Raw genomic sequence first — 72,089 nt, 5'->3', positions numbered from 1 at the left:
ACAAATAGCTCACCGACACCTTAACGCCTTACTTCTTTGTTAGTTGAATGAAGATGGTCAGGTTAAGCTCACAGGAGACACAAAGATGAGTTGTGAGGGCCGTAGGAAATAAAATAATGATGACAATGATATCTGTAGATAACTTTGATTGAGCCCTTTTTTGGAGTGTTTCAGGCTGTGTGCTAAGCGCTTTGTCAGCAATACAGTATCTTATTTGATGCAGCTTTACAATGGTAAGGCATCCATTAAAATATGGGTCTATTCAAACTATATTTTAATGTAATGGAACATTTTATTCCAATGATGTCTTAGCCATAAGTTCAAAATATAAAACAAATACAAAGAGAGATGACCACGTTGGAGTAGGACCAGTGAGCAAGTGCCCTTGCATCTCAGAATCCCCTCTCCCCCGATCTCTATGTGGCTGTTAAGCACAGCTGAATGGCGATTGGACTAGGTGGGATGATTCCATCTTGCGAAGTTCCGAAGGCCAAAGCAAATTTCTCCGAATCTATTATGAGAATGGGTTAAGTTAGAATATTGTTACATCCCCTGGAAAGACAATTGCTCTTAGGGAAATTATTGAGTCCTCTGTGTTTCAGATTTTGTCTACAGGGTTGTTTTAAGGCTAAAATGAGAGAGGAATTACTACATGTAAATCACATAGAGGATGCCGAGCACATAAAGAGTGGTCATTACATGCTAGCTCTTATTGTCATTAGTTGTTTCTGAATCTAGCTGTCGGTGGTGTGGCAGTGTTCACAATCCACTCTCCATTATTCAAAGCGTTTCTTACAAGGCATCTGGAGTCTCACAGGAATTCTTTATTCTTTGCACACATCGAAAGCTTCTAGACTCATGGTTTTCTTGGAGGGTAGTCTCTGTATTTTGTATTCTCGCTTTTCACAATCACATGTTCACCCATATTCTCTTTATCTTGCACAGTCCCACCCTTTTGCAATCTTCCATGGCAGAAAGAATCAGACTCTTTCTATACAAATTGTCCTTTCACTATTCTGTGACACTTTCCCAGTTAGAATAGGGTTAACGTCCTCCTGGGCTCTGGCCACCCACTTCCAGGGATCCCAGGGCAAGGTTTGTGTTGGACTCATTTGTAGGTAATAATTAAAGCCAGATATTCACTCATTTACTCACTTCCTTTTACTGAATTAAAAATTAGGTCAAATAAAGGACTAGGCCTCTGGAGCATTAAAAATAACACAAGCCTTATTTTTAGGGGACTCAGGGTCTAATAAGAAAAATAAGTCGTGAGCATGATGATCATAACACAAGGCGGGAATTGATCATTATCACAAAGGGGTTTCAACTAAGTTCCCTGAGGAGTCAAAAGCAGGGACAGAGGGAAGGTGGGGCCGGGGAGGGGTGATTCAGGTGGAAGGTACATAGCATCCTTACCTGAGGCATCAGAGAGAGAAAGTATGAAAAGCAGAGAGAGATGGTGTGCCAGAAGCAGAATATGGCAGTGGGAAGTGAGGCCCAATGGCGAGACTGAGGCAGCCTAGGGAGGGCTGTGAGGGGTAAGTTCAGAAACAGTGCCTTGCTTGCCAGGCAGAGGGAAAACTGGAATCATTTGGAGTGGGATGTTCCCATCATCACAGCTGTACTTTCAGCATGGGGTGTGTCTGGGTGCATGATGTGGAGGGGGTTGCCTCCGTGGTCCTGGTGAGTGGCAGTGGAGGCAGGCCTGGGCTGTCCAATACATGCCTCATGGAGCTTATGCAGTGGTAAGGAAGAATATCTCTCTTTAATATGTCTTCCCACCCTCACTGCACTTGTTTATCTCCCCTCCTTTTCTTGTTGCTGCATTCTCTCACCCCAGGAGTCCCCTGGGCACCAGGGCCAACCTACAGATCCATCCCCCACACTGCTGTTGCTTAAGAGCAAAGCTGGCCATGTGCCTGCCCCCCTCAGGAACCTTCAATGGCTCCCTCTTTCCTGTAGGATAGAATCATACATTAGAGAGAGACATTCTCATATTCATTTTAATCAGATGGCCTCTCTTGCTTTTGGAGAAGCTATACTACCCGGTGATCAGGGGGAGAAATGGGTCCAAACTTGTAAATAAGGAACACTTTATTCATAAACATCCCGATCTTTGAAAGTCTAGTCATTCAGTGTCTCCACCTTTAAGCATCACTAGGTTGTAGCCATACCCACAAAAGGCTTTGCCCTGACACAGGGGCCAGTTGAGTGTGGAGGTGAGTCAGGGGAGGGACTTGGAAAGTTCCCTCTGGACCAGGGTGAAGGAGACTTTGTGACTGTAATCATTTATGGAAGAGGGAGGTGGCTCAGTGGGACAAGCACTGGCTTTGGAGTCATGGGGGCTTGGGTTCAAATCCAGCCATGTGACCTCTGCAGGTCCTCACTGTGAACTTAGGTTTCCAACAGTAATAAGGGGTGTCGGCAGCCATTTTCCAGCATTATGAGGCGTACACAGCCAATGATGTGGGCCTTGACCCCGTCTTGAGGGTCGAAGTCGCTCTCATGAGTTGCAGAACAGTTGCTCATGTCTGGAGTGGGGAATGTGTTGAGGTTTTCCAGAGTCAGGGGGTCTGGGGGAGGTGACCAGCCAGACAGAGGCCACTGTGTGGCTGGAGAGTGAAGATGTGGCCCTGGCTGGGAGTGCCCTTGACACTTGAATAACAGGCTTGACGCTGGGCCAACTCACTGGAAGTGTGGATGCTTGAGTGACACCCAGCTTCGCTGTCCATCTTGTCACAGCTGCAGTCTGTTCGTTCCTTTCCAGCCTGAGGGAATGGTTTTGGATACCTACTATGTGCTAGGTGCTAGGCTGAGATGGTCTGACCTTATCAGTGAGCAAATGGCAGGGCCTCGGGGCTGAGGATGACAGAGTGCCTGGGGGTGGGGTGGGAACGGCAAGGGACACAAACAGGGAGGGGACCAGGGGACGCACCAGCTGTTTTCCGACTTCGGTTTCCGAGCCGGACTATGCGCCTGACAGCAGGCTGCACATGAGGGACAGCAGGCTGAACACTCAGGAAAATGGGAGAAGCCTTGACTTGGACGTTTTAACAAAATGGGTAAATTAGGAAGTGACAGGCGGACTGCCGTGTACCTGTGCCCGCATGCCTCCAGGGACTGCCGCCCACTGAGGAGGGGAGGACATTCTGTCTGAGGCTCGGGGGAAGGGACCTGGGGCATTAATGCACTTCCGTACCTAGCAGGCTCAGCAGGCTTCCCTGGCCATGGGAATGCAGAGCGGGTTACGCCCCAGAGGGTTGCCTTTTCAGGGCACAGATACAGTCACAGGCATCTTGACACGCCCTGTGGTGAGCCCACCGGGGAGCAATCCCTAATACAAATCTGTGACATGAATGATGGCCCTTGGAGGCCAACTCGATAACCAGGACAAAAGGTACGGATCCGTGGGACCGACACAGTGGTTCGCATCACTGGCAAGAGCAGGCTATGGCGTGCAGTCTGGCAGCATGATCCCTGCACAACTCTAGGGGGCGATGTGCACCATGCTTCACAGTGACCTGAGTTGGCAGTGGGTGCAGGAGGCCGGAGTGGATGTCACTGCATCTGCGCCTCCTCAGGCTCCTAGCCCGTCTGCAGGCGGGGTAATCACGGGCAGCTGCTGAGGTCAGGGGGCCATCACCACTGTCCTTCTGTCCATGGAAGTGGGTCTCAGGGCAGGACCCCTGTGTTCTAGCCACAGCCTGGCACAGACACCCCACCTACCATGGGCAGGCTGGTTAGCGTCTCTACCCTTAGCATCCTGATAGGTAAGGTGCTGGGTCTGACATGTTCTATCAGACTTTCAACAATCGCTATGAGCATAATGAAACCTGGGTGCCCCTCCATTCTCTTCTCTGTTCTCTTCGCTGGCTCCTTCCGCCCTTTTAGGTAAAGTTCAGAGTCCACATTTTTGGAGCTTTCTGACACCCAGTCTGAGTTACAGGTCCCATATCCCTTCTCAAAGCGTGTGACATGCTGGGTCACCTCTGTCATGGGTAAGACTGCCTCACTGTGCCTGCTCTGTGAGGCGGGGGTTTGTCTTAATTATCACTGTACCCCCAGTGCCTGCATGTAAGAAGTGTTCAGTACACATTTATGAAATCAGAAGAAAGATTGCCACTGAGGTTCTTATTATTTTATTAATTTAATTTATATATAATATGTATTATATATATAAAAAATATATATATATATGCCTTCAAGAACTCTCAGTAGTTATGCATATTGAACAGAGTTGTAAAAACATGTAATGTAAATTTAGTCATTTCTTTGCTCAAACATGTCAATCCTGAGAGAGTTGTGGGGAGCAGAGCCTGGCATATCTGAAATTTTCAGATGTGTAAGAAGGGAACGCAGGGAGAAGTCAAGGGTCCTCGGAGGTCTGGCGAGGCAGGAGCGGCCCAGGACCTCCTCATGGCAGAAGTTCTGATGAAATCAGAACCTCGGGGTCCTGACCTAATGTTCCATAAAACAGGCGATGCCGAAACCCGAGAACTTTGAAAGGGGTTATTTTTCCTGGGGCAACAGCAGGAAAACATGTTTGCCTATGACTAATCCCCCTCCTGTGAACTGTTGGTATTATCTTTGAGGGTTTTCAAGATAAATAGATTGAAGCTGTTGTCAAGTTGCGCCAGACAAAAGCAAACAGACCTGGGGTCTTTTAATGTGTCTGCACCTCCACAGCATGGCCCCCCATGGCCTGGTTGCTTTGTGGTTTCGTGGTGCTGCGGGTGGTGAGGGTGGGGCAGGGGGGCTGGGTGGGGGTGTGAACTGGGGGGCGGGGAACATACCACAGAGAGGAGAGCATGGCCCTGGTGGGGCACAGGGCTGCCGGAGGAATCCCATTGCAAGTACTGACCAAGCAACACAGCAAACGGTTACTGAGCAACTTCCTCTGTGCCCAGCCCTGTGTCAAACACCATCCTTGCACTTGATCTTGAGAAGTTACATTAGAAAAACAGAGAGAAAGAAGCTGACTCCTTGCTCTGTTGGCACATCACAAAATTACCTGCTAATGGAAGCCCCCTTTATAGGTGGCTTGACAACCTGCCCGGAACTGTCAAGAACTGTCTGTGTGACTGTAGGCATCTTGCTTGCCCCTCTGGGCCTTGGCCTCCTCACAGGGGAACAGGAACTTCTTATTCCTTATTTGTTGGACTCTCCAGGATCCTTCTCGCTCAGCTAATTAGACTTTCAAAGGAGCTAGAAATTGTTGGATGAAAAGGATTTATCCACCTGTCATCGAGTGCCAGGAGTCCCTTCTGCCTTCATGTAATTATGTCATTATGCAAGGAAATTAAAACAATTGAAGGGTGCTTTTCGTGGTTTCAGTATTGGCACGGCCTTGACTGACAACGAGACCTTGTGATTGGTGGTCAGGGCCAGGTGCAGCATCTCCTGTGTGCGCTCTGTCACAACATCAAACCACCTATTTGGGGCCAAAAGCAGCTTTCCCTGAGCCCCGGATGTTCTGCTAGATGCCTTCCCCTTGGGTGACCTGCTTCAGCCTTCCCCAAAGGAGGCAAACACTTTACATACTAGATGAGGAATTGGGGGGCAACCACCCCCGTCCCCTGAGACTATTTCTGCAGTGTCCTTCAGCGTGTTGGTGGTACATTTCCTTTATCTTTACATATCTGAGAATATGGTGGTGCGTAGAAAATTCTAGCGACAGAGCAGACTCCGCTGCAGGCAGATGGCTCACCTCTGATGGAAGTTGCCTCCTGGTTGTCCATTCACAGGGGTGCTGTCTTTCTCCCCTTCCCATGGGTCCTGGCAGCCTTTCGAGTTGGCTGTGTGTGGTAGACTGGCTGCTTGGGATTTGTAGCCCTGCTCTCGTGTGCTGTGCTTGATTTGGACATAAGCCACCCATGGACCAAAGTTCAGGGCTGGGCTGAGGAACATGGTCGCAGCCAGTGGCAGGGGCCCAGCCCAGCCCCCTGCCTGGGGAAGGCCATGGGGTTGGCCCACTGGTACCATGTAGCATCTACCCTGGGGAGCCTGGAACCTGGAAAGACTGTCATTTCCCCTCCTGCCCTCTCCTGTCTAGGCCTGATGGGTGGGCTAGTCCCGTGCAGAAACAGGGGTGAATGAGAGGACTTTTAGAAAAGTGAGAGATGGCTGATGCAAACATGAAGGAACTTTCCACCTATATTATACAACAAAAAATCAGCAAGTTTTTTCATGCCGGCCTGTTAGCAAAAATGAAACCTTTAATACAGGGTAGAGCTCATGTGTGGCTCGTGGGAGTATAGTATACACTGGTAAAACCTAAGTAAAAATAATTTAGCTAGTATGTATCAAGAGCCTTGGAAATTTTAGATGAAATTCCTTTTTAATGATTAAATGCTCACAACCGGTCTTGTTACCTGTCACGTAACCTATGTGTGCATTACCATCTTTTTTACCTTGAAAATATATTTTTCAAGAAGAGTGTATGGTGAACCTTTATCCTAATATTTCTGAGGATATGGCTGTACGGGGAATTCTAGGGCTGCAAGTAGTTATTTTATTCAAATGTTCATGGACAATTGTTTTCTATCATCTCATGTTGCTCTGGTAAATTCTGAGTCCATGATTTTTTTTTTTTTTTGCAGTTTTGTAGGTGAACATTTTTGCCAGGCCCCTTGGTACTATTCTGATTCCCCGAGCTTTAATAACTTCATCACAATATGGTGTATGTTAGTCATCCTCATGAGTTCTCCCTGGGACGTATCACAGCCTTTAGGGTTTCAGCCATGGGTCTTCATTTCTGGAAATTTTTCATTTACATATTTGAATGTTTTTCCTCCTTCATGCATTCTCTTTACTATATTAACAATACTAAACATCCAACAATGATGGCTACATTGCCCATTACCTACATTTACTCATTTTAAATTCTTTATCCCCTTTGTCCTCATTCCATGGAATTTTTCTCAGTCTGTCTTCCGTGCCCCCGTCTTAGTTCTCTGTAGTTATATCAGCTCTACCTTTGATGTTTCTCATGCCCCTTTAAAAATTCTGCCATGGTATTACATGTTCCTCTCCTTGTTTTTTCCTTTATCACTGCTGACACCATGAATCATTCATGTTGTCATCTTATCTCTAATCTGACCTTCTTAACACTCATATTCTCTTTCATTTTCTTTAAAATAAAAAAAAAAAACACTAAACCTAAAACTATCTTCTGTTCCCTGGGAAAACACTCTTCTTTCCAAAGAGAACTTACTGGGTCCCTCTTCCTGCTTGATTTCTTCTCGGGACATCGTTTTTGCGCTGGTTCCCTGTGGCTTTGCTCTCCCCCTCCGCCCTCTCTGAACAGAGGGAGCTGCCGATGGAATGGCTAATAGTCCACGAGGGTGTAGTTGAGTCAGACACGAGCTGGGGGGCTGGAGAGGGTGGCTCAGGGCTCTGTGTAATTCTCCTGTCGCCTTATAGGAGGGAGGAGGCTCAGGACGTGGGACTTCAGCAGATGACTGTGGCTCCTTTTCCTTGATCTATACTTTTATTAAAATGTCTTCAGAGTGGGGACTGACCATCAGTCTGAGATTCAGGGCCGATTCTGCCTTTCCTCTGTGCTCCCATTTGGGTGGCTACGCCAGCTGCATTAGTGGAAAGGGCTTTTGGTTGGCTGCCTCTGCCTATGCTTAATCTCCTCCACCTCTTCTGAACTTTGGGTTTCCGCTGTGAGCTTCTGCAGGACGGAGATTTACCCATACTATGTGCACAGCACATTTTCACCTAGTAAGTGTTTAGGAAATATTTTTTAAATTATTCCAGTTGAGTTGACTGAGAGACTCAAGGTTAAGAGCTGAAACTTCAATCAATAGCCACATAAAACATCCCTGTTGGTTTTCATAACATAACATTTCAATGTATAAACCTGGGCTGTGGTAGGAAGCCATGATTTACTAAACATTCCAATCTGGTGTGAAATGGAATTTTCACTTTTTTGTTCCAAATTAGGAGCATGGGGGTCAGGACCAGAACACACTCATCCGTTTTCCTGTGCATGAGGGGAGCCTTAGTGAGGATATTCGGCTACGCTGGAAAGGGAAATCCCGCCGCTTTCCTGAGGCGTCACGCTGCCTACTTACTTATGTGAGAGTCTCAAACACCATATGCAGATACATGTAGATGCAAGGCAGTTTAAAATAAGAGTGCAGCAGATTTCAAACAGTTCTTTCCATGCCGTTACATACACTATAGTATTAAAACATAACAAAAAGGAAAATAAAAAAATCTGTTCTAACAATCTGCTTCGTGAATCTTGAAAAGATATACAAAACAAATCACCCCAGATAAGATGTGTATCTCAGTTTCCACCACGTGAACCCAGTGCAGACAGTCCCATGGGCCTGAAAATGGAGGAGCCAGGATGGGCCTCTCCTCCGTCCCCTTCCTTTAGATGGCACTGCGGTGGCATCATTGTTGATCAAGGGCTGCTGGTGGCCCTGGGTGACCAGAGCACCACAGTCATTTCCATTATTGTCCAAAGAAGGACTTGTGAATTGACAAGTCCCTCCAGTCCTACAAACTGCACCAAACCTTGTCCAGGTATCAGGTCGATGCTGAGTGTGGTGGCGGATGACCTCGAAACTTCTGGAAGACTCTGACTCTGAGCTCGGCATAAGGTGCCCCATGGGACATCCTTTCATCCTGTTTGTGAGAGGGATGAGGAGCTGGGGTTGGTTCTCCAGTGGCCACCAGCTTTCACCCATATGCTGATGGACTTATTCTGTGACCTCTGCAGGAATCCACTTGGAGACACGCAGGTCTGGGTTCAAATCCTGGGCCCACTACTATGTGGTTGACTTGTTTCCTCTATCCTACATCATGGGGCTCCCCTGTATATCACATGGCTTTTGTGAGGACTGGGGACTGTACTCCTAAGGCAAAGTGGAGACATCTGTGATTCAGAGTCTTCTTTACATGCCTATGGCCTGAGAAATAACACCGGTGTCAGCCCCAGGAGCCCTGTGTCCCACCAGGGGCAGTGACCGCCTGTGATCTTGCGTGCATCAGTTCCCCTCTCTGGGTCTGACTATCTCTTAGATGAGATTCCATCAAAACTGATCTCAAAATCCCTTTCAGCTTAACAAAGTCCTACACATTATTCTTCTGTGGTCCTCACGACTCCCCATTGACACCTCCTTGTCACCCACATGTAGTCTAGGATCCTCTTCTCCGGTTCCTTACTTACCCTTGTAAGAGCTTATCACCTTTCTAGCAGCACCACACCTCACGCTGCTATTCAATTCCCTGCTTTGCCCCCTTAGTCTGTGAACTCCCCAGTGAGAGCAGCTGTGTTCCATTTACCCAGATATTCCTGGTGGCTTCTCAGAGGCTTAGCCTGTAGTAGTTGCTCATTAAATGGTTTTTAATTATAATGGCTTATCCAACTTATTTACCACAACATTACTGAACACATCAGTTGGCAACAGTATTTTCTCTTCTCTGGGCATTGAAAAGGGAGTTCTTCTCAAATAATTCTACTGGTCTGATTTCAGGGGACGGCAGCCTGGTGAATCAGGCTGACAGATGCTTATTCAACTGAGGTATCAGGGCGAGAACACTTTTACCATCCTTAAAGTGTAGATTTTCTAATTTGAAGTTTGTTTAATTATTAAAAAATTTACTAAGTGCTATTTGTCACATATAAGACGAGGTACTGGGGAGACAGATAACGGAATAAAATAAGAAACTGTGCTTCCGTAGATTCAGCAGCCATTTGAAGTGGGAAAGGTCACATTTAGGAAGCAACCCTCTCTGTATCTGTTGCAGATAATAATAATTGCTTGCATATCTCAAGAGATGGTTATGGGTATCCCATGAGAATTTGGATGTGAACTTTATTGATAAACTGTAAAATGATGCATTAAATAAAGGCAATGATAACCTTTCTAGATGTTTCCTTTCTCTTAATTAACAGTGTTTAGATTTAACAGCTGCTTAAATACCTAATGTATGTTTTTTTCCTGTATCCCAGGCTTGTGAGATGCTTTCAGAAGACAGACCTGACAGCAAGTTTTTATGGCTTTGCTTTTACTTAATTAGTTTTTGACTCCTCCAGGCCCCCATGGTTAGCCCGCTCTGTAAAAAACAAAGGACAGGAACTAAAGTGTTTATACTGGCAATGTTTCAAGCGCAAATTCTCAATCACTAACTTCTTCCTTTGTATATGTTTGGCACTTCAATTCTTTGTGTTTGAATAATACATAATCATCATTTTATGTCTCTTCCGCATCTTTCCAGAGAAACATTAGCGTGAATCATTGAAAATTCCTCACACTTAGCTTTTTTAAAACGTGTGCAGTTGGGGAAGCCAAGGGCTTGTGAGAAGGCATGGCCCTAGGGGTGGTTTGCCGTGGAAGGAGCTCGACCTCTGGAGTCAGTTCTGCATGACCGGGAGAGGTGTTTAATCTCTCTGATCCTGTGTATCCTTATCTGCAACAAGAAGTTACTAATTTGCAATCACAAAACTATGGTAAGACCGGCCAGAATACAAGGGGAACAGACACACGTCTGTGTCCTGGGGCAGGTCCCCCAGTGAGTAAATGCAGGTTGAGGGTAGGATCCAGGACTCCTGGGTCTCAGGCCTGCTCCTGCTCCTCTGCGCCCAACCCTTCCCTCTCTCCCCGCTCACTGCCCTCATGCTTAAAAATGTTCAACGCTAGTCTGGAATAACAACCTCAGACAGGATGGGCCTGGGAAGCCCTGGATGAGGAGGCACTGCCATTGGCAAACACATTTCTCTTCATTTGAATTTCTTGCACAGAGGTTAGATAAAGAAACACATCTCAATTAACTGCAAAGTAAGAGGCAAATGTAGCTCATCAACCGCCCCCTCCCCCAAATCTCATTATGGTGAGTTCAAGTTGATATGCAAGAGTTTCATTATGGAAAGACCTTGATGATTCATTAGGAGTGTGATTAAATGAATCCTCCTGGCCATTTCTACAACCTCCCCTACTTTCATCTCTGCTGGGGCGCCTGTGGTCATTTCTTTGCTGAGCCGATCTTCTGTGCAGCTTTCTGATCGCTCTAAACTCACCTTTTGTCTTTCTCTATGCTTTTGCAAAGTCTTTTGTGCAGAAAATGAACGAGAGCCTGTTTACATTCCAAGATTCTTCGAGTGGGGCATTTTCATTGCTCTGTGTTGTGTAATCAAAACAATTCTTTCTTTGTAGAGGATGCAAACATATATACAGCATCTTTATTTTTGGTTTGGAATTCTCACTGTATCAACCTGCTTTGCATGAACCGACTTTGCTTTGTTAGCACCTCCCTTACTGGTTCGGAGCTCCTCAGATGAAGTTCACTGTCTTCAGTTTCCTGCTCAAGGGCACTGCGGTGGAAGGCAGGAAACACAAAACTCAGGGATGGAGCCAATATAAAGAGGTGAGTGCCCTTTGCACAGGCCCTGGGCATCCATTGATTTATGTCATTGTCCAATGCTGCTGTGAGGTATGAACAGTGAGCACCATTTTGCAGCAGGGCAGTCAGCATATATGAAGAAGAGACTTGTTTCTGAACCTGTACAGTGAGGTCCCTCAAACTTGGAACCACAAGTGAGGAGCCATGTTTGATTTTTTTTTTTTCCTCTGTATCTTTGGTGCCTGTTATCATATGGTAGGTGGTCAATGAATATTCAATCAATGAATACCTGTACTGGTAAAGATTTGCTCTATTTGGGACCATTTACTCTTCAAGGGTGGCACCAATATCCAGTAAAACAAGAGGGGAGACCCCTACTGATCTTGAGACTTAACTGTCTTGGGTGCGTGGCTCTCCCTTCGGAGCTCATTGTTTACAGTGATGTCAAGGACTCGGGTTGGGGTCATGTTGAAGCACAGTGCTGGGAAGACTATGGCGAGTGTTCTGTGGTCCCAGCACTGAATTTTATATTTCAGCGACAGTGTCTGAACCCTTACATGAAAGCAAGCTGTCCTTGTGCTGCCGAGCCTGGGACGTGAGGGACTGAGGTTCCCTTGTTCTGGAGGGACGAGCTTTGTCACAGGAGAATGAATAGCCCCTGCTCCCGTTTGGGCTCCGGCAGCCTCCTGCCTATGGAAGTGTTTTCATTCACTTGGGCTAGGCTGGGCTTCATTTCACAGAGGCACAAACAAGTCTGCAGTCCTCAGGGGATCTGGCACAGGAAAATGAAGTCATTTTACATTTGCAGCGTGATTCAAATTGGAATCGCACAAGTCAGAACACAGGATGCTGGAGTTCTTTGTTTAGCTGCTCTGTGCTTCAGGAGCTGAGTTTTCTCCAGCTTCCTGGAGGGAGGAAGTGGAAATGTATGGAATACCCATTTGCATTATATAGTCTTCGAAGTTCTTTTCCCTTACATAAAACATCCAGCTTAAATCTTGCATTCAGCCCTATGAAAGGCAAAACAAGGAGCCATTGAGTCCTTGCAGTGGGACTGACTTCGCCCTCTGCCTCGGTGTCGTGGGGACAGGGCTTAAATTCCTTCCTGAAAGGAAACTTTTACTTCATCCAGCTGGGGGAAAGAGGATGGAGAAGGAATAGAAGGAGAAGGACTTTGGACTCAGGCCCCCAGACAGGGCAGTAATAGGGATTCTAATCTAGCCTCCTGTGTTGCAGGAGGAAATAGGATTCTTTCATGGTATCACAGGAAATGCATTTCTGGGATCCATGCATAGGAGGATTTGAGGTATAGAGGCAATTGAAGCAAGAACAAAAGACTGCCTCCCGGTACACCTTGCCCGATGTCTCATCACGACCAGGTGGCTCAGGTCTGTCTGGCTGTGGAAGAAGTCCAGCCTCTGGGGCTGCAGAAGGAAGGCCAGGACCCAGAACTATTGTGCCATTAGCCCAGCATCTGAGGCTCTGGTAGTCCAGCACGGACTTTGCTCCTGTTTGGCCTGTGACTGGCCCTGTGTTTTGGCCAGCACAGCTGCTGAAGAGAGAGAGCGTGCATGCAAGAGCCCCTGGCCTTTGTTAAGCTTTGGTTATATTTTCTTGGCTTTGGGAAGGGGTATGCTTTCTTTCATACTATCCAATCTCTTTCTTGGATCTTCTTGGGGCTATGCTGGAGCCTCCCCGTATCCAGTCAATTCCCTTGACTTCTGGGTTTTCGTGCCCTTATCCTCTCTGATCTTTCTCCCAGGTTTGTCTCCACCCTTTATGATTACCATTTTTGCTCCTATTGCACATGCCTCATAGTAGAAGGAACATCTCCCTATGCCATCTTGGCTTCTACTGTGCATATGACAGGAAAGGAATTTCCCTCTCACTGTTTATCCTTCCCCTCATTAATTTGGGGGAACTGGTTGGTTGTTTCCTGAGGAGATTGGAAAGCTGGTATTTCCTGCCTAATTGGGGATTAACCTCTCTTTGGTGGAGGTTGCAGCTGTCCCCTGGGGTGTCTGTGAAGCTGCCCCTTTCCTAATTAATCAGGCTTAATGCCTGATTGCATTTGCTCCTCTCCTCTGTTAATAACTACCTACCTACCTACCTACTGTAACACCTGTTGTCCCCACGTGGCCTCAGGTGGTTTATTTTGTACCCCACTAGATTTTGAGTTTCCCCTGCCCCAGCTTCTCCCTTCATTCCCTGCAGCCACATGTAAGAGATATGGCCTGCAGGTTGCCTTTTCCTGCTGCTGCACCTCTGTGCTCCCCCTCACCACATGCTCATTTGTCACATGACTTACTTAGGCTGCCTTGTTTAATATCACTACATCCCAACAGGGTGGATGTTACTTCCCTTTATGGAGAGGAACCCGAAGTGCAGAGACAATGAGTCCATTGCTCAGTCCATAGTTAGTTAGCATCGAGGGACGCAGGGCTCAGGGTAGCATAGCTGCCGAAACAAGGAGCCATCTCCCGTTGGCTCACGAGTATTCTCCGTGTACTTGCACTAAATCATGACATGCTCTGAAGCTTACAGTTCTTTGTTCTGCACCAAAGTTTAGTCCCACTGTATCAGTCATCTCGGGCTGTAACAAAATACCATAGCCTGGGTGACTTTAAAAGCAGACATATCTCACTGTCCTGGAGGCTAAGAAGGTCAAGATCAAGGCCTTGGTGAGACCCCTCTTTCTGGATTGTACATAACCAGCTTCTTGCTTTGTGTTCACATGGCCTTTGTTATGTCTGTGTGAGTGGAGAAGACAGAGGAATCTATCAGGCTTTCTTCCTCTTCTTACAAGAGAGCACTACTCCCATTATGAGGGGCACTCTCTGATGTCATCATCCAAACTCAATTACCTCCTGAAGGCCCCACCTTGAATTCTATCATGTGGGGACACAAACATTCAGTCTGTCTCATCGACCGTTTCTGTTGTTTCCCATCCTCTGGAAATACAGCAAGGGACCTGACACATTTTTCTAGGGCTGCGTGAGAGGACGCCCCACTGCAGCACCTGTCTGTTTCTCTACTCTGATACCTGGGTTACAGAGCTGAATGTTGTCCTAACCTCAAGGGCCTTTTCTCCCCTGCCCTGGCCACTGCCTCCAGGAGGGCTCTGTGCCCTTGCCCCCAGCAATGGGTTTCAAAATACCTCCTTTACTCTCCCAGGATGCCGAGCAAACCTTCATGAAGACAGGAGACCTCGTCTCCCTTGGATAAGCCAGCCTAACAGAAGTGAATTTGTAGATGTGACTTTCCCCTTGCTTGGTTACAGTATCCTGAGGCTCAAGTCTGCTGCTTAGAGAATTGGATAAAGTAGCTTGTCCTCCGCATATCTGCTTATCTACCCAGCGGAGGAGTTTTCCCTCCTTTCAAACCCTAAACCTTAGATATGCATTTGTGGACAAATAAGCTCATCTTGGAGAGCCGAAGGATAGGAGGGCTAATGACAATCTTACTGTTCACAATAAGGTAGCATTAAGTTTGTGTAGCCATACAAACTGCCCCGAATGGCGTACTGTTCCACAGCAGCCCCGATGTTCTTTAGATGTAAAATGAGTTGGTGCCTGGCTGTGCCAAGTGCCTGCCTATGCGCTTTTCCTCTGGAAGGGACAGCGAGGGAAAGGCTGAGCAGCGATGCCCTGAGCTGCATTACCTGCCCTCTGGGATTTGAAATGTCACTGGCCACCAAAAAAAAAAAGAAAAAAAAGAAAAAAATCCTTTACCTTTTGTATAATCCAAGCACGTGGTTTGGAAGATACATAATCCACTGAGAATTTTCCTGCTTTTCAATTTTACAGAAAGCAAACTGAACTCTATTTAATTTAGCAAACATTGCCTGAGAACTTACTGGGGGCTGGGCCCTGTGCTAAGTGTTATGGACACAGTGACAAAGAAAACACTGTCTTGGCCCTTGAGAAGCTCCTGGTCTGGAGGGAGAGGCAGCCAGGTGAAAATTGCAAGGTGTGGAGCTCAGCCGCATCCTCTCCTCTCAGTAGGGCAGGGTAGTCTGGGTTGGCAGAGGACGGTGTGTCCAGACTGCGGGGAAGCCAGGAGAGGCTTCACGGGGGCAGCAGTAACAGCCGGGACTTGAGGATATGGGTGCGTTAACCTGATAGGCAAGGAGCAGCATGGGTGTGATGATGTCAGACCGTGGAGTACAACTAGCAAAGGCACAGAATCCTGAGAAAGCTCTGCTTGTTGATGGAACAGAGGCTCGGGGGTCTGGAGAGGGTGGTGGGAAGGCTGGCAAAGACAAGGATTATGGACGGAGGGGGCTACGCATGCCACGCTCAGGAATTTGGACACTATCTTACTGTAATGCAAAGCCCCAGGATATTTCATCAACAGGGGAAAGACACGCCAGAATGTATACAAAGACTGTGAAAGCTGGGTATAGGACGGTCTGAAGGGCAAGACTCAGAGCAGGGAGCCAGGAACTCATTTGGGAGACTGTTCCTGTGCTCCAGGGAAGGAATGGTGAGCTCTCACAGAAGCATGCAGGTGGGGGTGATGGGGAGAGGCTGTGCCCAATGGATGAAAAAGGGCAGGACTGACGGTTACCAAGTGGACGTCGAATGCTGGGTAAGGGGTAAGTGCTGGGGTTCTCTGATGAACTTGGTCACCCCTCGCGGTGGTCGTTCCTGCCATCCTTGGCCACCTGTGCCAGTCACGTCTCTGCAAACAGACCCCCTGGTGCTAAGTGAATCACAGCCTGCGTGGTACTTTTCCCTTGGCCTCAGACGCATCATGCACTTTGGAGAACTTCCACTGGGATCTCTCACATCCTGTGCAGAACACCCTGGCCCTCAGACCGAGCCCTACACCATTTGGTGAGACCTTTGGTGAGGATTCAAGGGCTGGGTTTATGACACAATATTTTTCCCTGGTCTGTTCATCTTGGCACAGCTTGGGACCAGCACAGTGGAACAGGCGGTTCCGCCCCGCTCGATCACATGGGCGCTCTGACAGCAAAGTACATCAGCTCACTCCTCTCCCCGGTCACATGCCGAGGTGCTACACACATGGGGAGAAGTAGGCTCCGGTGTGGCCCCGAGAATGCGCACACACTCATAAAGCCTGTGTACGTTTAAATGGCTTTTTAAGATGAAGCCCTGGAAGTGTGTGAATCATCATCCCAGAAGCGTCGCCTGCAGGCACATGACACCGCATTCCTTCCTGGATGCTTCTCCTTCACAAATTAGGGAGGCTGTCGACATCCGTCTGGGGAGAGGGCGGTCTGCTTCCACGGGCAGGGAAGAGTAACATGGAAATGTCATTTAGCTTGAGCGATTTCTACATGGATCAGAAGACACACTGCAGTCTCTAACTAGGATTGCCAAACCCTTTATTTCAATAAAATCACAGCAAAGCCACAAAACTCTCAACTGAATTAGGTCCAGTGTGGGGTGGGAATCATTCCGACATTCCTTCCAGGTTAGTAGACTATTTGCAATTCAGCTTTTTTTTTTTTTAAACTGAGGTGCATGTTATATAACTACCACCAGCCACAGGGGAAGCAAGAATCCAAGGCTGCTGAAAATTTTCCACCCCGCTCTCAAAGCCAGCAAGAGAGAGTGAATGAATGCCCCCTTGCTTTAGGGTGCCGGGGCTACCACTGTCCCTGAGTCCACGTCAGAATGAGAGGCATATAAAGTAGGGCTCAGGTGTGTACCTTCTGGAGGTGGGCGGTCTCGTGTTGGGACCCTGCAAATGTAGGAGCTTCGGGGCTTAGGGAGTTTCCTTCACCTTTCTTGGCTTTAATTCTTCTTGACATCAGTATTTTTATCTTTCTTATCGGCTTGTTCTGAAGGTCCAGTGAGTTCATACATGTTAAGCACTTAGCCGAGTTCCTGTGTATAATGGCTCAATAAATATAAGCTATTGTTTAAAAACAAAATTGTAAGTTCCATGCTTCATTTTCATTCTGGCAATGCTGTGTTTTACTCTATAGCTCTTTCTTCTCTCTCTCTCTCTCTCTCTCCCTCTCTCTCTCTCTCTCTCATTTTAGAAAAAGTAGTATTTCCCCCCAAATGTTCAGCATTGGCCCTCCCAGCAGAGGTACCGTGTTTGAGCTTGGTTTTGCACGCACCCTGGTACGTGGCCACAAACCCCAAGAGTGACGCCACCCAGACTTGAGAAACGCAGCTGTGCTGAAGGGAAGGCAGGGATGCTTCATCAACACTCTCCCATGAGGGGCCATTGTCATATTTTTTCTGGGTAACTGAATAAAAACCAGTCCTTGTGGATACAGTTACTGTGGAATGAATTGCCCGATGGCTTTGACTTGATGAGTGAGGTCCAGGGAAACCCTGACGTCTATACCTGCGCGTGGCTTTGTCGTGGCGAAGGAACTTCGCCAGCAGATCTTAACCAGCTGAGGCTCCTGGAGGGCTCCTGGTCAGCGTTCTGAAGAACAGTGGCCATTGCCCGGATCTGGAGAGGAAGAAGGTGGAGGAGGCTGGGGTGAACATAGCTGGGATTGTGAAGGCACTCTGGCCTCAGAGTCAGAGACCTGGGTTCTGGGCCTGGCTCTCTTCGCTTGCCCTGTAGTTTTGCATGGGCCCCCTCTCCTCTTTGGATGGTTTCTCTATACGTTCAATGAAAGGGTGGACCTGAATCTAGATAACTCCTAACGGCTCCTCAGGTTGCAAAATTTCAATGCCCTACACATTGCCCTGGGTCTTCTAAGATTAAAGAAAGTCAACACCTTTTTTTAAATGGAAAACATAAAGTGTAAATCATTTTTCTGGAGTAGATGTTTACATCAAAAATTGGATGTTTTATATTTTCTCTAATATGTATTTATTTTTGTGCAGGCATTATTCTGAGAATTGTCTTTTAAAAAAAGGATTATAAAGCTATACATTATTTCATGTAAATCCCCTTACCATTTATCTCATTTTTTTAGATAAGAAACGTAAGCACAAAGGAGTTTTATAGTGTACGCATGGCCACAGAGGTAGAAGTGGTTAATTTAGGATTCCAACAGGTTCGTTTGATTCTAGAGCTTGAACCCTTGGTTAATTTTTTGTAAATCTGATTGAAGAGCATGACTGGGCTGCACATGTACTCCCTGAGCCTGTGATAGGTCTACTTATCTCTGCTCGTTTTCACTTTTGAGAAGCCACTCGGTTGTTGTGCAATCGGTAAACATTCTAGCTCTCTATACGTCAATCTGGATTTGGATCTGATCTTTTCCCCCATCGCTGGTCACGCATTGCTGACTGCTCAGGAGAACATCCACAGCTCGATCATGCATTTTCACACCCGCGGCCAATCTCCTGCCTGTTGCTTCCCAGGTGACCGGCACGTGGTCAGCTCATGGAGGAAAAGGCTTCTAATCGAACTCCGTGAAATCGTAAACCTGTGACATGTTCAAATGTCATGACAGTTCTCAATACAAATTTAAATAGTCTGTATTCACGGAACAAGTTGTTTCTACAAAGAAACCTAAAAGTAAGCAGGGAAATGAGAGTTTATGAATCACGAGAAAACCAGAGAAAATGTTGGCCAGGAACGTATCGCTCTGATACCAGTGTCCTGTCAACACCCGTTTGTTTTCTTTGCTTCCAGGGACTTTGTGGCTACAACTTACACGGTGAATATGGGTAATGGGAAGGAGGAGGAGTGGGGAATACAGCTGAGTTTACGACATTCATTCCGGAAATATCAGGGCTAAGGGCTTAGGATCAAATGTGAGTCCTTTGCATAGAAAATTTGGGGGGATTAACAAAAAAGTACTGACTTGGGGGGAAAAATCAAGGAAAGAGGGTTTACAGAAGGCTCAAATTTTTTTTTCCTGAAATCAAATTTCTCTTAGGAGAATGACATTTGAGTGCATTAAGGATAAATAGCCTGGAAACATATGGATTGAATTTCCCATTAAATGCACATGAGTTTCGATATGGTGGGGAACATACTTCAGAAAGATAATTTGGCCTCGGCTGAAACCAGAATATTTAAGAAATCCTTCCAGAGGCTTTGCCAAAGCCCAGAGCCACTAGACTCTTCCATCCCTAGCAGCTTCCACTTTAGCCAGTACCCGTAGCAGCCTGGCCAAATGAAACAGAGAACTCAGCATCTTCTGACGGGGAGCTTTGCCAAACTCAGCCCTGGAGATGTGTTCAAGGGCTTCCAGCTGGCCCTCTCAGCCAAGAGTACAATTGGAAAATGCTGGAGTCTCTTAGCATATCGGCTTCGGGGTGCTCTGGCGCGGTGGGAGCCAGGCTGGGAACAGGGTCCATGCTGTAAACTCTTTGCAAAAACCCCACTTCCTCTGCCGGGGCCAGGTTCTCCCCCACCCAGACAGTCTGTGTAAGAACAACAACAACAAAGCAAGGGCTATTGTCAAGTTCATACGTAGCTCTCCCCCCCAAAGTATGGCAGGTGGCAAGATTCTTGGCCATTGGGTTCCAGCCAAAACATGGCACACATTTTTTTCTCTGGGAGAGACACTGGGAACCCGCTGTGAGTCAGAGTGTGGGCGCCGCCACCGAGTAACTGCTGTTTGAGCATCTTGCCTGTGACTGATGAGAATTAGTCAGTTCTTGGAAAGAGGGAAGAGTCCTTCTTGTTCTGTTATCCACTTCCAGATTTGCTTCTGGGCCTTGGGATGGAGCACTAGCAATCTAGTGGAATCCACTTTATTCACCCCAAAACATGTATGTGTATGAGTTTCTACTCAGGGTCAGGCTCAGTGCTAGGCCTTGGGAAGAGAGAAATACATTTGACTCAGCACCCTCCCTAAGAGGGCTTACAGGCTAGTGCTGTTTGGAGAATGTTAGTCCCTGGAGATGAATCATTAAAACGAGGTGTCACATCTAAAAGTTTTAGGAAATGTTAAATTCTTTGTCTTCTGCTGTATTCTACTGTATTAAAGTATTTGAGACGCTCCCCAGTAAATTAATTGGTTTAACTTTTAGACGACTTCCTCAAATTTTTAAATGACCAATACCACTCCCACTTCATCACCCATGACAATTTCCTGCAGGTCCTTTGGGAAAAAAGGGCCCAGTGCAAAGAGCCAAAATTGTACTTTTGAGGGACAGGTATGATATTTAAAGATCATCACCAAATATGGAGTTAGCACAGAAGAGAAAGGTAGAGAATCAGAAGCAGTCTCTTATAGAGGTGGCATTCTAAGTAGGTTTGGAGAGATGGATGCTGGGATCTGAATGTATCCCTCCAAAATGCATAGGTTGAATCTTAAGCCCCAAAGTTGGTGGTATTAGTAGGTGGGACCTTTGGGAGGTTCTTAGGCCCTGAGGGTAGAACCTCGTGAATGGCATTAGTTCCTTGCCTCCTCCTCCATGTGAGGACACAGTGAGAAGATGCTCTCTACGAACCAGGGAGGGGGCCCTCAGCATCCACCCAACACCAAATCTGCCAGCACCTCAGTCTTGGATTTCCCAGCCTCCAGCACTGTGAAAAATAGAATTCTGTTGGCTACAAGCTACCCAGTCTGTGGTATTTTGTTCTAGCACCCTGCATGGACTAAGATGATGAGTGGAAGTTTTCCAGGCAGAAATCGTAGGAAAGGCCTTCCAGGCCAAGAGACAGCCCTGTGCTAGGACATGGAGTTGCAGCGGGGAGAGCTGTCTCTCATAGGGAGTGTGTGTAGGCATGCTGGCAGTTTGGAGAAATGCATGGTGGGCAGAACAGCAGAAATGATGTTGCAAAGGGCTAGAACCAAATCTTGAGGTTCTTAATTGCCACTCCAATGTTTTGAGCTGTAGGTGAAACATGGAAAGACGGTTTTTATCCAAGTTCAAGTTCCTACTGTTTTATCACAATGTACTGTTCATGTTTGTATGGTGAACTCTTTTTTTCCACTGCATTTATTGAAAATTATAAGATCCAGTCTTCTGTATAATGCAGACAGGGAGGCATGGCTCCTGATGTTTAGGGGCATTCATCTCAAAAAGTGTGTGCTGGTCCAAGGGCCTGGGGAAGCGAACTTAATAGACATGTGTCATCAGGGACAAGGGGAGGGTAGCCCGAGAGTATGTGTTGAGGATGATGAAGAATGAGGGGAAGTGGTGTCGAGAGTCCAGTGGGTGAACTGGCGATTGCCTAGGAAGGAATAAAACCAATGTCGTGATCCTCCCTTGAGGGAAACTCAGGGGCTGAGTGCTCTATCAGGCTCAAGCATCTCTAGAGTGACAGGCTGGAGTCAGGAAGGCTGGGCTCTTGTCCCAGCTTGAACACAACTGGCTATGTAAACTTGGGTGAATGGTTTCCCTGTAAAGTAAAGGCATTTGGACTCTGCCACTCAAGGAAGGTTTCAGCTCTAATACACCAGCGATCCCTCAGTCTCAGTGAGTGCTCAACATTAAATTAGAAGCTAAAATAAGTCATATTAAAATGTATAGGTTTAAGATATCATAGAAATAAAAAAGGGGAATGTCAGATAGCTACAGAATGCTAGACACCATTCTCTGGTCTTAAATAAGTTCTCATTTAACCCTGACTTCCACTGAGATCTAACTATGGGAAAGGTACTTTCTCATTTTGCACGTGTAAACTGAGGCTCAGGAAGGTTGCCCTAAGCTCCCTTGTAACTCGTAAGTGAGGGAGGTGGAGTTGGGGAGCAGGTCTGTGTGGTTCCAAAGCCCATGCTCTTTTTTATTTTACTGCATCACCCTGTCCCTCACCCCACAGTAAAGTTGATGAGGTGCTCTGGAGTGGACCAGGTAACAGAATGTCCTTCAAAGTGAGGAAGGTGCTGCTAATGGAGGAGGAGAGGAGACTGACAATGCCGAGGCTGAGTGTTGCCTAATGAATGGGGCTTCTGGGCACAGGGGTGTGACATCACACAGAGCCTGCTCTAGACAGAGTGGCTCATGGGGCCCAGCAAGTCCAGTGGTCACCAGGAGCTGGAGTCCACTGGCATGACACTGCTGCCCCTCATCCTTCTTGAGCCTCTTCCGTCAGGGTCAGAGGGAGCTAGCAATCCTTCACCGTGGCCAATAAGACCCCCACCCCCAGGAAACCTGCCCGATCTTGTTCTACTTTGAAGGATAACCATGTGGGTAGAGGCCAAGACCGATTTCCACGTGGTGACATGCAGGCAATCCATCCCGTCCTGCAGGAGAGAAAAGGGTGAACAGACATCTTGTCACTGCTTAGGGACGTTGCAGTTGAACGGAGAAAGCAGATACTAATGCTACCGTTGGACAAGGTGCCAATTGCCGGAGGGGCACAGGGAACAAGATCTCTGTGACCCCAGAGAATTTCTCGAGGTGGAAAAAGGAGTGGGTGAGGAACTAGCCAGATCGGAGAGCTGCACTCAAGGCCCAGACATGTGACAGCTGGTGGCGCACTCAGGAAATGGCAGATAGCCTGAGGCTGGTGAGTCACAGCTCATGTGAGGACGGGCTGCAGAGATAGTTTGAGATTAGACGGTAAATAGCCTTGGAAGCTGGATTAAAGCATTGAAACTTTTAATACAAATCCTGAGGTCATTAAAATAAAAATACGTTTACCAATATTTGAACAAAATTACCTGAAAGCAAGGAAAGGGAAGCATTGGGGAGAGGGAGCGGAGACTCCAAAAAAGTTTCTAGATTTGATCTAGGTAAAGATTATGAGAACCTGAATTTGGTAGTTGGCCATGAGCATGGAGAAGGCAGAAGAGATGTGGAATCAGGCAGTCAGTGAGCGAGCCAGGGAAGCGGCAGAGCTAGGTTTTGAATCAAGGTTCTGTCTCGTGTTTAACACGTGTGAATGCACACTGACCCACACACACTGACGGTAGAGCACATGCCAGGCACTAGCCAGATGCCGGGGAAGCAGAGACAGGCATGGTCTCTGGCTCCATTGCACTTGCAGCTGAGAGATACAGGTATGAAGGCACCTTCCAGCATAAGTCTGATCAGAAAGACAGAAGAGGGCATTATGGGAACAGGTGAGGGAGAAAGGCAGGAGGCCCCCATGTAAAGCTGCTGAGTAGGTACCCAGAGAAAGGATATCTAAGTGGAGATCCAAAAAAGGAACTGGCAGATGGCAGAGGGGCCCAGGGGGAGAGAAGTGTGGTCCCAAGGAGAGGAAATGGCTAGATTCTTGCCGGATCAGTCCAGTCAACTCACTAAACAGGTCTCCAGCTGCTTCAGATCACAAAGATCCTGATTTCTGTTATTCTGCAGTGATGTCAGCTCATGATACATCAGCTTTCTGCTCACTGGAATGACCCACAAAGGACCATAGAGAGTCATACTGGGATCGGTCTTGAAGATAACGCAGCAAACTAGAACTGTAACCTGGGTCTCCTGTTTCCCAGTCCAATGTCTTTTTAATATGCCAAGCCCACGTCTTACAACTGAGTTTGATGTTAGGGTTGCTCTGTGTCTACAACGTCTTGCCTAAGGGTTTTACTTAAGTTATTCCACCACGGGCTCATTTATAATTGTTAAGTTCTTACAACTGTGGCCAACTGAATCTCTGTTCCCAACATGCACGGCCTGCACTGCCATAAGCCTCCTCATCTCATTTCTTTAGCAATTACCATTAATTCTCTCATTAGCTCAAGTTTTATGATTCTCTTCTTCCTAAGGCACAAGTGAACTCACGCATTGAATTGCTTCATCATTCAGGGTACTAAGCGTTCCATTTAAGGCATTTGCCGACCTGGCACATTTGCTCAGCTTGTGGTGGCATCTGCTGAAGGCATGCTTTGGGGCACACCGGGGACAGCCTCATCCCTCCTGTCATCCCCCATTTCCCTGTTCAACTACAGTCACAGTCAACCAGCGCTTACTGAGCAGACTCCATTGCGGACCTTTACACGCATGACACCATCTGACCCTGACAGTGATTCATTGTGCTAACTACCGCTGTCCCCATTTTCCCAGTGAGGCAACCGAGGCTCAGGAAGGGACATCACCCACCCACGTACACAGTGCAGAAAGGGGATGAGCCAAAATGAACACAGGTTTACTGCCTCCTGGCTGACTCCGCTTTTCCAGTCGCTCAGGCTACTCTGTCCCTTAGACGTCATGGGAGAAGTTCTACAAGGTGGTGAAATTAGGTGAAATTATGGTTATATTCCATTTTTCTGGCAATACATTTTATTGTGACATGCCGTCTGCCAGCATCAGACATCCAGTTATGTCTCACCCCAGGTTCATCCTGTGGATAATTCACACGCCAGCCATTAAAATGATTTCTTTCTGGTGGGACCCGCTGGTGGATGTTCCTGCCCTCAGATCCACGAGGTGGAGGCAGACGGCTGCAGGCAAAAACAGAGTCATTCTCCTCTGTGGCAATGTTGCTGCTCCAGAGGGACCACCTATGAGTTAGTGCTGTCTCTGGAGGTGGCACCGTGGCTCCTCTGGTGACTCAGGTCACCAAGGAAGGAAGAGAAAGCCTGTGGGGTCAGGACGGCTAAGGACAGGAGCTTGGCTGTGGGGCAGAGGAGGGAGCACCCCGCTTGGAGGCGGCCCAGCCAGAATCACAAGATGCGGATCCCACATGACTCAGCCCTCCGTGCAGGTAATGGAAACCCAATGAGACGCGAGCTTATTTAAGAAAACATGCATCATTGATGTGGCTATTTTGGGATAGGAAAGAGAGCTGGGAAAGGAGAAACATGTGAGAAGTATCGAGCTGAGTGAGTGTGATAGAACACCAAGATTCCTCCTCACCGTCAAACAGCCAAACACAGGCGCGTCCTGATTTTTCCAGTGTCGGGTTGGGAGAGCCAGGTGCTGGGTGCAGATGCCAGCAGGTCTGGGGCCTCTGAGGGCACATGGAGACTGTGGTTTTGGGATTGGGAGGTATTGAAAAGGATTCACTCCTTTCTTTCCTTATTGTTGCTAAGAGAAACCTGGCCTCAAGTGGGACTGGGAATGGAGACTCCCCACAGCAGGCCCTGAATGTGCCAAAGCCTCCCCTGGGACGGCGTCAGATGTCTGCTGTTTCCCACAGGCGGGGGCAGCAGGAACCCTCTCTGTAGTCACCTGTAGGGGAGTCCACACAGCATGGTGGTCAGCCAGGGAGAGGATGGGCACAGGAGTAAACAGGCCACGTCCGGCTCTGTGGACTGTGATGCACATGTCAGAGGCACAGCTGACATGCATTCTGTCACCGTTGGCCAAGTCCCATGGGCCAGGAGGAGGAGGCAGGTCTGAGCAGAGGAGATCCTGCCTGCTCTGCTCTCTCCTGGGTTCTCACTCTGGCCTTTTGACTGGTCTTTCTCTCAGGCGCCTGTGTCCAGCCTCATACCCCAAGCAGAAGATGGGCCACCAACACCCTTGATTTTATCTTGTTGTTTTTCTTCTTTCTGAATCTCTGATGCTGATCTGCTTCCAGCCTTCCCGACTCCTGATGTCAATTTGTCATTCAGTCCGCCCACACTCAAGCAGACCTCACTGGGTCTCTGTTCTCCCATCTGTGCTGTACCCCTGCCCCGACCACTTTCCTCCTCTTCAGCCCCTGGGGACACTCTTGCTCACTATGTGGATTTTCTTCTTGGGTAAGCCACCTTAGTAACACCCCTCAAGCTCTACTGCCCTGGAATACTTGCTAAAAATATAAATGCCTGGTTCTTCCCCCCAATTACTGAATCAGAGTCTCTGGGGACAGGAACTCTGGTAGATTGATTATAAAAATGGCTGTGTTTTCCACCCTTCCCTGAGCCTATGAACTTTTAATGTGACTTTGAAGCTCTTCCCATCAAGAGGTGGCATCTTTTTGAGCCTGGGCTGGCTTTGTGAGTTGTTTTGGCCAACGGAAGGGGTGGAAGTGTTCTCATGCCAGTCATGAGCCCCAAAATCAAGTAGTGCGTGCTCTCTGTTGGAACCCTGCCATATAAGCAAAAGCAGGCAAGCATGCTGGAGAATGACAGACCACATGGCGGAGAGACCAGCTGTCCCTCTGAGGTCATCCTCGACCAGCCTGCGGCAAGCCGACTTTTTAACATGTGAGTGAGCTCAGCCAAGATCAGCAGAGCTGCCTCCCTGACCCACACCTGGCGGTAGACGCATGAGTAAGCCCAGAGGAGAACACTGGCTTAAACCAATAGTCATTTCAACAATAACTGATTATGAGTTAGCCAGTGGGTTTGGGGCGGTTTTTTATATAGTAAACCAAACTGATACAGGAACCAAGAACATGGACAGGGATTTTGAGAAGGAAATAGGCAGAGGTCAGATGCAGTAGGACTTTGTAGGACACCGTCAGGGCTTGACACTTTATCCTAAGGGTTAGGTGAAGCTCTTGATAGGTTTTTGAGCACAGAAGTGACACTGTTAGGTTTGTGTCGTAGAAGAATCAGTTTGGCTACTTTGTACAGAATGAATGGCAGGGGGAGGGGTTTAGGATAAGTCAAGGTAGAGTGAATTCAGCTGCATAAATTTTGTTTTGTTCTACTTTTTTCTTTCTAAATATGTACACTGGGATCCAAGTATGCATTAAATAACAGGATTTCAAGAAATAAGAACCCATATCCTGTCCTCAAGACCAGTGGGAGAGAGTTATTATGTGTTATGACAAGTGTCCTAGTAGATGTACACTCAGGTAGTTACAAGAATGCGGAGAAGTAGCCCCCAGCCCCCAGCAGGAGGGGGAAATGAAGGATTCAGACCCACTGGTGAAAACTGAAGATGCCATGAAGATGGGCAACATGGTTTCCCAGGAAGAGGAAAGGGTGCAGTGAAAGTTGCTGCTGCTGCCTATTACTGTATTTTTCGGACCATAAGACACACTTAGGTTTTATAGGAGGAAAATAGGAAAAAAAAAATTTGAAGCAAAAAATGTGGTAAAATATTTAATAACATCCTTTAAAGCAGAAATCCTGTAGCGAGCCAGGGAAGCTACATTCGGACTATAAGATGCACCCTCATTTTCCTCCCAAATTTGAGGGGGAAGAAGTGCATCTTATAGTCTGAAAAGTATGGTAAGTGTGAGGGGGAAGTGATAGGATGGGGGAGTGTGCAGGGGCCAGGCCATAGTCTTCTTTGTACCTATTGAGGCTACAGACAGGCAAGCGTGCAACTGGAGCTGAGTGACAGAGGTTCTTGGTGCCTGAGTACTGTTGTCCTAGTGGATAGAAGATTGGTTGAGAAGGACCCTGCCCTGGGAACACTTAGGATGACAGGTCACCATGTCCATGCGACCTGCCGCACCTGAAGCAGAGCTGCCTGTTACCTAGGAGGCTGGTGGGCAAAGCAGAGAAATCACCAGACATCTCCGTCCACCTATAGATTTGAACAGAGGTTTGCACAATAGCCCTGAGTTACTGACAACTGTCTCCTGGAAGCCAGCAGTCAGCGGAGGCAGGGAGAGAACATTTTGCTGTGGCACCTCCTACTCCCCCCGTGTTTGGCACTCTGTGCTGCCAATCTCCAGCTGTCTGTCTAGACAGAGCCCAGATTGGACTGGGAGGTACCGAACACTGTGATCCAGGCCAGCTCACTCCTGGCCAAGTGGAGGGTGAGCACCCAGGAGGACAGGTCTGGGCTGAAGGGACTGGGGGCCTCCTTTCCCATTAGCACTTGGGTGCTCTCCACACACCAAGGGGGTCTCTGCCCACTGTCCTTCCATGACTCCAGATATGCACTGGACCCATGTGCATTAGAGGGCCCGCCCTTTCGCGTGCCTGCTGGCCATTTTTCAGCACCAGAGCAAACATCAGCTGATAACATAGGCACAGATCCCCAGAAAAGCCTCAAAGCCTCCGTAAATAGTAATTGTTTTCAAAGATTAAATGCCAACATGTGCAAGACCTGGACACTCATATCATCCTCTCATTATTCTATTAACTTTACACAGCAGCTCCATGAAAGGGACATTATCACCCCTGTGTTAAAGAGTTCATTAAGAAAGTAAGACTTCGAGAGGTGACGTGACTTGCCCAGGATGCAGTGAGGTCAGAGTCAGAAGCAGGACCTCTGGACTCTGTACCCCGTGTTTGGTCTATTAAATGACACTTCCTCTGCTGCGTAACCTCATCATTTGTAGAGGAGGACAAAAGGGCCAAGAGAGAAAGATTATTTGCTGAGACACAGGGCAGCGTCTAGATCTCTCAGCAAAGGCTCTGTACTGCTTGTTTCCTTCTCCCTCAGGGCACCCGCGTACTCTCTTTGGTACACTTCCTGAGCTGCTGCTCCAGACCCTTGGCCCTCAGCCTGGGAGGCATGGAGCCCATTGGTTGGAGATCCTGGACAGCTGTGGATATCTGGGCCTGAGGCTGCAGCCAAGGGGCCCTGACAGAGAGTAGTGTGAGCCATGGGTGCTCCACATCAGACGTGCATGCTGGAAGGACTCTGGTGGCAGTTAGGACCCTTGGGTCCACTGGGATCCCTTGAGTCTAGCCTTTGTTTCCCTTTCCCCTTGGCTACCCACGTGATCACTAACGCGAGGTCTCAGAGAAATACAATTTTGAAGAAAGTGAGCCTCTCCTCCCGTTCTGAACACATGCACAGCTCCGACTTCTTGAATCACTAACAGAGATTTTTCCCAGCACGTCAGTATCGGTGAGAGCGAGGAGTCAGTTCCTAGTTCTCCCTAGATTATGAGTTTCTTTCCTTTTCATGACTCTGAACCATGTTCTCTTGCCCCAGAAGTACTCAACTCACATGAACCAACTCACAGGCCACCTTCATCTTGCCCACGTTCCTCTTGGTTCATGGAACAGAAAACTGGGTGAAGCAGGAGACCCCTCTCTCTGTTCCTCTGAGCACCTACCTCTGAGAGGCTCAATTGCCAGGACCATTGAATCATGGTAGGATCAGCTACGCAATTTGTGGGGAAAGATGCAAAATGAAAATATGGTCCTTCTGCAAAAATTACTGAGAATTTTAAGACTTGACAGCATAGCATTAAGCCAGAGCCCATCGAAAGTCGGACATGCATGGAGCTGGTCCTGAGTGGGGCAGTCGACATGTAGCAGAGATGGAGGAGAGAGGAATGTAGGAGCTGAGATGGCCATCTGAGACTCAGCATCTCCATCTGCAAATGGGGCAATGACACCTTGCCGATCGTGCAATGGTTGTTGGTAACACACATGGACTAGTGGGAAAGGCTAGATGCCGATTTATGGCACATTCCTTTCCCTAAGAGAGATTCTGGTTTAAATCCCCCCACTTTTCAGAGAAGGAGCCTGGATTCTACAGAGATGGGGAATGGCTTGTCCACATTTAGCCAGACAATTTATTTGTGGTGGTGCCTGGATGCAGGGACTGGGTCTTCTGAGTCCCACGCTGGTGTTCTTTTCACCAAACTAGGCCACATCTCCTCTCTTTGGTTGCGTTGGACTCTTCCAGCTCGACTAATGAGGCAGGGCCTTAGTGTTCTCACCGGCAGATGGTTTGGAGACGGAATCAACCGTCTGTAAGACTGGCCTCCACTTCCTGCCCACTTCTGGGTCCCATGACTGGATCGTACTGAAATGAACGTTATCCTTCACCACAGGATGCTCGGGGCAAGGGGATATCTTCCACAAATGACTCCTCGCATGGTTCGTGATGCAGTAGCTCTGTCTGCACAGTCACTTTGCAGTCACCAGATGGCTGCTTTGAGCATTGACAAGGGATGTACTTGGTAGAAGCGGTACTCAAAGGCTACGCCATAGACAAAGGTAGGGTCCACTGGATCCCTTAACAATGAAATACCTCCGAGCATGGCTACATCAGTACTTAATCCTCACAATATGATGACACAAATACCCACTAGGTATAAACTTTTGGGGACTATAAACCGCTGTCATATTAGATATCATCACTCTGATGCCAGAGGAAGGGTAAGGCTGGAGTGGGTTGACCGTAATTTTTCAGAAAACACTGGCTCAGAAGGACCCAAGTACCTGGCCAAAGTCACAGTCACATAAACAGTGGCTTTTGAGGAAGACTACGTTTGATTAGCCTCTTCATGTCTTAGGCCTATGAAACAACCGTGAACTAAATCAATGTTGCCTCTGATCTCTAAATTTTTCTAAATCATATTAGGATAGATTGAAAAAATTTAGGGTCTTCATACCATCCTGCCGTCCATGAAACTCACCCCTGGACACTGAAGGCTGGGAATCTCTGTCATCAAGCCCTTAATCCCTGTCTTGTTTTTAAGCAGGGCCCTGACCAGGAGGTCAGTGCTTTGCAAGGAACTGGACTTACATTCTGTGGTGACCGTGTTGGCAAATTATGTTTCTGGTCTCAAAGTCATGCAGATGGTTGGTTCTCGGGATAATTTCATCCACTGTTCATGAATATAGCTACCAGTTTCTCACTTATGACTCTCTACTCCATTGGTTCAAGGCCCAGATTCTGTTCCAAGCTTGAGACCTGCATGTGCCACTCTCTGCTAAACTCTCTTCTCGGGTGAATTCCAAGCATCTCAAACTCAGTCTCCACTCTGAGCTCCACTCCCTCTACTCCAAACACGTCTTTCTTATGGATTTCCCTATCCTAGTAGAGGCCAGCATCTTTACCCTTATCAATCCCTTTCCTCTCCATTCTCTGAAATAATGAACTAGATTATACAATGCCACCTATTCTATTGGTCTCATTTCCTCTAATCTATCCTCCCCTTCCCTGCCCTCAGGGGACCCTTGATTAGGTCCCTCCCACTGACTACATCCTCTTATATTTATTGTTATGCCAAGTACCAGTCTCACTCATAGCAACCCTGAGAGGTAGTTACAATACTATTTTGCAGATGGGGAAACTAAGAAACAGAGAGTTTGGGGGGCTTGTCCACAGCCATACACCTATGAATGAGAAAGCGAGGGTCTGACCCCAGGCAAGCAGTCCATCCCCAGAGTCCCTGCTCTTGGTGATTCTGTTACTATTATGGGCTGAAATGTGTCCCCTCCCCCCACCAAATTCATATGTTGAAGTCCTAACCTCCAGTACCTCAGAATGTGACCCTATTTGGAGATAAACAGTAATTGAGTTAAAGGAGGCCATTAGCGTGGACCCTAACCCAGTCTTAAAAGAAGAGGAAATATGGGGAAAGATGTGAAAGCACAGAAGAAAGGCCACCTAAGGACCCAGTCAGCAAGCCAAGGAGAGAAGCCGCAGAACAAACCAAACTTGCTCACACCTTGATCTTGGACCCCTAGCCTCCAGAACTGTGAGAAAATAAAGTTCTGTTGTTGAAACCTCCCGGCTGTAGTATTTCAGGCAGTGGCCTGAGCGAACCACGGCAGTCATCCACCACTCATGGTGAGTGAGCAAAGTCAAGCTCAAGCTCCCCCAGACAGACAAGGTCTCCCGGACGCGGGCTCTGCCTTCTCCTCCCGACTCCCTGATCTCATGGCACCACAAACCCGTATTCTAGGATGTGCGGCATTCTGCCTCCCCTTCTATGCTTTTTCATCATCTTCTGCCTTTCCTTATGGTGTCCCTGTCTTATTCAATAGTTTCAGTCCTTCATTGCCCCAACACTTCTAAACATCCTTTAAAAGGTGACTTGGGGACCCCCTCTTCTCTGAAACCTCACTAGACCCTCTGATTGGAAGTCTATTTGGTCCCTCCCTTCATGTTTTCCTGCTGATGTCCTGCACATAAATCTCTTCAACAGTAATTTTTTGTTACTGTGTTTTTAATTGTGGTAAAATACAGACACGGGAAATCTGCCATCCTAACCATTTTTAAAAGTACTGTTCAGCAGCATTAAGTGCACTCATATTGCATACAGCCATCACCGCAGTTCATCTCCAGAACTCCTTTCCTCTTGCAGGACCACCACGCTGTACCCACGAAACACCAGCTCCCTGCTCCCTCCCTCCCCAGCCCGTGGCAACTCCCACTCTCCTTGGGTCTCTATCCCTTGGACTATTCTAGGGGCTTCAAGTAAGTGGAATCATACAGTGTTTGTCTTTTTGTGACTGAACTATTTCACTTAGCCTATGTCCTCAAGGTCCCCCCACGTTGCAGTGTGCATCAGCATTTCCTTCCTCTTCCAGGCTGCGTAGTTTTCCATCAGATGCACCCATTTACGCTTACAGTGATTACCAAGAGGGAAGGACTTACTGTCATTTTGTTCTGTTTTCTGTATGACATAACTTTTTGTCCCTCATTTCCTCTGTTACTGCATTACTTTGTGTCTACTCGATTTCTTGTAGTGAGGAATTTTGATTCCCTTTTCATTTCCTTTGTGCCTATGCTATAGATAACATTCTTTGTGGTTGCTATGGAGATTGCAAATGACCTCAAGTTTTAACAATCTGTTTTTACCTGATACCAACATAACTTCTCTCAGCTACAAAAACTCTCTGCCTTTACAGGTCTGTCCCCTTTGTAATATTGATGTCACAAATTACATCTTTATGTATCTGGTAGCCATGAACACAGATTCATAATTATGTTTATGCTTTTGTCTTTTATATCTGGTAAAAGCATCTAAACGACAATAACACTGCCCTTCACTTTTGTCCATGCATTTACCTGTAGCAGAGAGCTTTTCCATCCATTTTGTATGACTTTGTTTGTCTTATTTTTAAAATTAAGGAAAATTAAATATGTAAAATTAATACTAAGCATACAAGGATTATTAACAAATGGTGGTCACTTCCCAATAAATACTTATTGACTCTTCAATCAGTTGAATGAATAATTGGATTTACTTTTTCAAACTGAGGCTTCTAATAAAGACATATGATCTAGTTCAGGGAGTGGGAGTTCTCTGACCGCCTAACACAAATGTGGACAAAAAGAAACCAGTCGGCAACGGAGCTGGTAGGCCCTGGATGCTGGGTTTTTGGCTCAGCATGTGGGTAAGGTCCTTGGGGTTAAACTGTATTTTAGAAGATCTGACTTTAAATAGTTTTCTTTTTCCTTTCACTGCTTCAGGAAGTCCCAGTCTGAGTCAATGCCAAAGGGGTTTGGTTTTTAGCTTGAATTTTCCCGTAAAAGGTGGAGGAAGAGATGATTCATAGATCTCATCCTGACTTGATTTGCCTCACGCTCGAGCTGCAGCAGGTGTACTGTCAGCCGGTGAAGCAGGGGCTTGTTTCAGAGAAGTCAGCGTAGAGAGGGGAAAAGCGCACACGGGAGAAGGATCGGGCAAACGCACATCTCCAATTGCTCATGAAACTCTGCAGGCTGTAGAAACAGACCACAGGAAAAATGAGGATGCGCATTCAAAGACCAAGCAGGGTGTGGAACGTTTTTATTACATGTAATTGTGCACAAGACGTTTGATTGTGTGATTGTGTTTGTGGGATTCAGCTACTACTCGATATACGAATATTACGGGGTAAAAAAAGAATATTGTGCCTGTGATATCAGAAACTGTTGTTGTCTTACAATCATAAGTTTTATGCTTTCATAGGGCATTTTTAAAGTGTCCTCCTAGTGTTCAACTATAAATTGTGATGTTGAATAGGAAGGAATTACAGATTGACGTTGGAGGCCTGGGTTCTAATCCTGGCTCTGACATACGTACATAGTCCTAAGAAACCAGGGACATTTTCCAGGCCAAAATGTCGTCATCTGTAAACAGGAGCCAAATACTGTTATTGAATTTTTTAAGGAATAAATGAGGTACTACATTTACAAATACCTACGACAATGCAGGTACACATAGGGATCTACCACATGGCGGCTGTCGAACAAATACTGGCTTTTCCTTCCCAAGTCCCTCCGATTGTTTCTTCACCTATACAGTTTAGACATATTCTGCATCTTGTATCTAATTATAAAATTTCCACCAGTGTTCTGGAACAATCTTCAATCAAGAAAAAAAAGGCCATCTGTGATTCCTTCTGATTCTCTAAGAGATGGTCACATCCCTTGTCTTTTTCCAAGAAATGTAGGGTTTTCAAAAAAAAAAAAATTCTGAGGCAATGTTTCTATTTTGTAAATGTTTATAAATTTGGAAAGAAAGTTGACTTTAATCCATTGTTCTGCACACAGTGCTAAAACTGGCTGATGGGTTATGTAAAAGTTTACCGTACTGAGAACAATTCTTGGATGTCTTAGTAAAAAGGAGCACTGCTTTTTGCCTTCTTCAATAAACCATTTAAAACTCGTGATCCCAATAACTGACAAGTGTAAACTTACTAAATGACAAAAGCTCAGTGCAACTTCATAAAACGTGTAGGCAGCTCACGATTACTCTTTCATTGAGATTCTAGCAGCCTGCATATAAGCTCCATACAAATACACATGGTCCTCTACTAAAAGCAGATAGGTTCTCAAGATCTAGAGCAATTCATTTGATTCATTAGTATTGGGATTCACATTTTAAAATGACAAGAACATTCCACATTTTTTACCCCTGGTGGTTATATTGGACTGTTTCAATTGCAGGTAAATGTATGTTTGACATTCATCTTTACCACCTGATTCCACAGCCCACCCCGAAGTATTGCTCTATAGAAAACAATGGTGCCCCAGAGTGAGGTGCTGAGTGCAATGAGGTGATAAGACCACGGCACAGAAAGCAGCGGCACTCACTCAGCGAGTACTCAGAACTAGAAAGCATGACCTGCAAAGTCGACACACGTTTCCTGTAATTAATGTCCCCAAGTGTCTCAGTCGCTGGCTTCTCACAGCCCTGCATTTTCCAGAGCAGCGAGTCTCGTGCCCTGGAAGCCAGAGACCAGAAAGCCAGTTAAGAGAGGAGAAATGATGGAAATACCATTGATTAGATGAAATTGAAATTAGTTGTCTTATTTTAGGTGGCAACAAAATGTATTCAATCCTTCATGATATTATTTTAAATTTAGAGTTTTCAAAGTTCTTTGACCACGGGCTTTGTGTCAATTAATCCTTAAAGAAGCCCATGATGGAGGAATCGTCAGACAGAAGAAGAAGCAAGTCTCAGGAGAGAGAAAAGCTTTGCCTAACATCGCTCAAGTAGGACCTAGACGTAAACCCACGTTTTCAGGTTCCAAGTCCAATATCGTGGCCAGATTACTCCGGTTGGCCACTGCGTCTCCAGCATGGGGCTAGGTCGTGTGGAGGCACAGGATGAGGAAGTCGCAGCCCGTGATCTCCAGGAGTTTTCAGTAGGATGCGGGATGTTTCATCTGAAGACCTAACAGCGAATCTGAATGCCGAACACTTAACATTAAGATTTAAGTTTATGTGCGAATCCAGAATGGATGCATGTGCTCACAGAAGAAAGGAAACGAATGTACTGACTTTGTGCTTGACATTGCGTTCCGGCAGTGCTGGAGGCAGGTTGTCGCTGTGTCTCAGATCCAGAAATAGAATTTCAGATATTTTATAAGTTTTCCATTATTATGTCAGACCAACCAAGAGGGACAAATGGCTTTGGGTGCTGACCCCAACCCATTGCTGTTAACAGTAGCCCATACACCCTCTCACCTCCTTGGGCTCCAAGTCCCCAGGCCTGGATTTGATCCTTATACAAGGCCAAACATCCATGTGGAAGATAAATAAAATGTTAACTATCAGCAAACTGACCATGGATATGAGCCTCAACCTCTCTGCCATTATGTTTCATCCCTTATACAATGGGGATAGTTATGCTGACTTTGAAGCATTTGTTGCTCAGAATAAAATGTCACATGCCTAGCACACATCTAGAAAACAGCGAGACTCATAAATGTTTATTCCATTCCTTCCTTCCTGAAATCTTCGGCGGTGTGGCTGCGTTTCCTTCGGCAGAGTCGCCCTGTGCTAAGATCTGCATGTGGCAGGAAGGATGAAGACTGTATCGGATCACTGAAGAATGGGCTTGAATTAATTTCACTGCGAGTTAATTCTCTTCTAAGCATATTGGTCTGATTCCTCAATACTTCAGCTAGTAATGAAACTATAGTAATAATAGCATTGTGCAGCACTTTTACAGCATTTGGTAATCATGCTACACGAAGTAGCAAGTAAGACAAATGTTAATATTAAGCAGATTTTACAGACAGTCAAGAAGTTAATTGTCCCAAGTCCTGAGGCATCAGTTCAGGACCCAGACTATAGTCCACCGATTCCAAGTCCACTGTCCTGGCTAATGTACAACACAGCACATACATCAAACCAAAAGACACGTGTGACCATGAAGAAAAACCTAAGTGAGCAAGATCTTAACCATTGAGAAAGCTATCAAGAAAAGGCTTTGTTATAGGGCAGATGTCACCACCAAACAGGGCAGAATGCTGTTCTATCCTGAAAGCCATGGAAGGCGCTCAGGCAGTGGACGAAGACCTGTCACTGGCTGGGAACCTTGGCCTTCTGGGGGTGGAGTCCTCACTGAGGTCGGAGAGGGAAGCCCCTGCAACAGGAAGAACCATCACTGTATCTGTTCGGAATGAAACAGAAATGACATCTGCCAAGGCCATTATCCTTTCAGACGTGGCTTGAATTCACAACATGTGATAAGGACGGGTTTGCGACACTTCTCAGAGAATAAGAAATCCCACATCACGGAATAGGGTTTTCGAGCTATGTGGGGCCTTAGAGATCAGGCACCAAAGAGAAAATGGGGCAGCTGAAATGAAAACCCCAGCTTCAAGACCTAGCTCTGCTTCTTAGCCTCCATCACTTTGTTTCTGCAACTGTGAATGGGTCTATTACAAGGATGGAGGAGTCAACACATACAAAAGCATGTTGAGAACCAGAAAATGTTTTTCCAAATATAGGATAGTTTTATTTTTAGTTGTTTAATAGGAAAATAAACAATCAAGAGTTGTCCAACTATTAGTATTAGAGAAATGAACACGAACTTGGTATTTTAGACCTCAGTTCAATGCTTACTTTGAGATACAATATTGGCACCATACTTTAACCATGGCCATGAGATTGGTCCTGGGATGGGAGACAAATAAGGAGGACCTGATGCTATGCTTCCTCTGACTGCTGGGAGGCCAGGCTAGGAGAGCTGCCTCCTTTGCTCACTGAGTTCCTGGTACTTAACTTCTAACACATTACCTGTAGTATCAGTGTGTACCAGAGAGCATGACCCAAATAGAATCTCTGTGAATGAATGGTCCACACCCTCCAAAGGCTCCTGCTCTATCGAAGGAACCAGACTCAAATGGGTCCTGTGATAGAGACAAGCCATGTGGTAGAGAACCTTGGAGGGAAATACACCCCTGCTCTGCTGAAAACGTGATAGTAATAGCATTGGGTAAAAACCAGATGGGGAGGGAAGTGGGTGGGCAGGAGTCCCAGAAAGGTTCATGTGGCATAGAAAAAGATTGTCTCCTACTTGGGGACGGGGCAGACTGAGCTTATGCTCACATCTGCGTCCTTTGGACACCAGTCCAAGTGCTGATCTCAGCCTTGACCTAAGCAGGTTTCACCGATGGAAGGAGAGGCTATACATTCCCCCATGTCAAACTCCAAACCTCACTTTTGTGCTATTTCTAACTCTGTTGCCTTTCCAGGACATTCTACTGTAGTTCCAGTCATCTCTTCCTTGCTACTTGCTGCTTTTTCTATAAGGAAGGACATTTCTCAGTAGACACCAACCCTTCCCTAGTACACACACCACCGACTCAAACTCATCCTTAAAGCTGTACTCACACACCCCCTCCTAGGCAATTGCTTGCTTAATTGTACTAGCGGTATTGATTCTTTGACTTGAATGTATGTCTAATGTTACACGGGTCACAAGGAATCAAAACGATTTCTTCAGATATTGGCTTTACCTAATAGACACTGAGGATGCAGAAGAGTGCTATTCACCCAGACATGCCCACCAGGCCCTGGGTCTACCCTACAGTTGGTCAATAGATGTTAATTAGGAGAATGCATAACAGAGCTGATTGCTTACCACTTGGCCCCTCACCTGCTGGTGATTGACACACGAGGTGGCCTGAAATGAACACATTGCCCAAGACCATGGGCTTAGTAATGAGGCCAGAGCATTGACTATATAGGCCTTGGGTACAACTTAAAGATTTTATTTTACTTTTATCTAACTCGACAGTCTTGGTTCTAATTCTCCAGCTCAACAAATGGAACAATCCCTTTTACAGACATGTTAGTAGGGGGTTTAGTAGTGTGGGATTTGGTAATTTCCCACCTGCTAATGGGGAAACAACGGCAGTCCTAGTCTCTCCAGGGCTGTGGGCACTGAATGGCAATTCTCTGGTTGCAGCTTCTAGCAATGTATTTACTCAGCTGTTAGTGGGCCTGGCAGCTGGGGCAAGCTCCCCAGCTGGCTGTGAGAAAACTACCAGGGGCTCATTATTTACTATTAAACTGTAAGCACTTGGCAGGGCATCTGGTCCCACTTTCCTAGGTTATGGTTGGGTACTCCTGAGACATCGTGGTTAGGAGAGCGGCTGGAATATTTAAAATGTCAAATAGGGAAGTTAGAAGGTTTTGAATCTCCGCACGGTTTTCTTATGGGGTGGAGGAGACAGTAGGTAGAATTAGAACACCTTGGAAATTTCTGAGGTCCCCTTCACTGAACTTACCTTGAACTTATCCTTGTCACAGTTCTGTTTGCTTTTACAGCAGAAGGTTTTTTGGCTTGGGGATGACAATGGGGTCTTACGATAGATTTCGTGGGTGACTAATATCTATAAAAATACATTTGAGTGGGTAGGGAAACTACCTGGTTTCGTGGGGGAAAGAATAGATCTGAGGTTTGACAGTTCTAGGTTTTAATCTTGATCTTGTCATTTAGTGCCAGGACCTTGGGAAAACTTCTGAAATTATGGAAACTTAATTTTATCATTTTTAAAATGAGGTGATAGCATCTACATCAGAGAGCGGTAAAGACAGGTGTGATGATAAGCAGCTCTTGTCTGTCTCATGGGAGTTGACAAAGAAAATAAAACAAGCTAGAGGTTGATTGAATTGAAATATATATATTTTTTCTAATTCAATTGCAACCACAGATTTGGTTAACTGTTTATATGTCTCTCGGGCAGTTCAGCTGAGTACTGAGACGATAGCCCCATTTTTCTTGTCTGTACACTGTTGTTGTGCATGTACATGACATCACAATGTGTAGACACAGATGCATGGGGAAGGAGGAAGAGGAGTAACCCTACCGCAGGAAAGCCCATCAAGAGGTGGCTGCGATAATTCAGGTGAAAGTTGATGATGGCCCAAAATGGGGAAAATGGCAGTAAGGTGGAGAAAATTTGAGAGAAACAGCAAGAGTTCCCCTTTATAAAATATTTTCAATGTGCCAGAAACTGCACTGAGTGCTTTGCACACATGCATGCATTTGTTTTTCGGAAGAAGTCTCTACAGAAAACATGGTCCTCCTCCATCTGATGAGGAAACTGTGATACTGGTTTTCCTGCCTGCAGGCTCACGGGTGATACGCACCAGCCAGAGCTGCGTCGTGAACTCAGCATGTCTGTCTCTAAAGTCCTAGCCCTGAAACAGAATTCAGCAGTTGGCCTGATATAGAACGTGAGCAAGAAGGAGAATTGTGGGGATTACCATATCCACTCAAGCCTGCTGCCCCTGGTCCTTGACTTTCCTGTGGATACAGCAGCTGTAGTGATGGCTTAGGTCTCTGCAGTAGTTTTAAAGTCCACTGGCTACCTGCTTTTCCTGTCTAACATGAGTGAGTGTCTCATTCCTGGGGGAAAGGGTCATTGTGCTTGCTGAGACTGGAATTGCAGGAACTCGGGCCCCATGTCTTATCCTGGGCCTATGGGGGGTTGGGTTCTCCAAGCCAGTGGCTGCCCAGAGGCTCTGGGTAACCCAAGTAGGAAGAGTGAAGTGTTATTGATACTTAGGAGAACAGTTTATTTCTTGTGACTAAATACATATGACAAATGTTGGATCATATGATAAAGATACATATTAAACTTTGAAGAAACCGCCAAACTGTTTCCCAACATAGTTGTATCCCTTAACAGTCTTACCAGCAATGCAGGAGTTTCCTTCTCCACATCCTCACCAACAGTTGCTATTGTCAGTCTTTTTAATTTCAGCAACCATAATGGACAAAGTGGCTTCTCATTGTGGCTTTAACTTGTGCTTGCCTACTGGTAAATTATATTGAGCATCTTTTCATGTGTTATTTGGCACCTTCATTTCTTTTTTGGTGAAATGTTTGTTCAAATCTTTTCCCCATTTAAAAAAATTGGACTGTTGGGTTTCTTTTTTCTTTCTTTCTTTTTTTTATTACTTGTGACAGTTAAAAAAAATATATTCTGAATACAAGTTCTTTATCATACATACTATGCAAATTATTTTTCCCACTCTGTGACTTGTGTGTTCATTCTAACAATAGTCACCCCAAGAGCAGGCATTTCTAATTTTAATGAAGTTCGAGTTGACCAGTCTGCTCTTTTATGGATGTTGGGGGGGACTTTTATCGGAAAAATTTATGCCTAATCCATGAGCACAAAAATTTATTCCTACATTTTATTTTCAATGATTTATAACTTCATGTTTTAAATTTAATTCTATTCAATTTTGGTTAATTTTTCTATATGACATGTGAAGTTCATTTTTTAATATGAATATACAATTTCACAGCAGCATTTATTGAAAGGACTCACCTTCATCTACTGAATTGCCTTTCCATGTTTTTAAAAACTTGTCTGTACACATGTGGGTTTATTTCTAGACTCTCCACTCTGTCCTATTGATTTCTTTGTTGGTTTTTATGCCACAATGCTTTGAATACTGTAGCTTTGCTCTTTTTCAAAGTTGCTTGGCTACTCCAGGGCCTTTGCATTGCCATGTTAATTTAAGAGTCAGTTGTCAATTTTTACAAACAAGCCTGTTAGGAATATGATTGAGATTCTATTTCCAGAGAGTTTACATCTTAATGATATTTAATCTTCTAATATAAGGGGTATATCTCTCCATTTATGAATGTATTTGTTAATTTTCTCAGTAACATTTTTTGTTTTCAGTGTATTTGTCTTGCATATCTTTGGCCAGATTAATCCCTAAGTATGCTGTGTTTTTTACACTATTGAACATGGTATTATTGCTTTAACTAGCAATACTACCAATCAGATTTCAGGGCAAAGAAGAAGGATGAATTTAAAAAATATAACTTCACCTTCTTTCAGATTAGTCAAAGAACATATATGAAGGACACATGAACATAGACAGTGGTGTGGGGAAAGGCTATGGAAGTGGGGGGGTGGGCGGGGTGGAGGGGGGTGAAGGGGAGGGAAATTGGGACAACTGTAGTAGCATAAAAATAAAAAATAAATACAATAATAAATAACAATACAAAAAATAAAAAAATTTGACTTCAAGGTTTGTATCAGGGTAAGAAGGTAGTACAAGAATAGGTATTTTCACAGAAAAAGGGAGTACATTATATTTAAAAGTTGTCAAAATTAGTAAAGACTCCAGGTAGGACCTAGAGGCAGGTGAAATTTGTGTCTAGAGTGAAAGATGGAGAGTTCAGGCAAAATATAACCCGGGAATTACTCTACTGAGGCAGAAATTATGGTGATAAGTGAGATTATCAGAGAGAGTGTGTGAATGAGGCAGAGACCAGAATCTGGGGGTGTCCTGGGAAGGAGGACTCCATCCCTTTGGGAATGGGAGAATATTTTGTATCAAATACATTGGAGAGGCAATCTCTGGAGGGGTGGTGGGAGTCCCAGGGCCTTCTGGGAACAGGGGCAAGGATTTGAGGGGGCAGACGAAAAGAAGAGGACGAGAAGAGAAAGCAGTTGTTAGAAGGTCCTCAGTGAGTGCAGAAGAGTAGGGGAAGCTAGAAGTCCCGTTTCAGTGTGCTGAGACGCAAGTGGGAAATGAGGCTGTAGAAGCAGGAAATGAGGCTGTATAAACAGCAGACACAATCACCTCTTTCAAGAGGTTTGTTGGGAATGAAAAAAGAAAGGCAGAGAAGTTGTTGCTTAAGCACTCTCAGAGAAGGTTGCTTTCTGGTTTGGTTTCGCTTTGGTATGGAACAAGGAGAGGAGATGCTGGTGCATACTGGCAGGTGGTAGGAAAGCCCTTACAGAGAGTGAGGCTGAGGGAGAGTGGGCGATGGTGTGTTTGGGAGGAAATGCGGAAGGGGTGGTAGACCTAGAGTCCCTGAGGACAGCACCATTCCTGTGTTCTTGAATACACGATCTGCCAGACTGAAAGGTCTCACTCCCTAGGCGTCACGTTCCTTATGTGTAACCGAGGGGTTCGGACTCTGGCCTCCTCTGTCCCCTTTTGCTCTGACCGTGTAGATTTTGCAGTGTGCAGCCTTACTCCATCTTACTCTGGTTCTCATGATACCAATGGTCCCTGGATTTCTCCGGCATCAGGCCTAGTGGAAACTGAGGCGCCTCCGCTCTGGACCCCTGACCCAGTGTGCTCCTCAAGTTCACTCCGAGCCACCTTCTGTGAGGGCTTCAAATACTGCCTGAGTATGCGGTCTGTTTCTCCACACCAGACCTCTGTGGAAGCTGGAAGCCTCTCCGAAATGTGCCAGAATAGTGCCAAGTTACTGGAGATAAGATCTAATTCCTTAGCACATTTTCTTTCTCAGGCACAGACCAGTGTTCCCTGCGCTCACACAGGAAAAAGTGGAGGGTTTCAGCTTTCAAATTTGAAATGATCTTAATGCCCCCATAGACACTGAATGTGCGTAAAGGGAGGAGGCGAAATAAGGCTTGTGAAACCCTTACTATTTCCCAGTGAGTTGTGCTAAAAGCTTCATCTACTTTTCAGTGAATCCTTGGACAACCCCAGGACACAGACGTTATGTTCATTATACAGAGAAACTCAGACAGGTGAGGTCACGTTCCAAGGTCCCCTCGGCTCCCCTTAATATCATAGCAAGGCAGCCATTTTGGCTCAATCCTAAACTTTTCTAACTTCAAATTCAGAATATTGCTCAGCACACCGCACAGGCTTGCAATGGCCCCAGAGGTTGGGTTCCTACCCCTTGCTCAGAACTTTCCTGGAGTTCTCGAAGAGTAGAGGGCATGTATTATGGTTTGTTACTAACAGACTTTTCATCTTCTCTGGTCCTTGGTTTCCTCGCCCTTTAAATAGGGGACAGAGGTGGACTCCTGCTCCATGTCCTAGTAGTTCTGTGAAGATCAAAGAACATAACGCGTATGAAAGCTTTATGAAATTTATGGCGCTCTATCAAGGGAGGGTGATATTGAGATGCCTATCATCTCTAACCAGGACTAATAAGCCATGGTTTATTATGAAAGGAAAGACTCTTGTCTTTTTTAAGTGAATCATCCCATGCTTGAAGTTTTAGGAAGATAAAAACATGGACCACAAAGAGCTAAGTGGAAAGGTTCTGGGGAGAATGTATACAGTCAACTTCTGGGCTGTAGGCTCTGCTTTTAGAGAGGTCTTCAATCTTCTAGCATTCAAAGGTTTTGCTTTCTTTTCTTTAATTGCTTTATTTTCAATATTTAATAAGAAGAAACATGTCAAGCATGATGCTAGGTACTTGACACACATTACCTCATTTTATTTTTAGAATAATTCTGCGATGTATTAATTTTTAATCTCAATTTGTGGATAAGATAATTGCTGATGAACTGAGCAACTTGCCTAAGACTTCTTGGCTGTGAGATGGCAGAGCCAGAAATAAAGCCACCAAGGATGCCCACGCCCAGGCTGTTTTGCTTGTACACCTGACCTTGGCCTGAGCTGGACAGACCTTACCTGCTGGATGGTTGTAGTGCTTGTAGGACTCAGGGAGGAGGCCAAGCAGATGCTTGTCCAAACACCTAGCCTGGTCGCTGGGGTTTTGCAGTCTTTTCACGAAGGCCATTTCTCACGGAGGGGTTGATTGAAAGCATCGGAAACAAGCACATGGTGCAAACTGGACCGAGCACTTAATGCAGGGTCAAGAACTGCCAGTTTGTCACAGGAGGTAAAATGCACAGTAGCTACTGAATGAGAAACAGGCTCCAAAGCCACTCCTCAGTAGAAAAGGATTCTGGGACCGCAATTGCACACTGCATTAGTCATTTCAGGTTGCTGTAACAAAGTACTACGGAGTGGGTGGTTTAAACAACCGACATTTATTTATCACCTTTCTAGAAGCTAAGTCCGTGGTCAAGGTGCTGGCAGATTCTGTCCTCATCTCTTCCTTTTCTGAAAAGGACATTAATCTCATCATGGGAACCCTCTTCTCATGACCTCACTTAACCCTAATTAACTCCCAAAGCTCCCACCTCCAAATACCGTCACTTTGGAGGTTAGAACTTCAACACGGGCCTCGAGGGAGGACATCAATATCCAGTCTATACCACCGCATTGCACAGAGAATGTAACATACACAGAGCTACTGTTAAGCAGAAAAATGGAGTTATAAAATTGATATAATGAGAAAAATAATCAACTTCCCCAACAATACTAAACCTGCTCATTATTTCTAGTCATTTTTCTGTGGATTCTTAGATTTTCTACATATATGATATATTGATGGCTTAGACAACATGTGCTTAATCTTCAGTGAGCCTATAGCTCTGGACTGTGAACTTCACAAGAGTTTTGCAGCCTTTCCTCTCCCCTTAGGAAGGACAGAATGGCAAGAGCGGGCTGGACGTGGGTCCTTGCTTCCCTATTGGACAGTCAGACTCTGATAAAACCCCAGCAGGGTAGGCTCTGGTTAGCTGGGTTCCTCTAAGGGCAGCCTTGCTAAGAAAAGCAGAGTGCTCGGTGTATTTTGAAATGTTTCCCCTTCTCTTCTCCTTCCAGAAGCACCAGGAGATTCTTTTCTGGTATTGACTGCAACAATGCTGTTCCAGCGGGGAACCCGGTCAGCATCCTGGAGGAAAAGCTCCCCATATATTGGGGGTCCCCCTAGGGCTGAGTCCCCTTGGAGTTTTTAACTCTCAGCCTTGTCTTCCTGAGCCTCCAACAATGCGTCGCTTACAGCCCAGGTGCTCCTGCCCTGGCACTGGCCCCATGGCGATTTCTGCCCTGAGTCTTGGCCCTGGGCAGCTTTCCATGCGAATGCCCCTGCCTGGCTCTCCAGTCTTGGGGGCGGTCATTTGCCCTTTGTCCTCTCCTCTTGTATGGATCCAAGAAGAGTTGTCCATTTTCTCATCTGCTCAGCTTTTGGTTGTTGTTAAGTGGGAGTGGCGGCCTTAAAACTGGTAACTTAGAAAATCTTTCTATGTGTTGGTGTGCATTTAATACTGACCACTCACATGGATAGCCTGTGTTAGTGCTTTTTATGTATTTACTTAACCCTCACCATAACCTTGGGAAATAGGTAATGCCATTGGCCACATTTTGCAAATGAGAAAAAAGGAGGCATGGGTGGGTTGAACAGCTCACCCTTGGCCTCACAGCTAGCCAATGAGAGCACTGAGACGTGAACCTGGGCAGAGCGGCACTGAGTGAGTCTCCACCTGACACTCATAACTACTATGCCACACTGACGGCTGCATCCGAGAGCATGTTAACACACATCCACAAGCGCAAACACCCGCTTTGCTCTGAATGACAAAACAATGGCCAATGTTTCAACAGTGCTTATCACCTCGTACATCACCTGTGTGGTCCAGAACACATTCATGGACAGACTAGCTAAGCCTGGTGTGTTTCCCGGCTTCCAGTGTTGATTTCATCTGCCATCATATCCATGCACAGGAAAATGCTGAGTGGGCTAGGATTTATCTTTAAGTTCCAGGCTGAAAATTTTTATACCCTTCAGGATTCTGTGCTTCAAAGCCAGTTGTAGACTCACTGACAACTGAAGACTTCTCAGGGAAAAGAAAGAAAACTAACAGGTAGCTATTCGTATGTGTAAATCTGCTTGTAACTATTTTTTCAGAGCTAGAGGAAATATTAAAAACGAAGTCCTCTAGACTCGGTGGTAAATAACACATCAGTTCCTTCCTGCTTATTTATACATGTTTGGCACTTCAAACATAGAATGTCATTATCTGATCAATAAACAAATGCTTTCTGAAAAATTGAACTTAATGCATTTTAATATTCCATGTGCATGCATTTTAGAGCAATGCAGTGTTTGGCAAAGGCAATGCTTTTAAATTTAGAATTATTTTCTAGAGTACAGTGGAAAGGGTTGCATTTTCTTACCTTCCTCCATTTAGATCGGACTAATCTATCTCCATTTCAGGTTATAAAAATCATTCAATTTTATAGCAGAGATGTTTCTGTCTGAAGTCTTATCCTTCAGCATTCATCTAAGACGCATCTCCAGGGAGAAGAAAGGGCCCCCTCACTATTTCAGTAAACTTGGCATACGCCACTGGTAACCTATTATCTTGTACTTGACCCAGGTGTATGGATCTTTTAAAAGAGGGGAAGTGGCATACGATGTTCTGGAATTCCCAGTGCCTTTATAGTTAGTCACGTATAAAAGATTGGTTGCCTGTTGCCAAACACAAAGAAGGTATCAGTTTATTACTGAAAAATAATAAAAAGTAAGGAGCAAGTTGAACACTAGTTACATGATCACGGCCTCTGTCATCAGTGAGGTCGGCACCCTGCGGCCCCCTTTCCCTTGTTCGTGCGCTAGTAGGGTGTTGGGAAGTCAGCGGAGGCAATCTCTGACCATGGCTGCTCGCTTCTTGCCCACAATGCGTGGATCACATCCACAAATGCTTAACAGAAGGATTAGTGAGAAGCTCGGTCAAGTTACTTGGAAGCGACTGTTTTAAAAAGGAATGTGGAGTGATGAACAAGTGATATTACTTGGTCAAGGGTCCCAGCTCTGGATGAAGTGCTGGGACTGAAGTGCTTTCAATTTAGATTCAAGGACAGCCCAAACCCAGCCTTTGTACTAGTGTAGACAGAAGGAGTTTCAGGAAACTCCCCTCCTTCTGGTTTGGGGATCCAGAGCTGCGAGAACAGAAGTCCATTTCATTTTTCTTCTTTTGGTCCTACCTCCAGGCAAAACCCAGACTTATATTCATGGAAGGGATGCTACCTTGCATTTAAAGTAGTGAAACAGTTATTCTAATTAAAATGTGAAAAATTAAGTATTTAGATTACAATTCATGGAGTAATGACTCAACTAAATAAAATGGAAGTATAAAAGACAATTTTAGATTTGAAATGAACTTACAGAGCTTTTAGTTCTGTTATGGGAGAAACTCCCAGAAACTCAGCTCTCCTCGCCAATGCAGTAAAGAATTGTAGATCAGGGCTCTGGCTGGTGTAGCTTAGCGGATTGAGCGCTGGCCTGAGAACCAAAGGGTCGCTGGTTTGATTCCCAGTCAGGACACATGCCTGAGTTGTGGGTCAGGTCCCCAGTAGGGGGTGTACCAGAGGCAACCACACATTGATGTTTCTCTCCCTCTCTTTCTCCTTCTGTTCCCCTCACTCTAAAAATAATATCTTAAAAAAAATTACAGATCAGTGAGCCTATTATCGTGCAAGCAGGGTTATTGGTGATATGTTCTCATGGAAGAGAATGGCCCTTGCTGAGGGGGAGAAAGGCAAGAGCAAGCGTGGTGAGGGCACGGGTGGCAAGAACAGGAGAGAAATCCTTTGTCCGGAGGAATTATGTAGTTGGCGGGATGGGGGAGGGTGAAGAAGTTACATATTGATTGACAGGTAAAGGTGGTGCTAGCTTTCCAGGACAGTGGGCGGGTGTGAATACCCAAAGGTGTTAATGGGCTTCTTCCTTTGGGCACTGTGGGCATTTTCCAGTCTTTCAGGCCTTGGGATAAAAGCCCAGTTTCAAAGATTTTCTTTCCCAGATAATGGAAAATATACATAGCATTCCAAGGACCGTTGAGTCAGTGTGTGGGCCATGGAGCCCTTCTCCTCCCAGCCTTGGTTTGCTGTTTATCCTACCTAACAGTTCAAGCCCTTCATTTCACACATGAGAAAACATGGCTCCAAAGGTGAGTGGTGCAGAAGGCATTGGATCTTGGTCTCAGGATATTATTGTTCAGCCCAGTTATTCTTGATGTTATAATAGGCAACTACATTTCTGTATTTTTGCTCCGTAGGTTACAATGACTTTTATCCATACTGCACATGTTTTCCTTAATAATGCTTACATATATAGTCCTTACCTCTTCACCCCTTAGTTTATTTTGATGAAAATACTTTCAATAAAAACCTGTAAATGTAATAGATGCACTTTTTCCAATGTAATTTAAATATACATCAAAGGAGAGCCATATTTTATACAACAAGAAGTCTCTAAAAGGGCTTTTGGAGTCACCTCCCTCTTGAGTTTTCACCAAGAATGACCTTGTACTGATGTCCTTGAATAATTGTGATTCCTGCCCAGGCTGGTCACTCAGGGAAAAATGTCAATCGACTCAGCAGAACGTAAGTAGAAAGGTTTGCTTCAACATTTCCAAATCTGAATATCAAGAGTTCCCATTTCAAATCCCATTACTGTTTATTAGAAATTACTACCCAGGCCTCCAGAGAACCTCTGTGATGGACAGAATATCATTTGCACATTTTGCAGGTGAGAAGCAAGGGGGTTGTTACTATGAGTTTGCAGACTTTTCCAGAGATTATGCACAACATCATTCATCAAGGGACAGAAGAGGCCTGGTCCTTCCCCTCCCTTTGGAAAACCCAGAGTTTATTTTAAAGCCCCTGTAGAATTCATTCCTACTGGCAGATGGTAAATAAGATTTGTTTTGTCTTTTGAGACGCTGACACACCGAGAGTGTGAGCGACTTTGTCAGTGACATGCATGGCTCATAAGACCAATTTTTATCCCATTTAAATTAAGTAAACACTGACTTAGGCAGCATTTCATATGAAAATTACAGCCTTCGCCAATTATCAAGTTCATGAATTTCAAGGTTCTTAGTGGAGGAAAAATTGTTTAGAAGCAGACATAGCTTGGCCTTCAAACTCCAGCTGCTCCTCAGAAGAGTCCCCTTTGGCCTGGGGACCTGACTGTGGGTGGTACCATTGCTGACCCAGTCTGGCCTCGGACTCTCGCTGCTGGGCCCTGGCTGACATGCAAATAGGTACACGATCTGAATTCTCTACAGCACGTGGAGATGAAAACAACATGTTCAACATGCTCACACTGGATTATGGGAAACCCAGCAATTTCAACGATAAGCCTCCTCCTCATCATTTGGGGTCCACAGTCACCCAGTTCTGGTGGGTGCAAGCCAGTGTAGACCCCTGACATGAGCAGGGTGAGGCCCTGCCTAAGCCCACTCCCACCTGCCTCAGGTATGTTGTCAGAGCTCCTCCTGGGACAGGATATTCACCCTTCCCCCACCCCCCCCAGACAACCCATTCTAATTCCCCAGGGCCCCGCCCCCTCCAGAAGGCTGTCCTAGGCTGTGGCTCCTCCCCACCTTGTTTCCAAACAGGAGGCATCCAATCTGCCCTGTGTAGAACCTCCAAGAAACGTGTTTTCCTTTCTCTTCAACTTTTTAAATTCTTTCACCATTCTGGTCCCTTCTTGATCTATTGGTTCATTTATTCATTTGGCAAAAATGTATCACATGCAAACTATGACAGAAATAATGTCCCACTTAACCTTTGTCAGGAGATGGGCTTTGCTCTGAGTGCTTTACAAGTATTTTCTTCTGACCTTCCCGACCAGCCTATGAGGTATTATTGTTTGCCTGATGATACATATGTGGAGTTTAATAAATATTTTCTCAATAAATGAATGAGCAACTGGATAAATAGATGACCTACAATAAAAATATGTGGGCTTTAGCAGTTCCACTTGTGGGCGTTTATCCAAAGAAATCTAAAACAGTGACTTTAAAAGGTATTTGCACCCCTGTGTTTATTGCAGCTTTATTTACAACAGCCAAAATATGGAAGCCACCTAAGTGTCCATCAACAGACAATGGGATAAAAAAGATGTGGCACATACATACAATGGAATATTCACCCAGTGATAAAAAAGCGTGAATTCTGACAACGTGGATGGGCCTAAGGGTATTATGATAAGTACAAGAAGTAGAACAGAGACAGAAAAATACCATATGATTTCACTCATATGTGGAATCGAAAACACAAAATACACAAAACAGGAACAGACCCGTGGATACAGAGACTACATAGATGGCCACCAGGTGGGAGGAGGTTTGTGGGGGTGTGTGAGAAGGTGAGTGGGACTAAGAAGTTCACACTGTCTGTTATAAAAATAGTTGCAGGGACGTAAATCACAGCCTGGGGAAATAGTCAATAGTGTTATAATAGCCATGTGTGGTGTCGGATGGCTGCTAGACTTATCCGGGCCATCACTTTGTAAGTTATATAAATGTCTCATCGCTGTGTTGTACACCTGAAACTAACAGAATATGGTAGGTGAACTGTAACCGAAAATAAATAAAAATGCGTGGGCTTGCCAAATTCTCCTTCATCGCTCCTCCGATTTTAACCCCAGCGATCTTCTATGCCCATGGTCATGGCTGGAGCCCAAACCGCCTGCAAGGCCCCCCAGGGTGGACAAAGCTGTCTGGGCCCTTTGGAGGCTGAAACAGGTGTCTCATTCAGAACTGTCCTCAAGAGGCTGTTCCACCAGGGGCTCTGGAAGAACAGGCCCTTCTGAAATTATGTCCATGAGTGGGTGACGGGAGCCCCCATGAAACACAGACCTCCGGGAACACGCGGCATCTGCCTGGGAACACGCGCACTCCATCAGCGAAACAGCGCTGCTGTGAGAGGCCTCCTGCCCTGTTTGGATTTCCTCTCCCTGACTTGAAGGAGCTCCTACCCAAAATTAGGCCTTTAGCTCTTTTCTCGGAGGGCTCTTCAAACTCGGTGATGATTATCGGTTGCCATTTCTGTTGCCGTGATGAGAATGACCTTCGGCATTTCTGTAAATTAATTGCGCCCACTGGAACAGGAGCCGAGCGGGCCAGGTGATCAGGCCCTCACACGGCTCTGCCTCCCGGCACCATCACCTCGCGATTTGAAAAGGAAATGCCCCGGGCCCCAAAGATAAGTATCCATGTGTAAGCACCTGCAAATTAAGTTCCTGTAGTTTTCAAAATGCTCGAGAATAATTTCATTTTTGAAGGCAGATGAAGGTGTAATGCAGAAACTAGGGCTAGACAGGAATGAATAGTATTCCTATAGACTTCCATGCAAAACCACCAGGCATTTTGGGTGATACAGAATATTCTCTTTCGGCTTCATTTTTTTCCAAACAGTATCATTCATCAAGGCCCACTCTCAATGGGACTATGTGTAACATACTATCCCTGATTCCCTAGACAGAAATGATCTTTTCTTCATCTAAAGCGTATCCGTTTTTAATGTCTTCCCATCCCACGTCCCCCTGGAGGGAAGTTGCTGCCTGGGGTTCAGGGCAGGTTCATTAACTGTTTCATCTCCTCATCCACCTGGAGCAGGTGGTAACCCACACCAGGTCCTGCTTTCACGGAGCTTGCAGTCCAGTGCAAAGTCAGACAATTCTAGACAGTCACAGTTCGGCGGATGTTCAAGGGTAGGAATAAGACTAGGGGTTCATTTCAATTGGAAATCACATCCTAATATTGACATTTGTCAATTATCCATCACTTTGCAGGATCCTAACTTCTTTACCACTGCCTCTTAATGAGGAGAAAGGAAACACAGTCAAGCCTCAGTAAAAATTTAAAAAAGACTAGGAGTTATTGATGTAAAAAAAGACATCAGCATGTTTCCAAACAAAGTGACATCTGATGAATAAGTAAAAGTCAGGCAGGCAAATGCAGGACACACAGCCTGTCCAGCAGAGTGACCTGGGACAAGGCCTCGCAGGGAGAGAAAGAGGAAAATGTGTTGAAGAAAATTAAAGGAGCTCGTGTGGCTGGAAATACAGAGTGTGACCTGAGGACTGAGGTCCAAATCTTGTGAGCCCTACGTGCCATGAATGGTGTGGGTGCTGGAAGGACCCACCTGGGCTGAGGCAATGCTAACTCCATTTGTACTTTGGAAATATCATTCTAGTTGCAGACTGACGAGCAACATTCCTGAAGTCCGAGAGAGAGGGCTTTTGTGGGGGAATGATTCTGGTGAAGAATAACAATGGTGACGTAGTGGCAATGGGGATGAAGAGAAGTTGGTAGAATTGTCAGAGACCATTTGAAAAAGGGGGTGACTGGAAGGCCGGAGGTCACTGAGATGCACCCACCCCTTTACCTGTCTGGCACGCGGTGGGAGGTTTTGATGGCTAGACTGTCATCACCTCCAGGTGGAGTCAGGGTACCTTACCGTCGGCAGACTTGAGGTGTTGGCACTCCATCCTTGGGCACTCAGTGCTGCCAGGGGGAATGGCCCTGTGAGCACAGGGGAAGCTGCCCTTGTTGGAAGTCATCCAGTATCCCGACCGCCAATCTGTCTCGGTGCCCAGGGAAGGCTGCATGGACCCGACCACTCAGGGCCAGGAGTGTCAAAGTTTCGTGGGACCATGTTTTAAAAGAGCCAATATTTGTACCTTGACAACTATTTGTACTGTTTACGTCTTCTTCTTTGCCAAATGGACTTATCCTTACACTTGCAAAGACTAGAAAAATAAAAGCCACACTGAGAATATTCCTAATTCTCTAGGCAGTGTTAGCAACTATATGATACCACTCATTACATCGTAACATAATAAATTACTTCCTTTCTCTTTAAGTAATTTATCAGAAATAGGAATTGCCTTCTATTGCCACATATTCTCTCTCCTCATTGCTTAGCACAATTCTTGATCCAGAGTAGGTATCCAATACAGATTTCTTTTTTTTTTTTGCAAGGGGATTATTTTTATTTTTTTTCAATTTTTCAATCATTTTATTGTTGTTCAATTACAGTCGTCTGCATTTTCTCCCCACCCCTCTACCCCACCCCAGCCAAATCCACCTCCCTCCCCTGCTTCCACCCTCCCCCTTGGTTTTGTCCATGCCCAATACAGATCTCTTGAATGAAGATTCCAACTGTGTGCGTATATATTTGTCTTGTTCACTAGAGTGTGATCTCTACTATACACTAGACTTTATCTTACTCACTCAAGCAACCACCACCCTCACACACCTTCTGACACACAGTAGGTGCTCATCAAAAGTTTGGAGAAAAATGTCTTGTATTTGTTTTCTTTTTCCTTCATGCTGGCAACCATGATTTCAAAAGCAGAATGACTTGGTGAGTGACAAGAGGTGAACCGATACTGTATGAATGTTTCTCTCCCTGAATATCAAAAGTTGTCCTCCCTATATAAACAGCCTCAGAGTACATTCTGTAGTAGAAGAAAGTAAATTTCATTTGTGTTCTGGGGTTCGGCAGCCTTCCCACCCGGTCCAGCCTGGATTTCCATGACTGAGCTGGAGTGCGGTTACAAATCCCGCCGCTCTGTTCACTCCACAAGCAGGTGGCGTTCTCAGGGAGCGGCGACAGAAGTGACAGCATTTCCACACTCTCAGAACCCCTTTTCCTGTTTGTAGCCCCGAAGAGATTCATAATTGCCAGGAAGAGTTCTCCTGGAGGTGATTTTTCTTTTCATTTAGATTAGAATTATCTTGGTAATTAAATGTTATCTTAACATTTCCAAATATCAATCATAAATTCCCAAGAAGTAATTTCATATTTCTTTACCTAAGAGCAATTTTAAGCTTTAAATCCTTTTAATCCAGTTCAGCAGAAACTCATGGATTCTTGACTGCGAGCCTGGCGTGTGGAAGGTGTGTGTGGAGGCTCATCTGGCCATGTGTTACATGGGGGATCAAACGGGTTCATGGGTTTGGAATTCCTGGGTTCTGTAGCTTCCCCCTGAAGAGATTTTTAAAACATCTCATGAAATTTTGCTGGACACATCTTGAGAAATGTTGATCTAAAGCAATACTGGAAAGTCTTTTTTTACTTGAAAAGGTTGTTTTTAAAATTGTTTATTTTAAATTATTGGAGCTACTTTCTGAAAGGAGGTCCAGTTCAAGTCCTGTCTGCACCCAGTGACATAGGAATGACTGGAAGGAGTTCGGTTCCCCACCTCCTGTGCTGGACCTGAACCAGTGTGACCAGGAGGAGTGTTCCGCTTCTGGTCCAGTGTGGAGCTCCGAGCCCTGTCCCAGGTTGGCTATTTCCAGCTGGGATGAGCTGTGCTGTGATGTCTGCCTTTTTATTCAAAGCCTGTATCATTCATGAAACTTAGTCCTCACTCATGCCTTTTCTCAAAGCTGAGCCCTTATGATTTGACTTGATGCAGAAAATGCAAGAGTGTGATTCCGCTTGGACTAGAAACCCTCTAGAGAGCCTGGTCTAGAGAAAGGAGTCTGAAACTAGTGCTTCTCAGGTAGGGTTCAAGTTCACGGCTGTGGACATCCTTGTAGTGAACTGGGAGGCAAGGAATGTCTCTGGGCACATAGAAATGATTCTGCAAGTACAGATGATTATAAAAGCTTTCTTGACCTTGGATGACAAGGACAGTATCTTCTGATAAGGTATGGAACCCGTGACCCTGAACAATTAAATTAATTGCCTTAAATCCTGTGGGCCCTGGTGATAGAGACCCCACCAACTGAAGAGAGAATAGAGAATGATGCAGATGCCTTTGGTTATGGTAATGAGGTAACTTGTGGCAGTCCACTATGGATGGGGGCCCTACTGCCAGTAGAACCAGTCATGTGATTAGAGGTTGGAACTTTAGGTCCTGTTCCTTAGCCCCCACATACACACCTCTGGAGAGAGAAGAGGGGCTGGAGAGAGAGCTCAATCACCAATGGCCAACGATGTAATGAATCACAGCTCTGTGATGAAGCCTCCGTAGAAACCCAAAGGGCCTGGCTTTGGAGAGCTTCTGGGTCGGTGATCGCATGGAGATTTCGGGAGAGTGGCCCACTCCGGAGAAACATGGCCTGCTGGTCCCACCCCCAGAGGATAAGAAGGGGGCTGAGAGTTCACTGACCGGCACAGTGATGAACAGCCACAGACCTTTCCTTTCTTCTCATGAATCAGTATCGTGTAGTTTCATTTTCTTTATCTGTATTTGTTTCTGAACTCTTTGAAAGCAATGACATCTTGTCCATAGTGATTTAGCAGGTGCCTCCTACATGACACAATATTACAAACACACATGAAAAATTAACAAAAACCCACCATTCTGTCATAATACAATTCATATTACAACTTCCTCAGTGACCCCTCAAGTACCTTTTATAGCGTTGTGGGGTTTTTTTTTTTCTTGATTCAGGATCCAGTCACGTTCTGAGCATTGCACTTGGTTGTTAGGTCTCGTGAGTCATTTCCAATCTTTTAAATTTGAACTCAGAACTTTTAGAGAGTCTAGGCCATTAAAAAATGCAATGTCCCTCATTCTACATTTCTGTACTAGTCTAGATTTTGCAGTATTTGGGGACACTACACAGGAGATACCGCACATCTGCTGCAACACAAGTGGCACACCTGTCACTTTGTCATATGACCGGTGAGACCCAGTCTGGTCACTTGGTTGGAGTGGGGGCAGCCTGGTATCTTTACTGCAAAGGTGCATTTTCCTTTTGTGGTCAATAAGTGATCTATGGAACGACACTTTTTCACCAATAATTTTAGTTTTCACTGCTATTAGGTGCCTGAGGCAATTATTGTCATCTTGGTTGGAAGACAGCGACTTTGCTAACAATGATTCCTTCTACATTTCTGAGCTGACCTTCTTTACAATGCCCCTCCTTTCTTTCCTATCTTTTCTACAAAACACTATGGAAACACGAACGTTTTAAATTCAATGTGTTATAATTCATTTCTAAAATTATTCTTTTTATGTTCAAATTATCACACATTTAGACAATCAGAGACTCTTAAAGATGGCTCCCCTGCTCCACTTGCGTTTCCAGTTTTAGTTTTAATTTTAAGCTAACTCGAGCTGCAGCAATGCTTAGCTCTTTGAGCTGTAGAATGCAGAAGCAGAAGCAAGAAACCTACATGAGCCACTTTTATAAGTATTTCCAGTTTCGAGCCTAGTGCCCCTAAAAAGCTAGCTGGCTAAGAGAATTAAATTATGGGTAAGGGATCTATGACCTGAATAGCCTTGTTGTTCAGCGTGTTTTCTCTGTGCCCTGCTCACCAGATGTCCTCCGCCTGCCACCACTGTGATGCTTCCTGGAAAGTCACAAGAAGAAGGGCCCAAGGGTTTTTCAGTGCCAGTGGCTGGGGGGTGGGGTGGGGGTGTGGCCACACCCAGTTTTAGGCTAGCTAGCTCAGGACCTGGAAGCTACACTCTGCCTCACGCTTTGTTAGTTCCAAGTTACATCACTTGGGCTGCGTCATTCAGGGTGACATCATCATTTTTGACTGTTCTCACGCTCACTAAGCTTGTGCCTTTCTTAGGCAAGGCAGCTATAGGCTTCTCGGAGTGGTTGAGTTCCATGTGGGGCAATGTTACCAATGATAGCCAGCAAACAGGATGAAGCGTTCTTTATACTATGTTGAAATCTACACACCCCAGTCCCTGGCCCTTTCTTCATGGCTTCCTCAGCTTGAGCTCTGTTTTGCCTTGTGGCACATGAGGTTAGGGCTTTACTGTGCCTTTCACTGTCTCACACCTGCGCTCGACCACTCCTTAGGGAAGATGGGCTCCCCAGCATTTGGAAACCACGATCCGGGTGTCACAAGTACCCCTGGCTTCTGGTGCATCACTCACTGAGTCTAGGCCCTTCCAGTGGGAAAGCTTGGGGATATTTCCTTATTTACATCCTGAGGTCATCCTGACATCTCCATTTCAAATTTACGTTATAGGGTTTTCCTGAATGTATCTTACTTTATATTTTTATTTCATTTCTCCTGCAGTGAAAACCTTAGGTTCTTATAATATCAGCATGCTTATTTATTTGCTTATCTATTATAGAAATACTTTTAAGTTTTAATTTCAATATTGATACTAACAATGAGCTTATTAAATAAGAATAAAAATTTCTCAGCAATGCGTTATATCCTTAGGTCATATCACTCTAAAACTGAACAAAGCACCATGTTCAAAATGTATTCAAGGTTTTAGTCTCTCTGTCTGATTATGATAAAAATTAAAATGTGTGATTTGCATATTTTTATTTCTGTTTTTGTACTGGATTTTCCAAAACTCCATAATGATTTTGAGCTAGAGATGTTTGTTTCTTTAAAAGTAGAGGTTTGTCTCTCCTAATCATCTTTCACATCTTGTTTTTCATTCATTTTTACCTCTTTCACCTGTTCTTTTCAGTCGGAAGAGTAGCGAATGATACTTAACCGGCACAGAGCTCTTACCGCGTGTGTTCTTCATTTGATACTGATTACTGCCGCTTGCATGTAAAGAGCAATAACCGCATGACAGATGCGATTCTAAGTGATGTGCACACATGCACTCATGTAGTCCAGACGAAAGAAATGAAACATAAAATTCCTACTTTCTCCATTTTGCAGATGAGAAAACCAAAGGCTTATAGGCAGTAACTTACAAAAATGGAAGCTTACCGTTCAACTATGGCCCTAATCTGTATACTATATCTATTCAAAGACGGCATTTTTTAGTAAAATCATAAAGACAGAAAAAAAAAGAGGATAAAGACAAATGTGAGCCAGCAGTGGGTAAACAGAGGCAGAAGCTCTGAAATTAAGGTATTTTCTCTAGAGACACAGCGCACGCCTGACCCCATAGTGTTCGCTCAGAGCAGGAAGGAAGTGACTACCGTGTGTGAGGTGTCTTTATATGATTATCTGGGAAAATCGGTGTCAAAATCACTTTGAAATAGCTTTCATGAGCTCACGGTTCCACTACCAGGAAGTTCAAGGATGAGATTGCATGCAGGACAGCCTGAGGTCCTTTCACGAGGTCATTGATTCCAGAGCTTAAAAAAAAAAATGCCTGGTGGTCATAGGTGAGGCGTTTGCTTCACCAAGACACGAAAATGAGATGGTCTCCCCTGGAGAGCACACTGATGTCTTCTCAAAGAAGACAGGCGTATTCACTACAGATTCACTGGTCTGGCTCACGTAGACGTGGCCAGAGAATAAGCGTCAACACTGGGGGAAAAAACAGGTAAAACTAGGTAGTAGTTTTTGTTTCTTCTGGGCCTGAACCTATGTAGACTGCTTCTCTGCCAGGTTTTTCAGAATGATCAGGGAAAGCTGAAAACAGAAGAAATTCATGCATTTAAATATCACAAGGGTATGCATATGACACGCTTTCATTAAGAATTAAATAATCCATGTGCTTTCAAGGTTCATGGCCAAAAAAAACCCCAAAACAACAAAAAACCCTACTCCAAATAATTGCTTAATACTCCCAGAAGGAGTTTGAATGGAGAATAATAGCCTTTAACTAAGAACAGACCCTTCTAGGTTTAATAAGAAGTGATTTCTCTTAATTGCGATTGCCTTGAAGAAAGGCACTCAAGGCCTTGGGATTGACAAATTATAGCTGGAATTGACATGGTGATTTAACTGGGAAAAAATGGTTTTTTAAAATTCAGCCAACGCTGTGATCTCCTGACAGAATTTAGCAATTTCACTCTGCAGAGTGCAGACCCTCAGAAATATCAAATCAAATTAAAGAACATAATGTGTGGCGATTACTGAAATCATTGATCGCAATGATTTTCCCCATTAATAAAGTTATTTCTCAAGAGCCAGACCAATGCCTCTGCATGAGCAGAACATCGTGGGGGAGCTGAGGCACTCAGAACCCAAAGTCTGACAGTGAGAAGCTGACGCTCAGAGAGAGTGACCACCAGCAGAAGGTGGGAGACATCTGGGCAAGAGGGGCTCCAGAGCCCACGTGGGCGGACTCGGCTGCCAGCTGGGTGGGGGTCCGCAGTTTGAGACCTAATTCCATCCATGGAATAGAGAACCAGACGGGTCACTGTCTGGAATCCAGGACTTGCTTTTGTTTTGTTGTTTTTCAGATAAGAAAACCATTCAATTCTTAACATTTCTGGGCTCAACAACACTCTGGAAATTTGATGGAAAGTCATGGTCACTGCACAAAAAAACGCACATGTTCATATTTGCACAAAAGTTTGCTTATAAATTCAGGTGTTCATAAGCTAGAAGTCATGCTCAATACTGATTAAGAACCTCTGATTTATCGGACCAATAAAAGCAGCTAAAGCCATTCTGGGGGATTTACTATATGATATTCTTTTAAATATATCTTCTAATCTAACCCTAACCACAACCACATAAAGTGGATATCTGTATCTCCCTTCATCTAGACCAAGAAGCAAAGTTCAAAGAATTTAAGAATCAGGAACATTCACTGAATATTCCTGTGCTCTCCTCGTTGCTTTTTCTAGCTCTGTTGTAGGTAGGTGGGGCCATGAGACTATTCTGGCTAAAAGATGAGAGCAAAATTGACGTGTGTCAATTCTGGACCAAAGTTAGAGTCTGTGAATACCTTCTAGCTTTTCTTCTCCTTCTCTCTCCGGCATCCTCCCTCCCTATCATCCTTCCTTCCTTCCTTCCCTGCTTCCTTCCCCTCTTCCTTCTCCATGTTTATTCTCTCTATCAAATTGGATAATTCCAACTGGTCTACCTTCAGGTCCATGGGTTATTCTCTGTGATGACAAATCACAATTTTATTAAACCCAGCTCTTGTTTTTTGTTTTCCTTTTAAAAAATACACAGAGAATCTTTAAATTTCAAGATTCCCTTTTGGTTCTATCTCATATATTCTGTTCCTGTGCTATAGTAGCTTACGTTTTCATTTAAAATGAACTTTCTTTTACTTCATTGCTTTAAAGCACTTGCCGCTAATTTCAACATTTGTGTGATCTCCTGTCTATGGCTCTGTTGCCTAGTTCTTCCCTTGAGAATGGTCTCATTTTCTTGGTTCTTCATATGCTAGGCAATGTGAGGCTGCATCCTGAGCATTGTGAATGTTTTGTTGATGAGACTGTGGATTCATTATGTTCCTTTTAAGAAGGCGATGCCTTTGTTTCAGCTGAAAATTCACTTGGCTAGAGTCCGACTGAAATCTGTCTCGCTTGTGGTGAGAAGCCATTCAAATCACAAGTCACTTCTTTTATCTTTCAAGGGGATTGTTCTGAGTTGGTCCCAGGAGTCAGTCCAGCGGATCTTGCAGAATTTCCCTGCAGAAGCAGGGGCTTCCTTTCCTTAACTCTCTCTTTTGTAGAATTTCCCTCATCTTCTGGTTTGCTTGTTTTTTTTCCTCAGAGTAGAAAGACGGTGGGTTTTCTGCTGGACCTGTAACCATCCCATGCCATGGTATAACATGGTTACCTTCTGGAGAAATCTGCAAAAATGTGGAACTTGTATTATTTCCTTATTCAAAATTTCAATTCACCACCCAAATATTTCTGCTTTTGAACTCTCCTTGGAGCCTTCTAGAAGTTGTTTTGTGTATTTTTGTCATGCATGTTGATCTGTTACAAACTTACCCCAACATTTCAGAAGTGGAATCACCTTAGGGAAAAATTATGTCACTAGAAGTTATATAGTTTCCAGTGGAAGTCGGTGTTAAAGTTAGCTTTCTCCAGTTGTCAGAATAAAGAGAGGGTGCAGGATATTTTAACAGGAAAAGAGCAGGTCTGGTAAGAGAAATGGGGAGGTTTTGACAAAGTTGTGGGATGCCAGGATGAATGTTGAGACTCTGAGGAGGGAAGAGAACTGAAAGGTATTTAAGAAACAGAACTCTGTGAGCTGCATGTGCCAGGGTGTAGTGAGTCAAAGAGGGTGAGACTGTGAACCTGGGTCCCAAAGTTTTGCATGAGTGACTTCATAGATTATAATGGAAGACATTAGAAGGGGCACTTTTTTTTATGGGAAAGACGTGGGTATAGGGAGTCCAGTTTTGGAAATTTTGAGTTTGAGAAGCTTGTGGACGACCAAAATGAGCATGTTCATCACATGCAATTTGATGTGTGGGTTTGGGCCTTCAGCAGAGAAGCTGAGAATCGAGAGTCAGCAGCACATACGTGGCAGCGGGAGCTCCAGGGGTCACTGAGGTTTTTCCTGTGGGCAGTGGCAGCTGCCAGTGTCTTGTGGGGTGAGAAGTGAAGTGACCTGATGGCCAAGTCCATCTGGTGCAGTGGAAGCAGCCTGGGCCGGTTGGGTGTGGCTTTGGAATCAGGTGGGCCAAACAAGGAACCTACTGCAGTGATTTAGGCATGGTAGCATCTGGGGTGCCGTGTCTCAGATATAGAGGGTGCAAGCCGGGGTAAATAAAAGTGAGACTTTCTGGAAAGTTAAAGTGAACAGAACTTTTTAAATACTTGTTCATTCTCTTCTATTACTCTTTGAATGAAAACAAACAAACAAACAAAAACACCAAAAAACAAAACCAAGGATTCCCCTCGGTATCACCCCTGATGCTGGCCACAGCTCTTCCGGTTTTGTGACATTCAGAGGAAGCCCGTGGCCCTGTGACGTCCATGTAGATCAGGCTGTGTGAGCAATGACTAAACTCATGGAGGGACCATGGACTTCAAGGCAAAGGCCTAGAGACACACAGTAAACCTCTGACGATCACGTTCGACCCTGGAAAGCCTTAAATTATTCACTCCTTTTATCACTCGCAAGCTCTTTCCTCTGACATTCTGCAGGGCTATTTCTCTCCCCTGAATCCTTAGAGCCTTGCTTTTATCACTTGCAACATTCAAAATAATCCCTCAGACTTTGGACCTGCCAGTTATTTGTAGACAAATGGCAGTGCGGCCTTGCCGGGGCTGTGGCTACAGAACGCTTTAAGAGTCCTTTACCCTTTGCATTATTCATGTCAGAGCAAGCCTAGCTTTTCCCGAGGTTCTTCCTCCCCAGCCTCCTTTGCATTCTCTGAGGCTCACCAACAGAATTCTGGAGGCAAGCTAAGTTCTTAACAGAAGGCGAGAGGAAAAACAATTTCCTTATCAGAAATAGAACTATTTTTATACACAGGCAACTCCAAATAATGCCTTTAGATTTTGTTGATGAGATGCTGTGATGTAGTCAGCTAAACTGTGTTTGCAATTCAAGAAAATTTGGGTGGATCCATGCCTTCAAATAGTGACATAGACTGTTTACCTGCCAACTTGTCTTGTGATGGATAATTAGATTTACCTTATAGTATGTATTTATGTATGCATTTTCAAGCACTTATCTAATGCATTCCATATGGTCAAGATATCTTTTAAGTGATTCACAAATATTCACTTGGGAGGTAATTAGGTTCAGATGAGGTCATGAGCCCTTCCTGATGGGATTAGCATCCTTATAAGAAGAGGAAGAGAGAGCAGAGGTCATTCTCTCTCTTCTGTTTGGGGACACGGAGAAGGCAGCCACCTGTCAGCTGGAAGAGAGCCTATATCAGGAACCTAATCAGCTGGCATCCTGATCTTGGATTTACCATCCTGTAGAACTGTGAGAAGTAAATGTATACTGTTTAAGCCACTCAGTCTACAGTCCTTTTTTTTTTTTAATAACAACCCAAACAGACTAAGATAATGTTATCATCTTAGGGTCCATCTACCAACTCTGACTGAGGTATGTGTTTTAGCTTAGTTTTGTCTTAGTATTCTGGGGCTACCATAACAACATTCCCATAAGACTCGGTGGCTTAAACATAATAAATCTATTTTCTTACCAGATGGAGTCTAGAAGTCCAAGGTCAAGGTTCCAGACTACTGGGTTGCAACTTTCTTAGTATTCCCCCCCACCCCCGCACCCCTTCTCTCCATGGCAGTCAAATTTTGCCTTGTATCTGATACATTAGGCTGGAATTTCCAACTTCCCTCTGGTATTTCTGATTAATATTGTACCAGTACCAGAACCTGGGCCCAAGGTGATTTACTTTCTCTCCCATGGGGGTAAAGGCTCTTTTCCTTCTATCTTCCCCCAGTTGCAATTGGTCTTTGCTTATGCCCTGGGCATGAAGAACTTTGCTCCCCCACCCCCTAGTGGCCTGAGGCCTTTGGGCTAGGAAAGTGGATGGTGCTTTGTGAGTGGTCACTTGTAGCTGTCAATCATCTCCTGCATGCAGTTACAACTGAGGGGGCTCCCTCTGGTTTATGCTGTCCCTTCTTTTTCTAGTGAACACCTGGTAGAGGCTGGGACCAGGAGGTAGGACATGAGTGCAAATTCCCATTATATTTAGGGCTGTGGTTGCTCTGAATTTATACATTAGCCCACCCTTGACCTTTAGGAATCTTTTAAAATCCTAGTAGTTTTCTTTTTACTCACCTATGTGGTAGCCACTTATATCTCTTGTTTTGTTAAAGTGAGAGAACTTGAGTTTCCTCTTGGGAAGGATTGTCCCTGCTTGGAATTCAGGCCACTTGGGGGCCTTGTAACCTCATCTCTTTGGTGGGCTCAAGAAAGTTGGTGATTTAATGTGATCAGACCAAGTACGTTGGCAGAGTTCTGTTCTTTGCAGCTTCTCAAAGTGGAAGGGAAATTCCAACCTTTTAGGAGATTAAAACATCAGACTCCAAAGTAAGACAGAGAGACAGAGAGACAGAGAGAGAAGAAGGAAGGGAAGAGAGAGGCGAGAGGAGGGGATAAAGGGAAGCTTTTGGTAACACTTTATCATTCATAAGGTACACCCTCTTTTTTTACGCTACTAACCAAATTTTCTTGAGCTCTTGTTGAACCAGGCACTCATTAAGATTGCTTATGTGAAGGATTTCATACATATAATATCATTTAATCATCACATGAAACTTATGACATACATTCTACTATTATACTCACTTTATAGATCTTGAGACAAAAGTTTAATTTGGTGAGGGTTTTTAAAACTAGGCTTTTTGTCATTATAATTAAGTTTGTCCCTTTTTAGGTAAGCCACCCAAAAGTATCGGTGCAATAGGTATTAGAGCCGTATTTTACAGATGAAGAGACTGAAGTCAAGAGAAACAAGTGACCACTACAAGATTACAGAGAAAATACATGAATGATGGGAACAACTGGAAAAGAAGTGTTTTGATTTTGAGTTATGATCATTCTCCATTCCACAAAGATGTTAAAAGTGGCTTGAAACAGGGTTCACAGAACATCTTCTCTAAATTCTCCACAGCATTTTACACAATGCCCCAAACAATGGAACTTCAGCCAAGTTTTACTGAATGAAGAAAAAGATTGCAAGAGAGACATAGGAACTGGCGAGAGAGGAAAGAAAAATAGAAGGAGGATTCTAAAGATGGAGAGAACAGGAAGAAGAAGAACCCACATTTATATAATATGTTTGAACAAAGAATAGATTTTCTTTTCTGTGCTGTCAGGACACTATTTTTCATTTGTGGAAGTCATTTACTGCAGATGTTGCCTTCCCTGTGGCTGGTCTGATCACCATGACAAAGGCGCTGCCTGGTCTATAAATAGACGGTCAGATTGATTTCACATCCTGCCCTGGTGCTCCCAACTGCTTGATGAGTGTGACAACACAATCGATGAGTGATTCCATCCACCCCGACTGCGGGGGCCTCACCTGCACTCTCTTCTGGAAGATGACAATCAGGCTCACTAAATGCAGCACAAAGGAGCTTCAGAGACATGTGTCCTATCAGAGAAACAGAGCCAGAGCCCATTTCCATGGCATCAAAGGTAACTGTGATATCATCGGCCATCCAGCCCGAATCTATTGTTAGCAAGACAATTTGGGTTCTTTGCTTCACCTGTTTGGATGGATATTAACTGGAAGGTCCATGGCTGGAGCTGATTCAGTCAAGGCTCAGGAATGAGAAAGCTGTTCAACTGGACACTTACAAGTTGGTTTTCACTGTAAGTGTAGCTGTGATGTATTGGAGACACCTAGAACTGGGATCTGAAGAACAGACATTGGGCCCCACAGTAGAAGTTCTTGACCTTGGGCAAGACCCTTAAGGCTCAGCTTCCCCCTGCCCCTGGTGAGCATGAGAGCATGTGCTCTGCAGTAAGACAGCATAGTGCAGCAGCTCTGTGACCATGAGCAAATTCCTTCACTTCTCTAAGCCTCAGTTTCTGCACCTTCCAATAGACACAAGAATAGGGTGTCCCCCAGAGGTGGTTGTGAGCACTAGATGAAGAGAGTGGGACATAGTTTCCACATCACAGGATGATGATGAAAATGATGGTAATCTCAGAGTATTGTGAATGTTAAATGGCACATTATATAAAGTGAATTTTTAAAATATTAAGGTGATATCATTATTATTAAGGATACTTCGTCAAGGTATCTAATTATAGGCATTCAATCATTTAATTAGTAGTTAGTGTTAACATACCATGCAATTGAGCTACCTATAAAATCAGAAAAGACCTCTTCCCATGGTAACAAAGATCAAGAATCACATATCCCTTAACCTGTTCAGGCTAATTTATTTTCTTTCATTTCCCTTTCCTTTTTTATTTTTTTTTGGCATAGATTGAATATTTACAAATCCAAGAGGCTTCTTCCCCACATAAGTGGTTAGATTAGATGCCATTTCTCATGCTTATCTTTGAAGCTGGCATATGTATGAACAAGAAAGGTCAGGTCTGAGGGATCCAGGACAACCTTTAGATGACCGAGTTAAGCATGCAGAATCCCAAACTCTTCTATTTCGCTGTGTCCTTCTTCCTGTGTGAAGTCTCTATTTATTTGAAGATTTCCTCTATGTTCTGCCACTGTTTTGACACTGTTTATAAACTCTCATTGCCACACCAATACCTCTGTGTAAAAGCTAGTGAGGGAAGTTGAGTCCCACTTAGAACAGCCAACTTGTCTCCAACCAGAAGCTCAGCACATTGCCTGATGCAAGAGCGTGGTCCCAAGTGGAGTGGGCCCAGGTGGAGGAAGTCTGGTCATGACAAGCCAGCTCTGTCATGCTAAACCTTTTCCTGATGGCAATGCAGAGCCAGCAAGGATTCAGGAAGGCAGGAACAGATAGAATTTGAGCGTTAGAAGATTCACTACTACAGCAGCCTGAGGGTTTCTGGGAAACTTGCGATACCTATTTCAGAATGGGGTATGTACATCCCACAAATCAAAGAATTGGTTTGGTATATAACTCGACCAAGTAAGCTGGTGAGATTTTCAATTGTGCCTGGATAGACTTGGGAGAATAGTAGGGGAGAAAGCTACTCTAGGACCCATGCCCAGATGTCCTTTTAGAGAATGAGACCTGTCATTCCTCAAAGGATCAAAGACCTGTGCTATGTAAGGCCCCGGCAGGAGAATTTGGTCTTGGAGTGAGTGACCAACCTCAGTTTCTTTTCTTTTCTAACTTTTTGGGAGGTTGATATGAGGAGTGTAGGGGGTGTGGGGAATGCATAGCAGAAAAGATATGTCTGTGCTAGTGGATTGCTGAGAAGATTCAATTAGATACTAAAAGGAAAGAGAAGGATATGCATTCATAAATCAGAGATTCAATGACTAAGAGAAGTAGTAATTACTGTCGTTATTTTACCACAAAGTAGGGTAACAATGAAAAGAAGAAGCAGCAGCTCATAGGCTATCAGGAGAGGTAGACCCACAGGCAGGTCATTTGGTAACAGGCCAAGAAAAGAACCTGCTTCCTGAAGCCCAGGGAAGAAAGGATTGCTTTATATATTTTGGAGATCAGGCCCTTGTCTGAGGTATCATTGGCAAATATGCTTTCCCATATTGTTGGTTCTCTTTGTAATTTGGTGCTGTTTTCTTTAGCCATGCAGAAGCTTTTTATTTTGATGAGGTCCCATTTGTTTATTCTTGATCTCACCTTTAACTGGAACATAAGCAATAGAAGGAAAAAGCAAACAAAATATAACCAGAGACATTGAAGTTAAGAACAATGTAACAATAGCAAGGGCGGGGGTGGGGGGTGGGGGCGGGGACAGTGGGTAGAGGGGATTACAGGAACTACTATAAAGGACACATGAACAAATCCAAGGGGGAGGGTGGAGAGGGGGGAGGGAAGTGGGTTCACCTGGGGTGGGGTGAAGGGATGGGGGAAAAGGCATACAACTGTAATTAAATAACAATAAATAAATTAAAAAAAAAAAAAAAAAAAAAAGAAAGGATTGCTTTATCCGTCCAGATAGCAGGGAGGGAGGCCAAGCCCAAGGAAGGATTCCCAGAGAAGCTGATGGCAGAGCTAAGCTTTAGAAGAAATATTATAGGATTTGGAGGCAGAGATTTAAGTCTTTTTTTATTTAGAAGGTCTTCTTTCTAGAGAATAAGATGTAACAAGTGCTATTCAAATTCTTGTGGAATTGGTTTCCTTTATTAATGGTGCTTAATGGCTTGTAATTAAGACACAACTTGTTAGCTAAACCAACAATTACTGTTTGTTTGAAGTGGAAAGGGAGGATAATGAATGACATTATTCAGCAGTTTGGCCTTCCTGTGGTGGCTTTCTGAAGCATTCTTCAGCTTCAATCTTCCTTCCTTCCTTCCTTCTTCCCTCTCTTCCTACCCTCCTCCCTCACTCTCTCTATTCCTTCCTTCCTTCCTCCCTTCCATCCCTCCCTCCTTCTTTTCTTCCTTCTTTCTACACCCCCTTCTTCATGCAGACACACAGGCATGTGTGTGCACACACAAACACACAGAGATTTGCATTCCTTGATTTATACAGAAATTAGCCTTCTCTCTTTTTAAGCATGTGGGGAATGTGCCCTTTATTTAAACATATTCCAAAGCTTTCCTTATCACTCCTCCTCTGCCTCAACTCCTGGAATCTGTATAAAAATGAGTTTCTTTTTTAAATTTTAAAATATTTTTAATTTTATTGTTGTTCAAGTACAGTTGCCTGCATTCCCCCCCCATACCTCCTCCCAGCTATGCCCACCTCCCTCCCCTGATTCCACCCCCCCCCCCCTTGGTCTTGTCCATGTGTCCTTTATAATTGTTCCTGAAATTCCTTCTCCCCTTTCTCTCCATTATCCCCTCCCTCCTCCCCTCTGGCTACTGTCAGATTTTTCTTAATTTCAATGTCTCTGGTTATATTTTGCTTTCTTGTTTGTTTTGTTGACTAGGGTCCACTTAAAGGTGAGATCATATGATATTTATCTTTCACCACCTGGCTTATTTCACTTAGCATAATGCTCTCCAGTTCCATCCATGCTGTTGCAAAGAGTAGGAGCTCCTTCTTTCTCTCTGCGGCATAGAATTTCATCGTGTAAATGCACCATAGTTTTTTGATCCACTCATTTAATGATGGGCACTTAGGTTGCTTCCAGCACTTAGCTATTGTAAATTGTGCTGCTATGAACATTGAGGTGCATAGGTTCATATGGATTGGTATTTCAGGGTTTTTAGGATATAATCCTAGCAGTGGCAAGGGACATAAAGGAAAGAATAAACAAATGGGATCTCATCAAAATAAAAAGCTTCTGCACAGCCAAAGAAAACAACATTAAAATGAAAAGAGAAGCAACTGTATGGGAAAACATATTTGCCAATGATACTTCATACAAGGGTTTGATCTCCAAAATATATAAAGAACTCACATGAGTCCACTCCAGGAAGACAAACAACCCAATTAAAAAATGGGCAAAAGACCTGAACAGACACTTCTCCAAGGAAGATGCACAGAGGGCCCAGAGACATATGAAAAGATGCTCGGCATCACTAGCCATCAAAAAGATGCAAATTAAAACCACAATGAGATACCACTTCACACAGGTCAGAATCACTATCATAAATAAATCAAACAATAAGTACTGGAGAGGATGCAGAGAAAAGGGAACCCTAGTGCATTATTGATGGGAATGCAGACTGGTGAAGCCACTGTGGAAAACAGTATGAAATTTCCTCAGAAAACTAAAAATGAAACTGTCTTTTGACCTGGCAATTCCACTGCTGGGAAAATGAGTTTCAAATGGGAAGAAGGATGAGGATGAGTGGGCTGGGTAGTACAGCAAGGTAGCTGTGGCTCAGTTAGACAGTAGGACACCTGAGAAACAGGACCACGCTGACAGGTTGACGGTTTTAATTCGGCTCCATTTCAAGTCGGATTTTCCTGATGGAGACAATCATTGCTGTTGAGAGAGACAGGGAAAAGGGGTGGGGGTGGGGAGAGAGAGAGAGAGAGAGATTGAATGGAAGACATGGAACAGATAGTCTCTTTGGAGGAAAACACATCTGAATTAAGTCCTGGATCTGACATTTTTATTATAAGTGCTAAGTTTTCAGCTTCTCTTTCATTTTCCTTACTTTTAAAATGAAATCATAAACTCATATTCATTTATATATACTGGAAAGTCTTTATGAATATTGAATAAAATAGTAGAAAATCCATAATATAATGTGTGCAATATAATCAGTGTTTCATATATAAAATAGCTATTAATTATTGCCCTGACTGAATTGTATCCCCCCAAATTCACATGTTGAAGCCCTAACCCTCAGTGTGATGGTAGTTGGAGATGGGGCCTTTTGGGAGATAATGAGGGTTAAATGAGGTCATAAGGGTGAAGGGTGATGTGTAAGAAGGGGAAGAGAGACCAGAGCTTTCTCCAAGAGCACAAGGAAGAATGGTTACCTGAGGACACAGTGGTGAGGCTGCCATCTGCAAACTAGGAAGAGTGATCTCACCAGAATCTGCATTTACATGGACTTCCAGCCTCCAGAACTGGGAGAGGTCTCTTGTTTAAGCTACCCAGTCTGTGGTGCTTCAATCTGACAGTACAAGCAGACCATAGCATATTAATTGCATATTATATCACCTCTCTCACGCAGCCTTAACCATCTCAGAATCACTGCGTCAAGTCCAAGAACAGAGAGCCTCCTTATGTAATGCAGTGAGGGAGAGGCTGACTCCTGGGGGTGGGGGATAGGCTCTCACTACTCAGAACATGGACCATGAAGTCCCCCTGAGCCCTGATGATCCCAGAGACCCTCACTCTAGTGTTGTCTAACTGTTTACAGTTCTTGGGTCACATACAAAACAAATGCACGTGGAAGAGGTGAACCTGTCTTCTCTAACTTCATATGAGGGCCATTTGCTTCCAGGCAAGGTGAGCTCTGAATTACTTGAAAATGGCAAGGAGTGCCCAGGGTTTCCCAGACAGAAGCATATCACTTTCATAGAGGGTTTCAGTGAGTCAATAATAATAGAAAAACTGGGGAATCAACCAACAGGACTCCTTTAAGATTGAACCCATTAATACTGTGGGAGCCAGTGATGGCAGTGCATAAAGAAGACTGAACTGAGTACGGTCATTAATCCAACATGATCAAATCGTGCTGCCGGAGACTACTGCTCCCCAGAGTTAGAAAACCGAGCTAAAAATATGGCTTCCTCCCAGCTCTCTGCACTGCAGTGCACACATTTCACAGACAGTCTCTGGCTGCAGGTGAAATTCTATCGTGGGAAACGTAGAGGTGGGCAGGACACCCGTGCTGTTTAACGTGGTGCAACTGCAGTCTAAGAGGTAGGATAAACCACAACAAAATACTATTTGCAGATTCTTTTGATTCATAGCCCCCTCTTTGTCTCTCTCTCTCTCATATGAATGAAAAGAGCATGGGTTATAGGTTAACTTCTCTGGGTCCAGTTCTCAAAGTCTGCCAATGATTAGTTATATACTCTGGTCTATTACTTCTGAGGACTCAGCTTCCTCTTCTGTCAAGCCAGGCTAATAATGCGTATCTCTCATAGTGTCTGGATTAAGTGAAAAGTATTATCTAGGAAACCCATAGAAAAGTTCCTGGCAGGCAACAGATGCTCAAGAATGGCCTGGTTACTTCCTCTTGTCATGATAGTATTGCATTTTTTCAACATTAAGAGAGAAAACGGGATGCATGAACCTTGAAGTCAGAAGAGCTGGGTTTGAGACCCTGATCTGGAGTTGACTGACTAATGAAATGACTGTAGAAAAAGCACCAAGCCCTTCTGGATTTGGGTTTCCTCATCTGTACAATAGAAAGAATGGTCCGCATACTTTTTTTGCCTTATATTATTGCTCAGGTTTAAATGAGAGAGCCAGATGTCTTTAGAGCATACTGCAAAACATTATACTATTGTTTGATGAGTAAAGGAACTCAGGGGGAATGAATTTTCCATCTCAGTATAATCTCTACATTAATAACATAAAACTGAAATTCTCTACCTTTGAGAGGGTGAAATTCCAGGAAAAAATTGTGCATATAGTAACAGGCATGCATTGTTACTGAAAATATTTACCTCTTAGGTAATTCTGGTATGTCCTTATAGGTAAAAACCTTCCCAGTCTGCAAAGATGTGCTATTATTATGATAACCAGGGAGGTATAAATACTAGTGTTATCATTGATTTCTAGTTTTCTGCATATATTATTTGGTTCAAAATTTACAACTAAATACAAAGAAGAAATTCTTAAAGATAGAAAAGTTAAAAAGCTATGCAACTATGTTAAGAGAAGATGAATTGAGATTATGGAGCTTGAGTTCACACCCAGGCCTGTCTCATTCACTGTTTCCATCCCAACTCTGGGCTCTGAGAGTGTCTCATGGTCCATTAACTGGTTGTGAAGACCAAAGGCTGGCGATGGAGACATCGTTGCTCACAGCTAGATGGGTGATATTGCGTCATAAGTTTTACAGGTCACTTTTCTAATCTAGCAGATGAATATATTGATGAGTGAATGAATACTGTAGGATGTTTCTATATAACAATATTTAACTTCCAGCCATTGGCTAGAAGACCAAAGCTTGTCAGTCCAAATTTTGAGTTTTTCTCAGTAGACAACATGAATCTATTTCTTTGATTATAACATTACAGAAAAAAGACTGAAAATGGAATATTAGAAGGAAGTGAAGGAGATGGAAATATACCCTGGACCTTATTGCTTCCAAGCCTGAAAGTACCCTGGAGACCATCAGTAGTGTTCTGTGGGGTCTACATGGAGGGCCCATCCTAGTACTGCCTCCCATTCCCGCTGCTGGTAACTGTGCCCAGTCAGTATATGTCAGAGTACCCTTTGTGCGGCCCAGAGAAATGAGATTTTTGTAACTGACTGAACGAATGAAAGGACTGGAGTTACTTATTTAAAATGCTAAAACTTAACTTCAAATGAGTTATTTAGTAATGTCAGTATCATACTTAGTTATTAATAGAAAACCTCAAATCAGAAGTAAAGCTACACGAGCATCATCTCATGAAGAGACCCCCAAATTTATACGTTGGGTAGTCA

Source organism: Desmodus rotundus, chromosome 5 (assembly GCF_022682495.2).
Source record: "Desmodus rotundus isolate HL8 chromosome 5, HLdesRot8A.1, whole genome shotgun sequence".
Classification (NCBI taxonomy): domain Eukaryota; kingdom Metazoa; phylum Chordata; class Mammalia; order Chiroptera; family Phyllostomidae; genus Desmodus; species Desmodus rotundus.
Note: the sequence above shows the minus strand (reverse complement) of the source record.